At 46.2% G+C, this 72,089-nt stretch overlaps 2 protein-coding genes across 2 annotated transcripts; both read left to right on the forward strand.

The window, feature by feature from the left end:
• Positions 1 to 33,369: 33,369 nt before the first annotated feature.
• LOC125512891 lies at positions 33,370 to 33,956 on the forward strand. The gene has a single exon (XM_048677960.1). The coding sequence runs from the start codon at positions 33,474 to 33,476 to the stop codon at positions 33,804 to 33,806; it is 333 nt and encodes a 110-aa protein (XP_048533917.1). The 5' UTR covers positions 33,370 to 33,473; the 3' UTR covers positions 33,807 to 33,956.
• A 12,296-nt stretch (positions 33,957 to 46,252) lies between these two features.
• Positions 46,253 to 46,944, forward strand: LOC125512893. The gene has a single exon (XM_048677961.1). The coding sequence runs from the start codon at positions 46,332 to 46,334 to the stop codon at positions 46,653 to 46,655; it is 324 nt and encodes a 107-aa protein (XP_048533918.1). The 5' UTR covers positions 46,253 to 46,331; the 3' UTR covers positions 46,656 to 46,944.
• The last annotated feature ends 25,145 nt before the right edge of the window (positions 46,945 to 72,089 follow it).

Consider the following 72,089-nt stretch of genomic DNA (forward strand, 5'->3'; position numbering starts at 1 on the left):
GGCGATCTCAAGCACGCAACAGGTGCATGGGTCGACGAGCTCCCATCAGTCCTTTGGGGATTGAGGACAACCCCGAATCGATCGACCGGAAGAACCCCATTCTTTCTGGTCTACGGAGCCGAGTCAGTCTTACCGAGCGACCTGCTTCACAACGCTCCCAGAGTCGAGCTCTACTCAGAAGATGAAGAAGAACAAGCCCGGCAGGACGCAGTCGACCTCCTAGAAGAAGAAAGAGAAATGGCCCTGATCCGATCGACCATCTATCAGCAAGACTTGCGTCGATTCCATGCCAGAAACGTGAAGAGCCGAGCCTTCCAAGAAGGAGACTTAGTCCTTCGAGTGGATCAGCAGAAACCACACAAGCTTGCTCCTACTTGGGAAGGCCCCTTCATAGTCACCAGAGTCCTCCACAATGGAGCATACCACCTCTACAATGTCGATCGCCAGATTGATGAGCCACGAGCCTGGAATGCGGAGCTACTCCGCCCCTTTTATACTTGAATTCTCACTCGGACGAGATGTAATAAGAAAAACTCATGTAGTTTATTTATCAAAGACAAGAGCGTTATAATTTTCCCAGTGATTATTATTGTTTTTGTTTGCGTAAGAAATCCCCCAGCGGGTGGCTTAGCTGCGAATCTGCTTCGCCTAAGTTTGAAAAATCCTACCGAGTGGAGAGCAACCCTCCCACTCGGGGGCTTAGCTGCAGTCCAGTACTCGCCTAAGTTCTCCCACTCAGAGACTTAGCTGCAGTCAGGCACTCGCCTAAGTTTGAAAAATCCTACCGAGTGGAGAGCAACCCTCCCACTCGGGGGCTTAGCTGCAGTCCAGTACTCGCCTAAGTTCTCCCACCTAGAGACTTAGCTGCAGTCAGGCACTCGCCTAAGTTTGAAAAAATCCTACCGAGTGGAGAGCAATCCTCCCACTCGGGGGCCTAGCTGCAGTCCAGTACTCGCCTAAGTTCTCCCAAACACATCTCAATCCTCAAGGACGACGAGGGGCAGGTCGACTGCCACCTTCTCCTGGAGAGCTTCGCCACAAATACAATGCACGATTCATCCTGCTCTACAGTAACGAAGTACGAGTCGACTGCCACCTTCTCCTGGAGAGCTTCGCCACAAATACAATGTGCGCTCCATCCCACTCTGCAGTAACAGGGTGTGGGTCGACCGCCGCCCGCCCCTGGGGTGCTTTGCCACAAATACAAGGCATGGGTCGACTACTTCCCCCTCCTTCGGAGCTGTGCTGCGAATACAGAAAGTTGTCTCGAATAAAGATTGGGTTCACTCAGCAGGAGATTCATAAAGATATTCAATGGTAAACCAAGTTCAGATAAAATCCTAAAGGTTTTGGATCACGGATCGAGGTACTCGGGCATGCGGCCCGAAAAAGTTTAATGGTTACAAAAACCACTCGACATTCTGAGGCAAATTTAAGGTAGGACACAAGAGTTTCTTCACTCCGCGGGAGGAGGGCTGGCAGGCTCAACGAACTCGTCCAGGTCGACGCCATCGGCAATCTGAGTGGCGGCAGCTATGAAGGTCTCCATAAAAGTTTGGAAGTCGTGCTTCTGGGTGTTTGCGACCTTGATTGCGGCCAGCTTGTCTTGTCGCACCTCCTTGCAGTGGACACGAACCAAGGACAGAGCCACATCAGCGCCACAACGAGCAGAAGACTTCTTCCACTCCTGCACTCGGTCAGGGATTCCGTTAAGTCGAGCCATCAGAGACTCAAGATCGTTTTGGAGCGTAGCCTCTGGCCAGAGTGCCGGGTCGATCCGTGACATGGCGACCTTCAGTCGAGCCAAGTAGTCCACAACACCGTCAATGCGAGATTCCAGTCGGAGCAAATTCATGGCAGCTTCATCTTTCACGGGAGAGTTGATTGGATCCAAACCTGGTTCGATCCGCCCAGTCTCCTCTTCAAAGTTCTGGCAAAACTCTGCATTCACGATCCAAGGATAAGTCAATTTTCATACACTGAGTCGACAAAAAAAAATCAGTCGGAACTAAATGTGCACCTTCAAGCTTGATATACAACTTCTTGGCAAGGCTCCTCAGGTAGCTCTCCAGATCGTCCCTCCTACGAGCGACGCCTTCCATCTTTTCGGTCAGGTTGAGGTTCTCCTTCTTCCAACGTGTGCACTCCCTGTTGGCTTCATTCAGAGCAGTCTTCAGCCTGGTATTCTCTTCTTCCAACTGGCCGACTGAAGCCAGCTTCTGTTCGGCCAGAGCGGTCCTGTCGTCAGCCTCCTTCTGGGCAGCAGACAAATCCTTATCCTTTTCGCCAAAGCCTCTCTCAGTTTTTCTACAAAGAAATGATGATTGATTCAGAAATAGCAGAAGGGTGCTCGAGCCTAAAAATGACCAGTCGACAAACTTGTCTTACCGGCGGCGCCGTCTCTGACCGTCTGTAGTTCTGTCCTGGCCAGCTCCAAGTCAAGTTTCAGTTGAATCTGCTGACTTTCCAAATCAGCGAAGCGAGCTCCAAGATCACAAGATTTCTGAAATCAAAGGGGAGAAATTATTCCACAGCAAAAAACGACAAATACTAAGACTATAGTCGACTGCCCGCAGTCCACCATAGTCTCGGGGACTACACCCAGTGGGTGCACTTTGCGTGCCCCCACCGGTTCTGATTCCACTCGACCGGATCGAGCGGAAGAAACAAACTACCAGTTCGGTTTTACTCGACAAAATACAAAGACTACGGTCGACTACCAGCAGTCCGCCGTAGCCTCGGGGACTACACCCAGTGGGTGCACTCAGCGTGCCCCCACTAGTCCAAAAAATTCAATCGACACACCCAGTGGGTGTACAGATGAAAAGATTTTTGGAAAGAATCTTCAGATAGCATATCCTAACAGAACAAGCGACGACCAACTAACCTGAACATTGCTCTGGAGAGTCGAGCTGGCATCATAGGCGGCTTGGCTGGCGTCTCGCACCATCTTCATCTTCTCCATCATAATGCCCGCCTGGCGTATGGCTTCCCTAGTAGCATTCACCTCGTCCTTCGGGACATGATGGGTTGCAAAAAGTGAAGGCGGGTCGACAGGGGCCTGAGCGGTCGAAGAAGAAGGCAAGGCACTCGACAGGGGCTCCGCGAAGGTAACAGAACCCCGATTGACGTCACCAGTGTCCTGAATGACTAGTTCCGCCCTCGGTGTCGACTGTAGCGCCTCACTTACAGGAGCTCGCCTACTCTTCCTCGTCAAAGACCTCTCGGGCTCTTCATCATCATCAGGGAGGTCAATAATGTTGGGAGCTGTACAAAGTTCAAATTGCCAAAATCACGTCACCCAGTGATGCACGATGCAGCCCAGTGATGCACGATGCAGTCGAATCGACCAAAGAAAGATAGTATGGCAGAAATCATACCCGGATTAGAAGTGACCGCATCCTCCATCACCTCATCATCATCCCTATAAGCTGAGGTCCCGGAAGTGGCAGCGCTAACAATTCCAAAGTTCGTCCAGTTAAAACAAGAAAAACAAACAGCGCGGAGCGTCGAGTGAATACAAGGAGAGGCACTCACGCGGAGGCGACAGGGATATCGATCTTGATCTTCGGCAGCACCTTCCGAGTCTTCGGTTCTGCAACTTTGGGATGCTTTGGCGCCTTCTCATTCGTGGTTGGTGAAGAGATCCGAGGACGCTTCGAAGACTGACCAGCCTGAGCAGTCGCCTTGTCACGGGCACTCGGCCGATCCTGGTCAAGCTTGGATCGTCTCTCTATGCGAGGAGGCGGATCGACTTCTTCCTCATCACTCGAGTCGTCGCTTCCTCCATCCCCTTCACCATCAGAAGTCCACTCGCCACTTTCGCCACAACTCGCCTCGCCTTCCAGAGCTTGCTCTTGCTCCCCGTTGGGCATCGAATACATTTCAATAATGGCCTGAAAGAAAGCAGGGAGAACAAAGTTAGTCGACGCAATACAGACAGCTACGCGAGTGAATTCAGATTACAAGCAAAAACTCAGAATCAGACCTGCTCTGGTGCACACGACTGGTCGAATGGGGGAACTCTCCTGGCTCCTCTGGGGTTGTGCTTGTTCCCGGTAATGCTCGACAGCCACTTCTCCAGCGTGTCGTCATCGACCTCCTCCGGGTGGATCCGAGTGGAGTCTTCTAGACCTGAATACACCCACATCGGGTGGTCTCGGGCTTGGAGAGGCTAGATGCGCCGCCGAACGAAGACCTCCAAGAAATCCATACCAGTGACCCCGTCACGAATGAGCTAGACCACTCGGTTGACCAACACCTTCACGTGCGCCTTCTCCTCCGAGAGCACCTTCAAAGGGGAGGGTTTTTCCACTCGGTCCATGGTGAAGGGAGGGAGGCCAGTCGATTGCCCTGACGTCGACTGGTCTTTGCAGTAGAACCAGGTCGACTGCCATCCGCGAACTGAATCGGGAAGAATCATGGCCGGAAAGGAGCTTTTTCCCCTCGTCTGGATGCCAAGACCCCCACACATCTGGATCACTTGGGTCCTCTCGTCACCCGGGTTAGCCTTTTTCACTGTCTAGGAGCGACAAGTGAAAATATGCTTGAAAAGACCCCAGTGAGGTCGACAACCCAAGAAGTTCTCACACAAGGAAATGAACGCGGCAAGATAAACGATTGAGTTGGGGTTAAAATGGTGGAGTTGAGGCCCGAAGAAGTTCAGAAACCCTCGGAAGAAAGGATGAGGAGGCAAGGAAAACCCACGGTCGACGTGGGTGGCAAGAAGAACGCGCTCGCCCTCCCGGGGTTGCGGCTCGGATTCCTTCCCCGGAAGCCGCGCCGAGTCATAGGGGATCAGCCCTCCCTCGGCCAGGTCGTCGAGGTCCTCTTGGGAGATCCTCGAGTGGATCCAGTCGCCCTGGATCCAACCCCTCGGCAGGCCAGTCCGCGAGGAAGATCCGCCCTGGCTCATCGCCTTCCCCTTTGACCTCGCCGTCGCCTTCTTTGCCCGCTCCAGGGCCGCTGTCTTCTCCTTCACCATTGTTGCCGACGAGACGCGTGTGGTGCGGTGGCGCTGGAGCGAGAGCGAGCGCAGAGGAGAGGCGTGAGGAGGAGAAGAGATAATGCGGCGCACTGTTCGGGAGAATCCGGTCCAACGCCTTATATATATGAGGCCGCTTCCGAGTGGCTGATAGGTAGGCCCAGATGGCTCTGTCAAATCCCGTAACGACCGCACGAGCGATACATGGCGAAAAAGGTGGCGCGGGGATCAAGGCGGCTCCGCTCTATCTCGTCCAATTACTGCGGCCTCTCCCGTCCCGCGCGCTTCCCGAAATTCGGATCCCACTAAATCCGCGGCAGCAAATAACTTGTCAGACCAAATATCTCCTCCGCACCGTCACTCGGAGCCTTACAAGTAAAGAAACTCACTCGACGAAGAATTAAGAATGGATCAAGGCGACTGAAAAGGAAGTTGCTGCCATCACTCGGGTCCATTGATCTAGAGCAAGATATGCTCACGGCATGGAAAACGAGTCGGAGAGGTCCTCAACTCCTTCCCCACTCAAACCTCGATCCATTCGGGGGCTAATGATGAAGCTATGTACCTAGGGTAGGGTCATGGACCTGTCCTAACTGCCCTACCCAAGGACATCTCTAGAAGAAATCACCTTTCAATCGACTTGAAGGTGTTCCACTTGACAGACTCGAAGTCACTCGACCAAGAAGCGATCACTCGACCAAGATCCAACCACTCGACGACCAGGAGACCTAAAGCCACCCCGCACGCTAACGGTCGGTCATTAAATAGCTTTTATGATCATCATAGCACTTTATTACTGGCGTTACCAGTAACGCCCTGCCTTAATGTACATTGAACCCTTCGTAACGTGGGATGGCCGGGGTCCTGGCGCACTCTATATAAGCCACCCCCCTCCTCCGAGACAAGGGTTCGCACCTCTGTAACTCATACTCACATAATCCAGTCGACCGCCTCCGGGCTCCGAGACATAGGGTTTTTACTTCTTCCGAGAAGGGCCTGAACTCGTAAACCCTGCGTCCTTACAAATTCTCCATAGCTAAGATCTCGCCTCTCCATACTTACCCTCCTACATTACTGTCAGACTTAGAACCACGACAATGAACGCTTGGCAGACACGTGCTGATGATTACTCCCTCGTTCAGTGTGGCATGCTTTACAGCTTAGAACCGGGGCTCCAAAAGCGTTTTGAGCGACACGGAGCATATGAGATGTTCGAAGAGCTGAAAATGGTTTTCCAAGCTCATGCCCGGGTCGAGAGATATGAAGTCTCCGACAAGTTCTTCAGCTGTAAGATGGAGGAAAATAGTTCTGTCAGTGAGCACATACTCAAAATGTCTGGGTTGCATAACCGCTTGACTCAGCTAGGAGTTAATCTCCCGGATGACGCGGTCATTGACAGAATCCTTCAGTCGCTTCCACCAAGCTACAAGAGCTTTGTGATGAACTTCAATATGCAGGGGATGGAAAAGACCATTCCTGAAGTATTTGCAATGCTGAAATCAGCAGAGGTAGAAGTCAAAAAGGAACATCAAGTGTTGATGGTGAATAAAACCACTAAGTTTAAGAAAGGCAAGGGTAAGAAGAACTTCAAGAAGGACGGCAAGGGAGTTGCCGCGCCCGGTAAGCAAGCTGCCGGGAAGAAGCCAAAGAATGGACCCAAGCCCGAGACTGAGTGCTTTTATTGCAAGGGAAGTGGTCACTAGAAGCGGAACTGCCCCAAATACTTAGTGGACAAGAAGGCCGGCATCACAAAAGGTATATGTGATATACATGTAATTGATGTGTACCTTACCAGTACTCGTAGTAGCTCCTGGGTATTTGATACCGGTGCGGTTGCTCACATTTGTAACTCAAAGCAGGAGTTGCGGAATAAGCGGAGACTGGCGAAGGACGAGGTGACGATGCGCGTCGGGAATGGTTCCAAGGTCGATGTGATCGCCATCGGCACGCTACCTCTACATTTACCTACGGGATTAGTTTTAAACCTCGATAATTGTTATTTAGTGCCAGCTTTGAGCATGAACATTGTATCAGGATCTCGTTTAATATGAGATGGCTACTCATTTAAATCCGAGAATAATGGTTGTTCTATTTATATGAGAGATATGTTTTATGGTCATGCTCCGATGGTGAATGGTTTATTCTTAATGAATCTCGAGCGTAATGCTACACATATTCATAGTGTGAATACCAAAAGATGTAAGGTTGATAATGATAGTGAGGTTGAGAATCAACGTGACAGGAAAATCAAGTTCTTGCGATCAGATCGTGGGGGAGAATACTTGAGTCACGAATTTGGAACACACTTAAAAAATGTGGAATAGTTTGACAACTCACGCCGTCTGGAACACCTCAGCATAATGGTGTGTCCGAACGTCGTAATCGCACTCTATTAGATATGGTGCGATCTATGATGTCTCTTACCGATTTACCGCTATCATTTTGGGGCTATGCTTTAGAGACTGCCGCATTCACTTTAAATAGGGCTCCGTCGAAATCCGTTGAGACGACACCGTATGAATTATGGTTTGGGAAGAAACCTAAGCTGTCGTTTCTAAAAGTTTGGGGATGCGATGCTTATGTCAAGAAACTTCAACCTGAAAAGCTCGAACCCAAGTCGGAAAAATGCGTCTTCATAGGATACCCTAAAGAAACTGTTGGGTATACCTTCTACCTCAGATCCGAAGGCAAGATCTTTGTTGCCAAGAATGGGTCCTTTCTAGGGAAAGAGTTTCTCTCGAAAGTAATAAGTGGGAGGAAGGTAAGACTTGATGAAGTATTACCTCTTGAACCGGTAAGTGGCGCAGCTCAAGAAAATGTTCCTGAGGTGCCTGCACCAACTAGGAGAGGAAGTTGTTGATGATGATCATGAAACTTCAGATCAAGTTGCTACTGAACTTCGTAGGTCCACAAGGACACGTTCCGCACCAGATTGGTACGGCACCCTGTCTTGGAAATCATGTTGTTAGACAACGGTGAACATTCGAACTATGAAGAAGCGATGGCGGGCCCGGATTCCGACAAATGGCTGGAAGCCATGAAATCCGAGATAGGATCCATGTATGAAAACGAAGTATGGACTTTGACTGACTTGCCCGTTGATCGCCGAGCCATAGAAAATAAATGGATCTTTAAGAAGAAGACAGACGCGAATGGTAATGTGACCATCTATAAAGCTCGGCTTGTCGCTAAGGGTTATCGACAAGTTCAAGGGGTTGACTACGATGAGACTTTCTCACCCGTAGCGAAGCTGAAGTCCGTCCGAATCATGTTAGCAATTGTCGCATTCTATGATTATGAGATATGGCAAATGGACGTCAAAACGGCATTCCTTAATGGTTTCCTTAAGGAAGAATTGTATATGATGCAGCTGGAAGGTTTTGTCGATCCTAAGAATGCTGACAAGGTGTGCAAGCTCCAACGCTCGATTTATGGGCTGGTGCAAGCATCTCGGAGTTGGAACATTCGCTTTGATGAGATGATCAAAGCGTTTGGGTTTATGCAGACTTATGGAGAAGCCTGCATTTACAAGAAAGTGAGTGGGAGCTCTGTAGCATTTCTCATATTGTATGTGGATGACATACTGTTGATGGGAAATGATATAGAATTCTTGGAAAGCATAAAGGCCTATTTGAACAAGTGTTTTTCAATTAAGGACCTTGGAGAAGCTGCTTATATATTAGGCATTAAGATCTATAGAGATAGATCGAGACGCCTCATTGGTCTTTCACAGAGTACGTACCTTGACAAGATATTGAAGAAGTTCAAAATGGATCAGTCAAAGAAGGGGTTCTTGCCTGTATTGCAAGGTACGAGATTGAGCTTGGCTCAATGCCCGACCACGGCAGAAGATAGAGAAAAGATGAGTGTCGTCCCCTATGCCTCGACCATAGGGTCTATCATGTATGCTATGCTGTGTACCAGACCTGATGTAAACCTTGCCGTGAGTTTGGTAGGAAGGTACCAAAGTAATCCCGGCATGGAACACTGGACAGCGGTCAAAAATATCCTGAAGTACCTAAAAAGGACTATGGAAATGTTTATCGTTTATGGAGGTGACGAAGAGCTCGTCGTAAATGGTTACGTCGATGCTAGCTTCGACACAGATCTGGATGACTCTAAGTCACAAACCGGATACGTGTATATTTTGAATGGTGGGGCAGTAAGCTGGTGCAGTTGCAAGCAAAGCGTTGTGGCGGGATCTACATGTGAAGCGGAGTACATGGCAGCCTCGGAGGCAGCACACGAAGCAGTCTGGGTGAAGGAGTTCATTACCGACCTAGGAGTCATACCCAATGCGTCGGGGCCAATGACTCTCTTCTGTGACAACACTGGAGCTATTGCCCTTGCCAAGGAGCCCAGGTTTCATAGGAAGACCAGGCATATCAAGCGTCACTTCAACTCCATTCATGAAAGTGTTGAAAATGGAGACATAGAGATTTGTAAAGTACATACGGACCTGAATGTAGCAGATCCGTTGACTAAACCTCTCCCTAGAGCAAAACATGATCAACACCAGAATTCCATGGGTGTTTGATTCATCACAATGTAACTAGATAATTGACTCTAGTGCAAGTGGGAGACTGTTGGAAATATGCCCTAGAGGCAATAATAAAATGATTATTATATTTCCTTGTTCATGATAATTGTCTATTATTCATGCTATAATTGTATTATCCAGAAATCGTAATACATGTGTGAATACATAGACCACAATGTGTCCCTAGTGAGCCTCTAGTTGACTAGCTCGTTGATCAACAGATAGTCATGGTTTCCTGGCTATGGACATGGGGATGTCATTGATAACAGGATCACATCATTAGGAGAATGATGTGATGGACAAGACCAAAACCTAAGCATAGCACAAAGATCGTGTAGTTCGTTTGCTGTAGCTTTTCTGGATGTCAAGTATCATTTCCTTCGACCATGAGATTGTGCAACTCTCGAATACCGTAGGAGTGCCTTGGGTGTGCCAAACGTCACAACGTAACTGGTGACTATAAAGTACATTACAGGTATCTCCGAAAGTGTCTGTTGGGTTGGCACGAATCGAGACTGGGATTTGTCACTCCGTATGACAGAGAGGTATCTCTGGGCCCACTCGGTAATGCATCATCATAATGAGCTCAATGTGATCAAGTGGTTGATCACGGGATCATGCATTACGGTACGAGTAAAGTGACTTGCCGGTAACGAGACTGAACAAGGTATTGGGATACCGACGATCGAGTCTCGGGCAAGTAACATACCGATTGACAAACGGAATTGAGTACGGGATTGATTAGGTCCTCGACATCGTGGTTCATCCGATGAGATCATCGAGGAGCATGTGGGAGCCAACATGGGTATCCAGATCCCGCTGTTGGTTATTGACCAGAGAGTCGTCTCGGTCATGTCTGCTTGTCTCCCGAACCCGTAGGGTCTACACACTTAAGGTTCGGTGACGCTAGGGTTGTATAGATATGAGTATGCAGTAATCCGAAAGTTGTTCGAAGTCCTGGATGAGATCCTGGACGTCACGAGGAGTTCCGGAATTGTCCGGAGGTGAAGAATTATATATAGGAAGTGTAGTTTCGGCCATCGGGAAAGTTTCAGGGTCACCGGTATTGTACCGGGACCACCGGATGGGTCCCGGGGTCCACCGGGTGGGGCCACCCATCCCGGAGGGCCCCATGGGCTGAAGTGGGGAGGGGAGCCAGCCCATAGTGGGCTGGTGCGCCGCCCCCTTGGGCCCCCCATGCGCCTAGGGTTGGGAACCCTAGGGAAGGGGGCGCCTCCACTTGCCTTGGGGGGTACTCCACCCCTTGGCCGCCGCCCCCCTAGGAGATCCCATCTCCTAGGGCCAGCGCACCCCCCTAGGGGCCTATATAAAGGGGGGAGGGAGGGCATCCGCACCTCAAGCCTTGGCGCCTCCCTCTCCCCTGCGACACCTCTCCCTCTCGCAGAAGCTCGGCGAAGCCCTGCTGCGATCACTGCTGCATCCACCACCACGCCGTGGTGCTGCTGGATCTTCATCAACCTCTCCTTCCCCCTTGCTGGATCAAGAAGGAGGAGACGTCATCCGCTCCGTACGTGTGTTGAACGCGGAGGTGCCGTCCGTTCGGCACTTGGTCATCGGTGATTTGGATCACGGCGAGTACGACTCCATCATCCCCGTTCTCTTGAACGCTTCCGCTCGCGATCTACAAGGGTATGTAGATGCACTCTCCTCTCATTGCTAGTTGACTCCATAGATTGATCTTGGTGAAACGTAGGAATTTTTTTTGTTTTCTGCTACGATCCCCAACATGAACGTCATGGAGCATATGAGATGTTCCAGGAGTTGAAGTTAATATTTCAAGCAAATGCCCGGATTGAGAGATAATAAGTCTCCAATAAGTTCTATAGCTGCAAGATGGAGGAGAACAGTTCTGTCAGTGAGCATATACTCAAAATGTCTGGGTATAATAATCACTTGATTCAATTGGGAGTTAATCTTCCAGATGATTGCGTCATTGAAAGAATTCTCCAATCACTGCCACCTAGCTACAAGAGCTTCGTGATAAACTATAATATGCAAGGGATGAATAAGACTATTCCCGAGCTCTTCGCAATGCTGAAAGCTGCGGAGGTAGAAATCAAGAAGGTGCATCAAGTGTTGATGGTCAACAAGACCACTAGTTTCAAGAAAAAGGGCAAAGGGAAGAAGAAGGGGAACTTCAAAAAGAACAGCAAGCAAGTTGCTGCTCAAGAGAAGAAACCCAAACCTGGACCTAAGCCTGAAACTGAGTGCTTCTACTGCAAGCAGATTGGTCACTGGAAGCGGAACTGCCCCAAGTATTTGGCGGATAAGAAGGATGGCAAGGTGAACAAAGGTATATGTGATATACATGTTATTGATGTGTACCTTACTAATGCTCGCAGTAGCACCTGGGTATTTGATACTGGTTCTGTTGCTAACATTTGCAACTCGAAACAGGGACTACGGATTAAGTGAAGATTGGCTAAGGACGAGGTGACGATGCGCGTGGGAAATGGTTCCAAAGTCGATGTGATCGCGGTCGGCACGCTACCTCTACATCTACCTTCGGGATTAGTATTAGACCTAAATAATTGTTATTTGGTGCCAGCGTTGAGCATGAACATTATATCTGGATCTTGTTTGATGTGAGACGGTTATTCATTTAAATCATAGAATAATGGTTGTTCTATTTATATGAGTAATATCTTTTATGGTCATGCACCCTTAAAGAGTGGTCTATTCTTATTAAATCTTGATAGTAGTGACACACATATTCATAATGTTGAAGCCAAAAGATGCAGAGTTGATAATGACAGTGAAACTTATTTGTGGCACTACCGTTTGGGTCATATCGGTGTAAAGCGCATGAAGAAACTCCATACTGATGGACTTTTGGAATCACTTGATTATGAATCGCTTGGTACTTGCGAACCATGCCTTATGGGTAAGATGAAAAAAACACCGTTCTCCGGTACTATGGAGAGAGCAACAGATTTGTTGGAAATCATACATACAGATGTATGTGGTCCGATGAATGTTGAGGCTCGTGGCGGATATCGTTATTTTCTCACCTTCACAGATGACTTAAGCAGATATGGGTATATCTACTTAATGAAACATAAGTCTGAAACATTTGAAAAGTTCAAAGAATTTCAGAGTGAAGTTAAAAATCATCGTAACAAGAAAATAAAATTCCTACGATCTGGTCGTGGAGGAGAATATTTGAGTTACGAGTTCGGTGTACATTTGAAACAATGCGGAATAGTTTCGCAACTCACGACACCCGGAACACCACAGCGTAATGGTGTGTCCGAACGTCGTAATCGTACTTTACTTGATATGGTGCGATCTATGATGTCTCTTACAGATTTACCGCTATCGTTTTGGGGTTATGCTCTAGAGACGGCCGCATTCACGTTAAATAGGGCACCATCAAAATCCGTTGAGACGACGCCTTATGAACTGTGGTTTGGCAAGAAACCAAAGTTGTCGTTTCTGAAAGTTTGGGGCTGCGATGCTTATGTGAAAAAGCTTCAACCTGGTAAGCTCGAACCCAAATCAGAGAAATGTGTCTTCATAGGATATCCAAAGGAAACTATTGGATACACCTTCTATCACAGATCCGAAGGCAAGACTTTTGTTGCTAAATTCGGAAATTTTCTAGAGAAGGAGTTTCTCTCGAAAGAAGTGAGTGGGAGGAAAGTAGAACTTGACGAGGTAACTGTACCTGCTCCCTTATTGGAAAGTAGCACATCACAGAAACCAGTTTCTGTGACACCTACACCAATTAGTGAGGAAGCTAATGATGATGATCATGAAACTTCAGAACAAGATACTACTGAACCTCGTAGATCAACCAGAGTAAGATCCGCACCAGAGTGGTACGGTAATCCTGTTCTGGAAATCATGCTACTAGATCATGATGAACCTATGAACTATGGAGAAGCGATGGTGAGCCCAGATTCCGCAAAATGGCTTGAAGCCATGAAATCTGAGATGGGATCCATGTATGAGAACAAAGTATGGACTTTGGTTGACTTGCCCAAAGATCGGCAAGCAATTGAGAATAAATGGATCTTCAAGAAGAAGACTGACGTTGACGGTAATGTTACTGTCCACAAAGCTCAACTTGTCGCAAAAGGTTTTCGACAAATTCAAGGGATTGACTACGATGAGACCTTCTCACCCGTAGCGATGCTTAAGTCTGTGCGAATCATGTTAGCAATTGCCACATTTTATAATTATGAAATTTGGCAGATGGATGTCAAAACTGCATTCCTGAATGGATTTCTGGAAGAAGAGTTGTATATGATGCAACCGGAAGGTTTTGTCGATCCAAAGGGAGCTAACAAAGTGTGCAAGCTCCAGCGATCCATTTATGGACTGGTGCAAACTTCTCGGAGTTGGAATAAACGCTTTGATAGTGTGATCAAAGCATTTGGTTTTGTACAAACTTTTGGAGAAGCATGTATTTACAAGAAAGTGAGTCGGAGCTCTGTAGCATTTCTGATATTATATGTAGATGACATATTACTAATCGGAAATGATATAGAATTTCTAGATAGCATAAAGAGATACTTGAATAAGAGTTTTTCAATGAAAGACCTCGGTGAAGCTGCTTATATATTGGGCATTAAGATCTATAGAGATAGATCAGGACGCTTAATTGGACTTTCACAAAGCACATACCTTGACAATATTTTGAAGAAGTTCAAAATGAATCAAGCAAAGAAAGGATTCTTGCCTGTGTTACAAGGTGTGAAATTGAGTAAGACTCAATGCCCGACCAATGCAGAAGATAGAGAGAAAATGAAAGATGTTCCCTATGCTTCAGCCATAGGATCTATCATGTATGCAATGCTGTGTACCGGACCTGATGTGTGTCTTGCTATAAGTCTAGCAGGGAGGTACCAAAGTAATCCAGGAGTGGATCACTGGACAGCGGTCAAGAACATCCTAAAATACCTGAAAAGGACTAAGGATATGTTTCTCATATATGGAGGTGACAAAGAGCTCATCGTAAATGGTTACGTCGATGCAAGCTTTCACACTGATCCGGACGATTCTAAATCGCAAACCGGATACGTGTTTACATTAAACGGTGGAGCTGTCAGTTGGTGCAGTTCCAAACAAAGCATTGTGGTGGGATCTACATGTGAAGTGGAGTACATAGCTGCTTCGGAAGCAGCAAACGAAGGAGTCTGGATGAAGGAGTTCATATCCGATCTAGGTGTCATACCTAGTGCATCGGGTCCAATGAAAATCTTTTGTGACAATACTGGTGCAATTGTCTTGGCAAAGGAATCCAGATTTCACAAGAGAACCAAGCACATCAAGAGACGCTTCAATTCCATCCGGGATCTAGTCCAGGTGGGAGACATAGAGATTTGCAAGATACATACGGATCTGAATGTTGCAGACCCGTTGACTAAGCCTCTTCCACGAGCAAAACATGATCAGCACCAAAGCTCCATGGGTGTTAGAATCATTACTGTGTAATCTAGATTATTGACTCTAGTGCAAGTGGGAGACTGAAGGAAATATGCCCTAGAGGCAATAATAATGTTATTATTTTATTTCCTTATATCATGATAAATGTTTATTATTCATGCTAGAATTGTATTATCCGGAAACATAATACTTGTGTGAATACATAGACAAACTAAAACGTCACTAGTATGCCTCTACTTGACTAGCTTGTTAATCAAAGATGGTTATGTTTCCTAACCATAGACATGTGTTGTCATTTGATTAATGGGATCACATTATTAGGAGAATGATGTGATTGAGATGACCCATTCCATTAGCTTAGCACCCGATCGTTTAGTATGTTGCTATTGCTTTGTTCATGGCTTATACATGTTCCTATGACTATGAGATTATGCAACTCCCGTTTGCCAGAGGAACACTTTGTGTGCTACCAAATGTCACAACGTAACTGGGTGATTATAAAGGAGCTCTACAGGTGTCTCCAAAGGTAAATGTTGGGTTGGCGTATTTCAAGATTAGGATTTGTCACTCCGATTGTCGGAGAGGTATCTCTGGGCCCTCTCGGTAATGCACATCACATAAGCCTTGCAAGCATTGCAACTAATGAGTTAGTTGCGAGATGATGTATTACGAAACAAGTAAAGAGACTTGCCGGTAACGAGATTGAACTAGGTATTGAGATACCAACGATCGAATCTCGGGCAAGTAACATACTGATGACAAAGGGAACAACGTATGTTGTTATGCGGTCTGACCGATAAAGATCTTCGTAGAATATGTGGGAGACAATATGAGCATCCAGGTTCCGCTATTGGTTATTGACTGGAGACATGTCTCGGTCATGTCTACATTGTTCTCAAACCCATAGGGTCCGCACGCTTAAGGTTTTAATGACAGTTATATTATGAGTTTATGAGTTTTGATGTACCGAAGTTAGTTCGGAGTCCCGTATGTGATCAAGGACATGACGAGGAGTCTCGAAATGGTCGAGACATAAAGATTGATATATTGGACGGCTATATTCGGACACCGGAAGTGTTCCGGGTGATTTCGGAGAAAACCGGAGTGCCGGAGGGTTACCGGAACCCCCCCGGGAGAAGTAATGGGCCGTATGGGCCTTAGTGGAGAGAGAGAGAGAGGAGCAGCCAGGGTGGGCCGCGTGCCTCCTCCCCCCTAGTCCGAATTGGACTAGGAGAGGGGGGGCGGCGCCCCCCTTTCCTTCTCCCTCCCCCTTCCTTTCCCCCTCCTAGTAGGAGTAGGAAAGAGGGGAGTCCTACTCCTACTAGGAGGAGGACTCCTCCTTGGCGCGCCATAGGGCCGGCCGGCCTCCTCCCCTTGCTCCTCTATATACGGGGGCAGGGGGCACCCCTAGACACACAAGTTGATCCACGTGATCGTTTTCTTAGCCGTGTGCGGTGCCCCCTTCCACCATAATCCTCGATAATATTCTAGTGGTTCTTAGGCGAAGCCCTACGATGGTAGAATATCAAGATCGTCACCACGCCGTCATGGTGACGGAACTCTTCCCCAACACTTTGCTGGATCGGAGTCCGGGGATCGTCATCGAGCTGAATGTGTGCTAAAACTTGGAGGTGCCATAGTTTCGGTGCTTGATCGGTCGGGCCGTGAAGACGTACGACTACATCAACCGCGTTGTCATAACGCTTCCGTTGTCGGTCTACAAGGGTACGTAGATCACATTCTCCCCTCTCGTTACTATGCATCACCATGATCTTGCGTGTGCGTAGGAATTTTTTTGAAATTACTACGTTCCCCAACAATCTCTTCCTCGTCGGAGTCCTCAGACTCCTCGCCGGCGAGGGCCCAGAACCGACTGCCATGGCCCTGAGACGAGGTCGGCCGTGTCGCCTCCGTGGCCGGGCCCCCGCGATCTTCCCCGCGTCCGCCGCCGCGATCGCCTTCGCGGTCGCCCATCTAACTTTAATGTCTGTAATGCAGAAGGACATGAAACAAGGAGCAACACAGTTGGTGAAACTCACAAAGACAATCTTAAGCCAATAGAGGGCGGCCATGGATGAACTTCCACAAAAGTGAACTGTTCTGCTTTGGGAAGGCCAAAGACGAACAAGATACATATAAACAATTGTTTGGATGTGAATTGGGTTCTTTACCTTTTAGTTATTTGGGCATACCAATCCATCACAATAGAAATGTATCGAATATCGAATAGAGAAAAAGCTGAGCTGCTGGAAGGGTAAGCTCATGTCTTATGGAGGTCGGCTAGTGCTGATTAACTCAGTACTGACCAGTATGCCGATGTTCCTACTATCGTTCTTCGAAATTCCAAAAGGGGTACGGAAACGACTTGATTTCTTCAGATCTCAATTCTTCTGGCAGTCATATGAGGCCAAGAGGAAATACCGTCTCGCGCGATGGGACATTTTTTGTCGACCAAAAGACCAGGGGGGCTCGGTATTGAGAACTTAGAAATCAAGAACAAATGCCTTATGAGCAAATGGCTATACCGGTTAGAGACTGAGCCGGAGGGCATGTGGGCACAGATTTTGCGTAATAAGTACCTACAGTCGAAAACACTAGCTCAGGTTACCATGAGACCAACCGACTCGCCATTTTGGAAAAGGCTCATGGGAGTGAAGGACTTGTTCTTTCGAAGGGTCAAATTCCTAGTTGGCAATGGGATGTCAACAAGGTTTTGGGAGGATACATGGTTAGGAGAGACGCCCCTGGCCATCCAGTATCCCACCATGTATAACATAGTGCAACGTAAGGAGGATTACATAGGCACCGTTCTACATACGAGTCCATTGAATATCCAGTTCAGACGAGCGTTAGTTGGTGAGCGTTGGAATGCATGGATGCACTTGGTTCGGAGATTGATAGATGTTCAACTCTCTAACCAACCAGATTCGACGCAATGGAAACTAGCTAGGAATGGAGTTTTTATGATAATTTTTTTATATGGATGTGGTTAATTCTGGCCCAATCTCGAGATCGTTGCATATTTGAAAGATTAAGGTTCCTTTGCGAATTAAAATCTTTATGTGGTTTGTCCACAAACAAGTAATTCTTACAAAGGACAACTTAATCAAGAGGAGATGGGTAGGTAGTCCACGATGTTGTTTTTGTGATCATGATGAAACAATACAACATTTATTTCTTGAATGCCCACTCGCTAAATTATTGTGGAGATCGATTCATATAGCATTTAACATTACTCCTCCAGTTGACATTACAGCGTTGTTTGGAACGTGGTTAACTGGGGTTGAATATACTACGGCGGCCCGTATTCGGATCGGAATATGTGCGCTTTTGTGGGCTATATGGAATTGCAGGAACGATTTGATATTTAACAGACAAAACAATTTATCTTTCTTGCAGGTCATCTTCAGATCTACTGCTTGGATCCGTTCGTGGTCTTTACTCACTCCTATGGAATCAAGGGAGCCGTTGGTTACTGGGTGCAACCACTGGGAGATGGTAGCACGGGCTTTATTCAACCGATTCGGATGGCGGTCGCATAACAGGGTAGGAGTCTAGGGAGCTTATCCTTCTTTTTGCCATTCCGGTTATGTTTTGTCGGCATGAACTTTGTTTCTGTTCTTTTTTCGCTCCACTTGCGAGCTGTAATATTTTGACGACTTGATATTACTTTGTGAACTTTTAATAAAATGGTTGCATGCATCATTACGATGCAGAGGCCGGGGTATACCTCCATTTCCAAAAAAGAAAATTCATCTCGATCCAAGGCTCGCAACCCGTTCTTCAAATTCCATTGATTGGCACGGCGTCCACGATGTTGTTGCCCTACGGCATCATGAGTCCTCTCTGCAGTATATATCATGTATCTGTATTCAACTATTCATTAGCAGAGGGTGTGTTTGGGGCTTTTGGTACCTAGCTGGGTGTCGGCTACTCTAGCAGGAGACATTCAATTTTGTTAACTATAACTCAATTGCATGTTCAAGCTTGGACGTATTTTAGATGAATTTCATCAAATTCGTTGCACACGGTCAATCGTTTGAAATTTTCTTTGATCACTAGTTTCATCTCGTTCAACTCAAGTTGTAACTTTTTTTATTTCAGTGCTCGTAGATGAAGTTGTTTCAAATTTGATGGTATGAGGTAAATTCACCACTAGAACAAGAGATGAGAGTAACCATCAACACACACGTAATCAAACACCCGAACGTTACATTTGGGGAGCACATAGATGCAACCAAAGGATGTGCTTGTGTTTTGGCTCTTATGCAAGAAGAGGCAATTTAGCCAACCAAATAACTTGCAGAACATGACCCGAAACTCGTATCATCAAGACCAAAAACAGTGCGAGCAACCAAACACGTCCGTACAATCGCGACCATGCATACAGCATAGGTTGAGTACGTTACTAATCTTGGCAATTTCCATGGCAGCCAACCAAAAGGAGTAATACAATATTTAAAGAGCAGAGCAACCATGCTAGGAATTGTATGAGTGCACCACTTCGAGCCTGTAGGCCCACGGCGAAAAATAACAGAACGTAGTATGGACTGAAGCCACGAAGCAAAATCCTGAAACAGGTGGGAGAGATTGTCTTGTTAGAGCATCCTGACTCCGCAAACATAAGCATGAGAATGATGTCAACCCACAACTTTGGTTGCCGTACCCGTATGTAGACCCTGCATATGCAGAGGAGGTAAAACAAAAACAGTTTTAGTCATATGGTAATATGAAGCCTGCCCTTGTTAGAACAGAGAAAAATGCGTAGAGCAACATGGTGTGACTAAGCTAAGAAACTTGGCATAGACTAAAGAGTTCACAAATAAAATCTGAGGATGTATGCACAAAGAAATATAGCATATTCAGCCAATTACTAGAGAGCATACACAAGCATACTTCAGTAGACTAGAAAACTAGTATAGCATGAAAAACAATATAGCATCTGACATGTATACCATGTGAAACCAAGTACATGGCATGGCTGACTTATATATAAAATAAAGAATTTTTAGTCCTCTCGGCCACCATTAGGTCTTCGTTTCAAAGGATTTTCATAGTATTTTGGAGGATAAGGGTCCTTATGATTTTTTCTTACGCTGGCCGTAAGATTCGTAGAATTGAATCCTATAGGAATTTTTCCTATGGAATCATCTATACTATATTCCATAGGAAATCTCACAACCACTCTAACCTCTTGAAAAAAAATATACTTTGTTTTTCCTATGATGCAATCAAACGATCTTAAATCTCGTAGGGTTCGAATGGACATGACATTCAAATCATATGTTTTTCATATTTCTACATTTTTACAATCCTGCCAATCAAAGAATCTTAAATGGAAACTAAACCTAAAAAAAGGCAAGCATGAATATAGAAGAACATTGATGTAGCATGTGGACCATCACAGTGTAAGTTCTTAGGAAACAAAAAGAGGGTATATAACCAAGCTAAAACTAAGTCAGCATTAAACAGATAATTAGCATGCCATTGACACATCCCAACAGCCCTAGAAATTTGTAAACCATGAAAATTACAGAGATAACAATTAGACGATTAAAATACAGGCAGAAGGCTAAAGGATGAGTTCAGACTTCTAAAACTGTAGAAGAACAAATAATTTCTACCTCTATGAGTATGCTAACCATGCATTAGACCTGCTTACCAGTTCAATGTTGCACTCGACAAAAGGATGCTCCATGAAGATGTTTTTTACTTTTGAGCACCAATCGGAACATGGAGTGACACCATCTACCATTTTCAGAGTCACTCTTTTAAGCACCAGAGCACATGTAAATATCACTTTCAAGAAATCAAACTCATGATCTTCCCCGTTCATGCCCTGCATTTCCACATTTTCAAGATCAGCCAAGGAGGTAGTTTGTGTTCTCCAGTCCTTAGGCTCATCACAAAGACAATTTACTGGGCATGCATCTTTCACCTAAAACAAGTGCAAAGTACAACAATATATTATGGGAAGCGCTAAAACTCAGTCGCCTGAGTTTTAGTGAAGTCTCAGTCGACCGGCCTAGCCATTAGATTTTCTTTTGCTAGTTTACGATGTATGCTGTTTCGTGAAAAACCAACGTCTGACGTTTTGTATTGGGCTGCTTTCTTTCGGCTTTGTTTTATCTGTCGGGGGTGAGGCTTGCTCGCGTGGTGGGCTGCCTAGCTACAGGCTGGAGCCTTTTTCATTGTCGGTCGCTTTTTTTTTGTTTGTTGGTCTGCCATTTTTTCTGTTGTTTTTTCATTTTTCATTTACTCGTTTGTACACGTTTGATTTTCCATTTTTTCTCATCTTCATGTATTTTATGCTTTTCCTCATTTATTTATTTAGTTATATGTTGTTTCCTCTTTTATTTTTATTTTATCATTTTTGATAATATGTTCTTGTTTTTCTTTATATATATACATATATGGTGGTATTATAACGCAACCTATAATTACACATGTCACAATCCGTGTGTAACTACAAAGAGTACAATGCGATTGTAACTTGAGGGGGAGGGACGTTTGTCTAGTTGCATGTCCATCACTAGAGCTGCAATTGCACTTGTCGCAACGTGCACGCAACTGCAAGGGGTACAACGTGACTGCAACTGCAGGGGATGGATGTTGACCAGTTGCATGTGCATCACTAGAGTTGCAATTGCACGTGTCGCAACTCGTCTGCAACCGCAAGGGATACAATACGATTTGGAACTGGAGGGGGAGGGGCTGGTGGATGACTAGGTGCATGTCCACGACAAGAGCTGCAACTGCATGCGTTGCAACCCGCTTGCAACTGGAGGGGAGACGTCGACCAGTTGCATGTCCACCACTAGAATTGCAGCTGCACGCATCACAACCAGCCTGCAACTGCAAGGGGTAAAACGCGACTGCAACTAGAGGGGGAGGATGTCGGTCAATTGCATGTCTGCCACTAGAGTTGCAACGCACATGTCGCAACCCACTTGCAATTGCAATGGGTACAACACGACTGCAACTAGAGGGAGAGAGGCCAGTTGCATGTCCACCACTAGAGTTGTAACTACACATATTGTTGGGGAACGTTGCAGAAAACAAAAAATTTCCTACGGTTTCACCAAGATCCATCTATGAGTTCATCTAGCAACGAGTGATTGGATTGCATCTACATACCTTTGTAGATCACGCGCGGAAGCGTTCAAAGAACGGGGATGAGGAAGTCGTACACGACGTGATCCAAATCACCGAAGACCTAGCGCCGAACGGACGGCACCTCCGCGTTCAACACACGTACGGTCAGCGTAATGTCTCCTTCTTCTTGATCCAGCAAGGGGGAAGGAGAGGTTGAGGAAGATGGCTCCAGCAGCAGCACGACGGCGTGGTGGTGATGGAGCTGCAGTACTCCGGCAGGGCTTTGCCAAGCGCTATGGAGGAGGAGGAGGTGTTGGAGAGGGAGAGGGAGGCACCAAAGGCAGGGGGTAGAAGTCCTCCATCTCCCCACTATATATAGGAGGGCCAAGGGGGGGCGCCGGCCCTAGGAGATCTAATCTCCTAGGGGGTGCGGCCAAGGGGAGGAATCCCTCCTCCCCAAGGCACCTAGGAGGTGCCTTCCCCTCCTAGGACTCTTCCTCCCTTGAAACCCTAGGCGCATGGGCCTCTTGGGGCTGGTGCCCTTGGCCCATGTAGGCCAAGGCGCACCCCCTACAGCCCATGTGGCCCCCCGGGACAGGTGGCCCCACCCGGTGGACCCCCGGGACCCTTCCGGTGGTCCTGGTACAATACCGGTGACCCCGAAACTTGTCCCGATGCCCGAAATAGCACTTCCTATATATAATTCTTTACCTCCGGACCATTTCGGAACTCCTCGTGACGTCCGGGATCTCATCCGGGACTCCGAACAACATTCGGGTTACTGCATATACATATCCCTACAACCCTAGCGTCACCGAACCTTAAGTGTGTAGACCCTACGGGTTCGGGAGACATGTAGACATGAACGAGACGACTCTCCGGTCAATAACCAACAGCCGGATCTGCATACCCATGTTGGCTCCCACATCTCCCGTAGGTCATGTGCCATGACCGTCAACTGGTTACTGTAACGAATAATGGCTAGCATATACAACACAGGTTATGTAGTATACTCAAGTGTACATGATTCTGACGGTAATACTTCTCGCGCAAATTAAAAGCCAGAGTGATAGGGTGATGTCCTTACGGATCGATAGACACACGCCGTACGGGTTCGGGAACAGATGTAGAACATGACCGAAGTACGAATCGTCCGGTCATAACCAACAGCGGGATATAGATACCCATGATGGCTCCACATATTCTCGAGTGATCTCATGGGATAATCCTGCACTGATGCTCGCGAGCTGTGAACCACGATGTCGCAGGATTCAAATTTTTAGCAACCCGTATACAAATTCCCTTCGTCACATCGATATGTACTTGCCCAATAACTTTCAAAATAAATAGGACAATTTTAAGTCAATAACAACAGTAACTCCAGACCGAGCAGATATGACCCACAATTAACACTAAACTCACTTTACATAGAACGCAGAATAAGTGGAAGAAGACTTACTTATAATAACCTATGATCCGAGGAAGAAATCAAAATGTGCTATTATCTATACAAAGTTAAGAAAAAGTATAAAACAAGAGAACTCAAAAAAATACACTCTAACGATTCGAATCGTCGTATCCCAATACCTTGTTCAATCTCGTTACCGGCAAGTCACTTTACTCGTACCGTAATGCATGATCCCGTGACCAGACACTTGGTCACTTTGATCTCATTATGATGATGCATTACCGAGTGGTCCCAGTGATACCTCTCCGTCATACGGAGTGACAAATCCCAGTCTTGATCCGTGTCAACCCAACAGACACTTTCGGAGATACCCGTAGTACCTTTATAGTCACCCAGTTACGTTGTGACGTTTGGTATACCCAAAGCACTCCTACGGTATCCGGGAGTTACACGATCTCATGGTCTAAGGAAAGGATACTTTGACATTGGAAAAACTCTAGCAAACGAACTATACGATCTTGTGCTATGTTTAGGATTGGGTCTTGTCCATCACATCATTCTCCTAATGATGTGATCTCGTTATCAATGACATCCAATGTCCATAGTCAGGAAACCATGACTATCTGTTGATCAACGAGCTAGTCAACTAGAGGCTTACTAGGGACATGTTGGTGTCTGTTATTCACACATGTATTACGATTTCCGGATAACACAATTATAGCATGAATAAAAGACAATTATCATGAACAAGGAAATATAATAATAATCCTTTTATTATTGCCTCTAGGGCATATTTCCAATAGTCTCCCACTTGCACTAGAGTCAATAATCTAGTTATAATGTGATGAATCGAACACCCATGGAATTCTGGTGTTGATCATGTTTTGCTCTAGGGAGAGGTTTAGTCAACGGATCTGCTACATTCAGGTCCGTATGTACTTTACAAATATCTATGTCTCCATCTTGAACATTTTCACGAATGGAGTTGAAGCGACGCTTGATGTGCCTTGTCTTCTTGTGAAACCTGGGCTCCTTGGCAAGAGCAATAGCTCCAGTGTTGTCACAGAAGAGCTTGATCGGCCCCGACGCATTGGGTATGACTCCTAGGTCGGGATGAACTCCTTCACCCAAATTGCTTCATGTGCTGCCTCCGAGGCTGCCATGTACTCCGCTTCACATGTAGATCCCGCCACGACGCTCTGCTTGCAACTGCACCAGCTTACTGCCCCACCATTCAAAATATACACGTATCCGGTTTGTGACTTAGAGTCATCCAGATCTGTGTCGAAGCTAGCGTCGACGTAACCCTTTACGACGAGCTCTTCGTCACCTCATAAACGAGAAACATTTCCTTAGTCCTTTTCAGGTACTTCAGGATATTCTTGACCGCTGTCCAGTGTTCCTTGCCGGGATTACTTTGGTACCTCCTACCAAACTTACGGCAAGGTTTACATCAGGTCTGGTACACAGCATGGCATACATAATAGACCCTATGGCTGAGCATAGGGGATGACACTCATCTCTTCTATATCTTCTGCCGTGGTCGGACATTGAGCCGAGCTCAATTTCACACCTTGCAACACAGGCAAGAACCCCTTCTTAGACTGATCCATATTGAACTTCTTCAATATCTTATCAAGGTATGTGCTTTGTGAAAGACCTATGAGGCGTCTTGATCTATCTCTATAGATCTTGATGCCTAATATATAAGCAGCTTCTCCAAGGTCCTTCATTGAAAAACTCTTATTCAAGTAGGCCTTAATGCTGTTCCAAGATCTATATCATTTCCCATCAAAAGTATGTCATTCTCCACATATAATATGAGAAATGCTACAGAGCTCCCACTCACTTTCTTGTAAACGAATACACCCACAAAGGCTTCTCCATAAGTCTGCGTAAACCCAAACGCTTTGATCATCTCATCAAAGCGAATGTTCCAACTCCGAGATGCTTGCACCAGCCCATAAATCGAGCGTTGGAGCTTGCACACCTTGTCAGCATTCTTAGGATCGATCAAAATCGGTGGAGCTGCATGACAAAGTCATCGGGCATTATCTGAACATAAAACACTATCAATAAGTTGGAGTCATTACCCTCGTAATCGTAGAATGCGGCAATTGCTAACATGATTCGGACGGACTTTAGCTTTGCTACCGGTGAGAAAGTCTCATCGTAGTCAACCCCTTGAACTTGTCGATAACCCTTAGCGACAAGCCGAGCTTTATAGATGGTCACATTACCATCCGCGTCTGTCTTCTTCTTAAAGATCCATTTATTTTCTATGGCTCGCCGCTCAACGGGCAAGTCAGTCAAAGTCCACACTTCGTTTTCATACATGGATCCTATCTCGGATTTCATGGCTTCTAGACATTTGTCGGAATCCGGGCCCGTCATCGCTTCTTCATAGTTCGAAGGTTCACCGTTGTCTAACAACATGATTTCCAAGACAGGGTTGCCGTACCACTCTAGTGCGGAACGTGTCCTTGTGGACCTACGAATTTCAGTAGGAGCTTGATCAGAAGTATCTTGATCATTATCATTAACTTCCTCTCTAGTCGGTGCAGGCACTTCAGGAACATTTTCTTGAGTTGCGCCATTTCCGGTTCAAGAGGTAATACTTCATCAAGGTCTACTTTCCTCCCACTTACTTCTTTCGAGAGAAACTCTTTCTCTAGAAAGGATCCATTCTTGGCAACAAAGATCTTGCCTTCGGATCTGAGGTAGAAGGTATACCCAATAGTTTCTTTAGGGTATCCTATGAAGACGCATTTTTCCGACTTGGGTTCGAGCTTTTCAGGTTGAAGTTTCTTGACATAAGCATCGCATCCCCAAACTTTTAGAAATGACAGCTTAGGTTTCTTCCCAAACCATAATTCATACGGTGTCGTCTCAACGGATTTCGACGGAGCCCTATTTAAAGTGAATGCGGCAGTCTCTAAAGCATACCCCCAAAAAGATAGCGGTAAATCGGCAAGAGACATCATAGATCGCACCATATCTAATAGAGTGCGATTACGATATTCGGACACACCATTACGCTGAGGTGTTCCAGGCGGCGTGAGCTGTGAAACTATTCCACATTTTCTTAAGTGTGTGCCAAACTCATGACTCAAGTATTCTCCTCCACGATCTGATCGCAGGAACTTGATTTTCCTGTCACGTTGATTCTCAACCTCACTCTGAAATTCTTTAAACTTTTCAAAGGTTTCAGACTTGTGTTTCATTAAGTAGACATACCCATATCTACTCAAATCATCAGTGAGGGTGAGAACATAACGATAGCCACCGCGAGCCTCAACACTCATTGGACCGCACACATCAGTATGTATGATTTCCAATAAGTTGGTTTCTCACTCCATTGTTCCTGAGAACGGAGTCTTGGTCATTTTACCCATGAGGCATGGTTCGCACGTGTCAAATGATTCATAATCAAGAGACTCTAAAAGTCCATCTGCATGGAGCTTCTTCATGCGTTTGACACCTATGTGACCAAGGCGGCAGTGCCACAAGTATGTGGGACTATCATTATCAACCTTACATCTTTTGGCACTCACACTATGAACATGTGTAGCATTACGCTCGAGATTCATTAAGAATAAACCATTCACCATCGGAGCATGACCATAAAACATATCTCTCATATAAATAGAACAACCATTATTCTCAGATTTAAATGAGTAGCCATCTCGAATTAAACGAGATCCCGATACAATGTTCATGCTCAAAGCTGGCACTAAATAACAATTATTAAGGTTTAATACTAATCCCGAAGGTAAATGTAGAGGTAGCGTGCCGACGGCGATCACATTGACCTTGGAACCATTCCCGACGCGCAACGTCACCTCGTCCTTTGCCAATCTCTGCTTATTCCGCAGCCCCTGCTTTGAGTTACAAATGTGAGCAACTGCACCGGTATCAAATACCCAGGAGCTACTACGGATACTGGTAAGGTACACATCAATCACATGTATATCACATATACCTTTTGTTTTGCCGGCCTTCTTGTCCGCTAAGTATTTGGGGCAGTTCCGCTTCAAGTGACCACTTCCCTTGTAATAAAAGCACTCAGTCTCAGGCTTGGGTCCATTCTTTGGCTTCTTCCCGGCAGCTTGCTTGCCGGGCGTGGCAACTACCTTGCCATCCTTCTTGAAGTTCTTTTTACCCTTGCCCTTCTTGAACTTGGCGGTTTTATTCACCATCAACACTTGATGTTCCTTCTTGACTTCTACCTCTGCTGATTTCAGCATTGAAAATAACTCAGGAATGGTCTTTTCCATCCCCTGCATATTGAAGTTCATCACAAAGCTCTTGTAGCTTGGTGGAAGCGACTGGAGGATTCTGTCAATGACCGCATCATCCGGGAGATTAACTCCCAGGTGAGTCAAGTGGTTATGTAACCCAGACATAGTGAGTATGTGCTCACTGACAGAACTATTTTCCTCCATCTTACAGCTGAAGAATTTGTCGGAGACTTCATATCTCTCGACCCGGGCATGAGCTTGAAAAACCATTTTCAGCTCTTCGAACATCTCATATGCTCCATGTCTCTCAAAACGCTTTTGGAGTCCTGGCTCTAAGCTGTAAAGCATGCCGCACTGAACGAGGGAGTAGTCATCAGCACGTGTCTGCCAAGCGTTCATAACGTCTTGGTTCTGTGGAACGGGTGGGTCACCTAGCGGTGCTTGTAGGACATATTCTTTCTTGGCAGCTATGAGGATGATCCTCAGGTTCCGGACCCAGTCCGTATAGTTGCTGCCATCGTCTTTCAGCTTGGTTTTCTCTAGGAACGCGTTGAAGTTGAGGACTACGTTGGCCATTTGATCTACAAGACATATTGTAAAGATTTTAGACTAAGTTCATGATAATAAAGTTCATCTAATCAAATTATTCAATGAACTCCCACTTAGATAGACATCCCTCCAGTCATCTAAGTATAACATGATCCGAGTTGACTAGGCCGTGTCCGATCATCACGTGAGACGGTCTAGTTAACATCGGTGAACATCTTCATGTTGATCGTATCTTCTATACGACTCATGCTCGACCTTTCAGTCTTCTGTGTTCCGAGGCCATGTCTGTACATGCTAGGCTCGTCAAGTCAACCTAAGTGTTTGCATGTGTAAATCTGTCTTACACCCGTTGTATGTGAACGTCTGAATCAAACACCCAATCATCACGTGGTGCTTTGAAACAACGAACTGTCGCAACGGTGCAAAGTTAGGGAAACACTTTCTTGAAATTATTATGAGGGATCATCTTATTTACTACCGTCGTTCTAAGTAAACAAGATGAAAAACATGATAAACATCACATGCAATCAAATAATAACAGTGACATGATATGGCCAATATCACATAGCTCCTTTGATCTCCATCTTGGGGCTCCATGATCATCTTGTCACCGGCATGACACCATGATCTCCATCATCATGATCTCCATCATTGTGTCTCCATGAAGTTGCTCGCCAACTATTACTTCTACTACTATGGCTAACGCGTTTAGCAATAAAGTAAAGTAATTTACATGGCGTTTCTCAATGACACGCAGGTCATACAAAAAATAAAGACAACTCCTATGGCTCCTGCCGGTTGTCATACTCATCGACATGCAAGTCGTGATTCCTATTACAATAGCATGAACATCTCATACATCACATATATATCATTCATCAATCATCACAACTTTGGCCATATCATATCACAAAGCACTTGCTGCAAAAACAAGTTAGACGTCCTCTAATTGTTGTTGCAAGTTTTACGTGGCTGAAAAAGGGTTCTAGCAAGAACGTTTTCTTACCTACGTGAAAGCCACAACGTGATTTGTCAACTTCTATTTACCCTTCATAAGGACCCTTTTCATCGAATCCGCTCCAACTAAAGTGGGAGAGACAGACACCCGCCAGCCACCTTTATGCAACTTGTGCATGTTAGTCGGTGGAACCGGTCTCACGTAAGCGTACGTTTAAGGTTGGTCCGGGCCGCTTCATCCCACAATACCGTTGAAGCAAGATAAGACTAGTAGCGGCAAGAAAGTTGACAACATCTACGCCCACAACAAATTGTGTTCTACTCGCGCAAGAAGAACTACGCATAGACCTAGCTCATGATGCCACTGTTGGGGAACGTTGCAGAAAACAAAAAATTTCCTACGGTTTCACCAAGATCCATCTATGAGTTCATCTAGCAACGAGTGATTGGATTGCATCTACATACCTTTGTAGATCACGCGCGGAAGCGTTCAAAGAACGGGGATGAGGAAGTCGTACACGACGTGATCCAAATCACCGAAGACCTAGCGCCGAACGGACGGCACCTCCGCGTTCAACACACGTACGGTCAGCGTAACGTCTCCTTCTTCTTGATCCAGCAAGGGGGAAGGAGAGGTTGAGGAAGATGGCTCCAGCAGCAGCACGACGGCGTGGTGGTGATGGAGCTGCAGTACTCCGGCAGGGCTTCGCCAAGCGCTATGGAGGAGAAGGAGGTGTTGGAGAGGGAGAGGGAGGCACCAAAGGCAGGGGGGTAGAAGTCCTCCATCTCCCCACTATATATAGGAGGGCCAAGGGGGGGGGCGCCGGCCCTAGGAGATCTAATCTCCTAGGGGGGTGCGGCCAAGGGGAGGAATCCCTCCTCCCCAAGGCACCTAGGAGGTGCCTTCCCCTCCTAGGACTCTTCCTCCCTTGAAACCCTAGGCGCATGGGCCTCTTGGGGCTGGTGCCCTTGGCCCATGTAGGCCAAGGCGCACCCCCTACAGCCCATGTGGCCCCCCGGGACAGGTGGCCCCACCCGATGGACCCCCGGGACCCTTCCGGTGGTCCCGGTACAATACCGGTGACCCGGAAACTTGTCCCGATGCCCGAAATAGCACTTCCTATATATAATTCTTTACCTCCGGACCATTCCGGAACTCCTCGTGACGTCCGGGATCTCATCCGGGACTCCGAACAACATTCGGGTTACTGCATATACATATCCCTACAACCCTAGCGTCACCGAACCTTAAGTGTGTAGACCCTACGGGTTCGGGAGACATGTAGACATGACCGAGACGAATCTCCGGTCAATAACCAACAGCGGGATCTGGATACCCATGTTGGCTCCCACATGTTCCTCGATGATCTCATCGGATGAACCACGATGTCGAGGATTCAAGCAACCCCGTATACAATTCCCTTCGTCAATCGGTATGTTACTTGCCCGAGATTCGATCGTCGGTATCCCAATACCTCGTTCAATCTCGTTACCGGCAAGTCACTTTACTCGTACCATAATGCATGATCCCGTGACCAGACACTTGGTCACTTTGATCTCATTATGATGATGCATTACCGAGTGGGCCCAGTGATACCTCTCCGTCATACGGAGTGACAAATCCCAGTCTTGATCCATGTCAACCCCAACAGACACTTTCGAGATACCCGTAGTATACCTTTATAGTCACCCAGTTACGTTATGACGTTTGGTATACCCAAAGCACTCCTACGGTATCCGGGAGTTACATGATCTCATGGTCTAAGGAAAGGATACTTGACATTGGAAAACTCTAGCAAACGAACTATACGATCTTGTGCTATGTTTAGGATTGGGTCTTGTCCATCACATCATTCTCCTAATGATGTGATCTCGTTATCAATGACAGCCAATGTCCATAGTCAGGAAACCATGACTATCTGTTGATCAACGAGCTAGTCAACTAGAGGCTTACTAGGGACATGTTGGTGTCTGTTATTCACACATGTATTACGATTTCCGGATAACACAATTATAGCATGAATAAAGACAATTATCATGAACAAGGAAATGTAATAATAATGCTTTTATTATTGCCTCTAGGGCATATTTCCAACACATATCGCAACCCACCTGCAACGGTAAGGGATACAACATGACTGCAACTGGAGGGTGAGGGGGCCAGCTGCATGTCCATCACTAGAGTTGCAACTACAGGTGTCACAACCTACCATCAACAACAAGTGGTACAACATGAATGCAACTGGTGCGGGTATGATTTTTATTTTTATTTGTCATTTTTCATTTTATTAACAATACAAAATATTTTTTTAAATGTAAGAAGAAATAATATCAAAAAATGAAGAAAGCAGGGAAATGAACCAGAAGTTGTAAAATTGACTTGCCAAACAAATAAAGAAAGAAAAAACGGGCTGATTTTACTAGCCCATGAGCGACGGACTTGACGAGGGCTTACAGCAAGAAAGAAAAAGCAACTACCGATCCAGCCCAACATGGAGAAGTCGTGAACTAGCGAAAGCAGAGGCAAACATCGTCACAGCCACATGCATGACACGTCAGCGACTGAGACTTCGCCAAGTCTCAGTCGACTGAGACCTAGACAAACCCCTCCCACTCATCACCTGACGGGCCATGTTCTTGAACTGAAGGACGAGCTAGCAGGTCGGCCTCATCACCAGCGAGCGCCCAACCCTCCTCAACCCGCTCCATGAAACGCCCCCTCTTGATCCAAAACCTCTCAAACTAAAATCGCCGCCAACAAGTGGGTCACAAAGTGTAGTCCAGGAGAATGTCGAAATGGGTGGAGATGACGATGGAGAGACATCGAAGTGAGCAGTTGAGTGCCGCTCCTCCTAGTCCACTGTGCAGAACATTCAGTCGAGCTTGACCAAGGTTGCATGACCGCACTCGTTGGACCATGTAGAGTCCTTGGCGAACAGTTGTTTCGATTCGAGCAAATTAATGACATCATTTTTCTATGTATTTTCCTAGGGATGCGGATGTCGAGTAGGGGCAACCCTACCGGGGGTACGTAGTAGCAATGGAAGCCTCACTTGGAGCGATGCAAGTGTGACATCACGAAAGGCGAAGTCGGTGAGGCGTCTCCTGAGACGGGCACGACTAGGTGAAAGATTTAATCGCCTACCCCGTTTTGCTTCTCACTTTGATCTGGGCCCACCTTCCATTGAGATAAACCAGAGCAAATGATCAAACTACAAGGTGAAATGGAGCAAATGATCAAATCCTGATCCCCGCGATTGGTGCGGAACGGAGTGTGAAGATGAAGAGGGCGTGTCGTGCGGTGTCGCTAAACACAAGGCAAAGTTGTACCATTGGATGGTGTAGCGAAGAGAGTATTGGTGGTTGATAGTAGTACTCCTAATAGAAGACATGATTGAGGTGAACCAACCTATAATTAGATGGTTAGGAGCATGGTAGTATCTTCAGTCCACCTGAGTTCAAGTCCTACATTTGAGATTGCTGCTCATATTTTTTTGAATTAATTTCAGGTTTATCGGTGATGTGCGTTTAGTAGGAGAAGACATGCATGTCGATCACGAAGACGTCTGTAGCAACTTCGTTAATTTCAAAATGATGTGATGGCTCAGTTTCTCGAAGAGTTCGTAGGAGTAGAGTGTGCATGTGTGTGTGCGCGCGCGCGTGTGTTTATAGAGACGAACGTATATGTGCGTATGTATGAGTGTCAGCTGTACCATGTTAGTAAAAAGCACGGTTGAGCCTGGCCCGGTAGAACTTGCACCGGCTAAGATAAACCTACACCCGCAGACCCCGAGGAGACGTAGCGTATCTACCCTCCTACGCTAGCTGTTCTTCTCGGATCCGTTGATCAGAGAGCTTCACCAAACCCCCAGTTAACTAAGATTATATTCCCTTAATTCGCGTGAGCTTAGCTAGCAAGCACATGCAAGGATATGCATGATCACCAGCATGCGCCCACCAATCACATGCGCCAGTGGATCGTCACATGCATAAGCCTGATTCGACCCGACAACCCCACTAATTAAGCAGAAAACAAGAGATGGGAGAGGAGGACAGAGGTCGTAACATGGTCCGCTGTACCACGCGCGCTAGTATCTCGATCGCGGTTTCCGCATTTCCGCTGCACGTTACCCCGCCGCTGCTAGTGCTAGGTGCCATCGATCGCCTATAAAATTCGCCAAGACGCCGTGTGCTGAGCCCATCCATCGATCCGCGCTGACCCCTGTCGGGTGTACTCAACTTCCACCACTAGCTAAGCTCCATCTGCATCCATCCATCCATCCTCCCATGGCGTCCGTGAAGCTCGCCGCCGCCGCGCTGGCCGTCGTGCTCGCGTGTGCTGCGCTCGCCGCGACGCCGGCGGCGACGTATGCGGAGTACCGGCCGGAGCCCGAGCCCTGCAAGACGCAGGCCATGTACTTCAAGAACTGCCTCCGCCTCGGCCACTGCGAGAAGTGCTGCTTCGGGGTGGTGGCCAACCCGGCGTGCTACTGCGAGGTGGAGCGGGAGGCGCTGATCGAGTGCGCGCCTGGCCACCACTGCAGTCGCGCCGACAAGAAGGTCAAGATCGCCGAGATGAACCTCCCCTGCATGAAGAACCTCAAGTGCAAGCACGCGTGATGGGCCGTGGCCTCTTCATCACGGAACCCACCTTATTAGCTGCTTCCTACTACAATGCAAGTATATCGATCTCGTGTTGTGTGCCTGTTTAGTTTGTTCCGACTGCGTGTGCTGGTTGTGTATGATATGATATGATGTTTCTGCTGATTACTTGTTTCTCCAAATCGTCATCGGTAGTACGTTTCTACGTTTCTATCATGTATGTGCTCCTACTTGTTTGTCCGCTATGACAACACTAATTCCTATGCAATTCTTGGTGCTAGGACTGCTAGCTAGCTAATTGTAGTCAACAACTCGAGATCACACAGCACTAAAATGAACTCATCAATGAAAAATGCCTTTGAGAAAATTATGCATACTAAAAATGTACAATGTGCATGTTAACTGTGTATAAATATATTACTAATGTATACGAGAAATGTTAAACCTATTTTACGTTGAGTACATACTCCCTCCGTCCCAAAATAAATGTCTCAACTTTATACTAATTTTAGTATAAAGTTGTATACTAAATTTGAGACACTTTTTTTGAGACGGAGAGAGTAGTACATACTCCCTCCGTTCGGAATTACTTATCTCGGAAATAGATGTATCTAGAACTAAAATACATCTAGATACATCCATTTCTTCGACAAGTAATTCCGAACGGAGGGAGTAGGTTGGAGCATTTTCATAAAAAAAAAAGTATCTCCATCTGATGTATGTTGATTAAGCTAATTGATCCCCGCTCTGTTATGCTGCTGCCTTTGCAGCCTTGTGAGGAACTTCATGTCTACCTGTTACTTCCTCTTTGCCTTCATGTAGTAGTACTTCCGTCCTGATTTATTGGTCCCCTTCGTATTTTATGTCAAACTATGACCATAGATTTACTAATAAAATGTTAATACATGTCAAAAAAAAATATCGTTCAATTTGTATTTAAACATATTTCGATAATATTATTTTTACTATATATAACTTATATTTATTAGTAAAAATCATGGTCAAAATATGACACTAAAAAAAAGGGGGCTAATTTTTTATTTTTATTTTGAGGATTACAAGGGGACTAATAAACCGGGATGAAGGTAGTACTTGGCTAGGGATCTCTTTTCCTGTGCATAGGATGGATCGGAATCGTCTGCATAAATTATTATTTTGAAAGAAGTATACAAATCACCCTCAAATCCACTCTTTGGGATACATACCCCCCTGAACTCAAAACCGGGACAAATAACACCCTGAAATTACTCAAACCGGGTTAATAACCCCCTTGAGCAGTTTATATGTAATTTGGAACGGTTTTTGTCCCCCCATGATTCTGATTAGGCGCTGACTGGGCAAAGAACGCTGAGTAGGCCAGTGTGGGTCCCATTAGTCAGATGGTTGTCTCGTTTCTTCCTTTTTCTATCGTCTCCTTCCTTTTTTCTTCGTCAGAGCGCTCCACCTCTAGAAGAATCGCCTCCCCTCTTTCAATCGCTAGGGCTTGGCAATCGCATGCGCCGTCCGCCGTCACCTCCCTCATCTGTCGCTCATCCGTAGCGGGCGGAACCAAGCCATGTGTCCAGGTGCGTCTCCCTCCATCTCGGTCGCTCCTCTGTTTGGGTTCAGGTGTCGTTCGCCGACGGAATCGTGAACGCGGGCGGAATCACGTGTGCTGTAGAGGCATGGGTTCATATGACAGGAATTAAGCGCTTTAGTGCTACGATTTTAGGGGTAGATGTGGCTTTTTGGATGATGCCCTGTTTTGTCAACTGTGTTCCTCCTATCTTATGCCCTGTTAGTTCAGAAAAAAGTGGCCATATCTCTGTGAACCGATGGCCATATCTCTCTCTCTCTCTCTATCTTATGCCCTGTTTCTCCTACAGAGTAAATGGGAGAATTTGTTGTGGGTGGTAGCCCTGTTCCTATGATAGTTCAGAAAAAAGTGGGGCTGACTGAACTTTGAATGCAAGGAGAATTGGTAGGAAAAGGAGCGACCTTTCAAGATAATTTGGTGTAGGAAAACTGGCACTTTCTCCTACAGAGTAAATGAGGCTGAATGAACTTTCAGTGCACATATTTTTCTGAATTTATTGTAGATGATTTTCCTGTTTGGTTTAGGACAAAAGTGGACATATTTTGCCTGAATGAACTGAAGTTGCACGGTACATACTTTCAATGCAGAGTAAATGATCTGGCATGCTTGACTGAATGTTACTTTTTCCTATACATTCTTTCCTGAATTTTGTATGGTCAGAGCTAAAGATTCAACTTTATTTGTTTTCTGAATCTCAATTCTTCCTGTCTGAATTTGTAGGTTCTCCTGGTCCCGATCCATTGGACAACTTCTTTGTCAGGTTTCATTACTATGGATCATTTCAGCAAGTGGATGGAAAGTTGGATTACATTGGGGAATTGGTGGCAGAGATGTTCATTCCAAGGGATAATTTGTCCTATAAAGAATTATGTAACTATGCAGAAGATATTCATCAAGTGGAAAGAGGTCACTACAGAGGTACTTACAACTACAAATTACATTGGTTACTTCCAGGAAAAAAAGTCAGTGATGGTCTTATGTTCATGTCGGATGATGATTCGGTGAAGAGGATGGACATTGGAATAAAAGATGATGGTTATGCTGATGTTTTTGTTGAAGAAATGAACATGCCAATTCAGCAGGAGCACTTTCTCCGTGATAAAGAAATGCACCAAGACCAAACCATGCTATCTGGTAGTGATGAGCAGTTTGACATATGTGTAGGTGATGAGCAATTTGACATATATGCAGGTTTGTTGTCAGTAAATGTAAGAGAAACTTACTCTAGGCACAAAGGGACAAAATTACCACTTATTAGTGTGAAAGTTGTTGACACAAAAATGGTTGATGAGATGGTAAGTGCTGCTGAAAAAGCTCAAGTTAGTGCATCATCTGCTCATGAAACAGAGAGAGAAGTTGCGGCAGGTCCAACTGAGTTGGAGGCACACTTTGGTGCAACTGAAGTTGTCGTACCTCCTAAGATGGAAGTAAGAAGAAGGGAGGTTGCTGCAAATGGAACTAAAACAGTAGCACAATCTGTTGCAACTACATCTGAAATAGTGCGACAGTTTGATGTAAGAGCTACTGAAACAGAGAAAGAAGTTGCTGTTGGGGAACGCAGTAATTTCAAAAAAATTCCTACGCACACGCAAGATCATGGTGATGCATAGCAACAAGAGGGGAGAGTATGATCTACGTACCCTTGTAGATCGCAACGGAAGCGTTGACACAACGTAGAGGAAGTAGTCGTACGTCTTCTTCCCGATCCGACCGACCCAAGCACCGTTACTCCGGCACCTCCGAGTTCTTAGCACACGTACAGCTTGATGACGCTCCCCGGGCTCCGATCCAGCAAAGCTTCGGGGATGAGTTCCGTCAGCACAACGGCGTGGTGACGATGATGATGTTCTACTGACGCAGGGCTTCGCCTAAGCACTACAACGATATGACCGAGGTGGAATATGGTGGCAGGGGGCACCGCACACGGCTAAGGAACGATCACGAGGATCAACTTATGTGTCTAGAGGTGCCCCCCTGCCCCCGTATATAAAGGAGCAAGGGGGAGGCCGGCCGGCCTATGGGGCGCGCCAAGGGAGGGGGAGTCCTCCTCCTAGTGGGAGTAGGACTCCCCTTTCCTAGTCCAACTAGGAGACTTGGGGGGGGAGGAAAGAGAGGGAGAGGGAGAGAGAAAGGGGGGGCCGCGCCCTCCCCTCCTAGTCCAATTCGGACTCCCTTGAGGGGGGGCGCGCCACCTCTTGGGCTGCTGCCCTCTCTCTCCCCTCAGGCCCAATAAGGCCCTTTACTTCCCCGGGGGGTTTCGGTAACCCCTCCAGCACTCCGGTTTTCTCCGAAATCACCCGGAACGCTTCTGGTGTCCGAATATAGCCGTCCAATATATCAATCTTTATGTCTCGACCATTTCGAGACTCCTCGTCATGTCTGTGATCACATCCGGGACTCCGAACTAACTTCGGTACATCAAAATGCATAAACTCATGATAACTGTCATCGTAACGTTAAGCGTGCGGACCCTACGGTTCGAGAACAATGCAGACATGACTGAGACAAATCTCCGGTCAATAACCAATAGCGGGACCTGGATGCCCATATTGGCTCCTACATATTCTACGAAGATCTTTATCGGTCAGACCGCATACAACATACGTTGTTCCCTTTGTCATCGGTATGTTACTTGCCCGAGATTCGATCGTCGGTATCCAATACCTAGTTCAATCTCGTTACCGGCAAGTCTCTTTACTCGTTCCGTAATACATCATCTCTCAACTAACTCATTGGTTGCAATGCTTGCAAGGCTTATGTGATGTGCATTACCGAGAGGGCCCAGAGATACCTCTCCGACAATCGGAGTGACAAATCCTAATCTCGAAATACGCCAACCCAACATGTACCTTTGGAGACACCTGTAGAGCTCCTTTATAATCACCCAGTTATGTTGTGACGTTTGGTAGCACACAAAGTGTTCCTCCGGCAAACGGGAGTTGCATAATCTCATAGTCATAGGAACATGTATAAGTCATGAAGAAAGCAATAGCAACATACTAAACGATCGGGTGCTAAGCTAATGGAATGGGTCATGTCAATCACATCATTCTCCTAATGATGTGATCCCGTTAATCAAATAACAACTCTTTTGTTTATGGTTAGGAAACATAACCATCTTTGATTAACGAGCTAGTCAAGTAGAGGCATACTAGTGACACTTTGTTTGTCTATGTATTCACACAAGTATTATGTTTCCGGTTAATACAATTCTAGCATGAATAATAAACATTTATCATGATATAAGGAAATAAATAATAACTTTATTATTGCCTCTAGGGCATATTTCCTTCAGTTGCTGCAATAGTTGGTGCAGATAATGATATATCAACTGAACATGTTCCAGCAGCAGATGCACCTCATGTTGGCAAATCCGATGAAGAGGACAGTGAATATGTGCCAATACCTGATTGTAGTTCTGGAGAGGACTCGGAGGCAGAGGAACTGGGAAAGCTTGCAAGAGAGATTAGGAGGAATGAGAGAGCTAAGAAGCTTGGGCGGAGAAGTGGAATTATAATGCAAGACAATAAAGTACAATGTAAATCTGATGATGATTTGGATGCTGGTTTTGAAACTCCATATTTTGACTCTGATGAGGATAACTTCTCTTATGATGAAGAAAGTGATGGAGAAGGAGGTACCACTATGGTTAGAAGGAAGAGCAAATGGCCTAGATTTGATAACAAAGCTGAAAAACCCAACTTTCAGCTTGGCATGGTTTTTAGAAGCAGAGAGCACATGAAGAAAGCAGTGATTTCCTATGGAATTAAAACTCACAGGCATTTGTTGTTCAGCAAAGATGAACATGACAAAGTCAGAGCATAACAGGTCTCTGTTCAACTATAATAGAGCACGGTTGGCTCAATTCACAGTTGAAGGAGCAAAGGACATGATGAATACAGACCCAATTCACTGGAGTAGGGCTTACATGAAGCTGGGAAGCTACTGTGATTCAGTTGACAATAATATGTGTGAGTCATTCAATAACTGGATCATGGAATCAAGATATCTACCTATTATATCTATGCTGGAGTGGATAAGATGCAAAATTATGGTGAGGATACAAGAATGCATTACCAAGTGTTTGAAATGGCCAGGAATCATATGTCCAAACATATTTAAAAAACTGAAGCAGAATATAACAAGATCTGGAAATTGTCATGTGATCTGGAATGGAAGAGATGGGTTTGAGGTGTTAGAGCATGATAAATACAAGTACACTGTGAATTTGCAAACTAGGGTTTGTTCTTGTAGATATTGGCAGCTTTCTGGTCTACCCTGCTGCCATGCAATAAGCTGCATCTACAAGAGCTCACAACTGTTGGATGCATACATAGCTGAGTGTTATTCCATTGAGGCTTACAAGAAAATATACTCTCATGTGTTGGAGCCATTGGAAGGTCAGTCAAATTGGCCGGTTGCTGATCATGTGAGGCCACAAGCACCTGGTTACATCAAAATGCCAGGAAGGCCAAGGAAAGAAAGGAAAAGAGAAGAAGGAGAAGCACCAAAAGGGATAAAAATGAGCAGGGTGGGTGGCCAAATCACTTGCAGTTCATGCAATAGGACAGGCCATAACATGAAAAGTTGCACAAATAATGCTGCTGCAACTAAGCATCATGGAAATGCACATATTGTCAGAGAAAGGTCTAGGAAAAGGAAACTACAGAAAGAAGCCTATGAGGCAGAAACTTCAAAGAAATCAAAGGTAATGTGCTGAACATAAGTAATTTCAAATGTTTACTACATTCTCACATGTCATATTATACCCATGTAGTCCATAAGTTTTAATGTGTACATGTAATAGGTTGAAGAAGTTGCAAGGCTGAGCAAGGGAAAGGCTGTAACTCAAGACCTACAAGTGCATGAGTGCAGACGACCTACAAGCATTCAAATTAGGGAGACAAATTCACAACCAAGCTCATTGCCTGTATCACAACCAAGCTCGCTGAAATATGATAAGCATGCTCCAGGCGGCAAGGCTAGATCAGCAAAGGTTCAGAGAAGTGCTGCTACTCCATTTGTTCCACCTAAACAAGTTACAACTTTGCCACAACATTGTGTCTTCAATTTGGCTGCATACAAAGAAGCTAAGAAAGGCAGAGCAGGTCCTCCAGTTTGATGTTGAGGAGTCATTTTTGTGTCAAGAGTCATGTCATGTAATATATATCTATATGGAGCCGTGTATTTTCTGTATATCAGGCTACTATGTTCTGTATTATAAATTAGGATTGGTGTTTCAGATGATCTTTTCATACTAGCATACAGCATCTCTGTATTTTTTGTAATATTTGGTTCAGATGATCTTTGCATACTTGCATACAATATCTTCATATTTTTTTGTAATATTTGGTTCATTGCAGATGATCTTTTCATAACAACATACAGTATATTTGTTTTTTTGTACTATTTGGTTCACTGCATATTTTATGCTGTTCATAACAAGATACAATATATTTGTTTTTTTTCTAATATTTTTTTTAATAGAAAGACTGTAAGGGAACCCCTACAGTATAATTGGTGCAACAAACCCAAATTGCAAGTACCAGGCCAACAATATATTTGGTTCACTGTAGATGATCTTTTCATAACGGCAAACAATATATTTGTATATTTGGTTCATCGTAGATAAAACAGTGTTGCATACATCACAACACATATAAGAAGATCAGATATACATTCTGAATCTTTTCGTATCAGCATACAGTATACATTCTACATAAGAAGATCAGACATAAAACTGAGATTTTGCATTGTACCAAATTCTGAATCTTTTCACAACACTTGCAAGAGGCATCGTACCAAATTCTGAATTTTGCATAAGAAGATACAGTACAAATTCTGAACCCTTTTAACAGCATTCATTCTGAATCTTGGTTAAAAGCTTACAAAGCAAAACAGCATACATAAATGACTCCTTCACAAACCAGCTTCTTCCTCTTCTTCTTCTTGACTCCTTCACAAACTAGCTTCTTCTTGACTCCTTCACAAACTAGCTTCTTCTTCAGGACAATCATTTCCAAGTGTGAAATGACAAAGCAGAACAGAGCAAGCACAAAGAAGAACTGCAGTTTCTGAATCTTATTCTTCAAGACATCAACTTCTCCACGATGCTTGACTTCCAAATCACACACATACGCATCCAACATTTTGTTCTTCAACAAGTTGGTGTTGAGCAAATCATTTTCATTCCTCAGTCGTTCCTTCAGTCGATACACAACATCGCGTAAATCACCAAGCAACAGATTCACAAATGGAGTGTGCGGATCATCATGCCAGAGAAAATATTTGCAGTCAATTCCCTACACACATAGAGCAAACAATTACCAACAAAATAAGAAGCAAACACACCAGAAGCAATAGATTAGCAGATGAAAATTTAGTAGGCAGAGAAATACCAGAGAAGTATATTATTCCGAAGGTTCAGACTTCAGACAGTGGTGTACCATGGGTGGTGTGTGTGTCAGATGTTGTACTAGTTCACCAATGTGTTAGCTTCAGCTTGTGTTACCTTCAGACAGTGGTATATGCAGTCTCGGATCAGATTACCGTCAAATCGTACGCGCCCACGGTAATACGAGCCTACGCAGCTAGCTTGAACTGCTGCCCCGGAGCGGAACGCCATGCCTACCCGCCCATCCGCACCAGGTACCTGATCGGGTCCTCGCACGGCTGGCTGCTCACCGCCGACGATAGGTCCGAGAGGGTGACCAGGCTGTTGGAACCACCCGAGACGACGCCATTGCTTCTGGAGGTCGACGGCGAGAGGAGAGCAACGAGAACAGAGGAGAAGCAAGGGTTCATCCGTGGATTCGGGTTGGGATTGGCCGAGAAGCCTAGGGGTTCGTCCGCTTGATTGGGGATTTTTTGCGTGAGAGAGAGGGAAACAGAGGAGAAGCAGGGGATAACTGACTAATGGGACCCACGCTGGCCTACTCAGCGTTCTTTGCCCAATCAGCGCCTAATCAAAATCATGGGGGACAAAAACCGCTCCAAATTACATATAAACCGCTCAAGAGGGTTATTAACCCGGTTTAAGTAATTTCAGGGTGTTATTTGTCCCGGTTTTAAGTTTAGTGGGATATGTATCCCAAAGAGTGAATTTGAGGGTGATTTGTATATTTCTTTTTATTATTTTTGAGGGGTGGAATCGTCTGCACAAATATTTCGTCTTTGCGCAAACAGGCCACGCGCTCAAGGCCTACTAACTGCAGCCCAGTGGCTAGTCAGCCATTTAGTGCGGCGAGTCCAAACCACGGCTCGCCTGCAGGGACTAGTACTAGCCAGGACCAGTAACAGCGTGCCAAGTCAAAAACAATGGTTATACAATGTAAAACATGTTCGTGTATTTCAAAAACAAATGTTTCGTAGATTAAAAAAATGTTACATTTGCAGACATGATCACGAATTTCAAAAATTGTGTTTGTGACATTTCAAAAATGTCTGTACAATGTAAAGAAATGATTGCATAGTTCAAAATATAGTATTTTATCATCCATAAATTCTTCCATTGTGTATTTCAAAAATGTTTAACATGTATTTACAAAAAATCAAAACATTTTTTGTAAAAATGTTAATCATATATTTGAAAAATGCTAAAATGTGTATAAAAAATATTCTAGATGTATACGAGAAATGTGCATCATGAGATGAAGGACCTTGGTGTATACGAGAAACGTGTACGAGGAGGTCCAGTCGTTTTTATCTCAGAACTTTGAGATGAAGGACCTTGATGCGGCTAATGTTATCTTGAACATCAAGCTACTGACAGATAATGAGGGTGGGATCACACTTCTGCAATTCCATTATGTTGAGAAGGTGTTGAGTCATTTTGGATACTCAGACTGCAAACCATCTCAAACACCATATGATCCTAGTGCATTGGTTCGGAAGTTCGAAGGCACGGCTAAGGATCAACTGAGATACTCTCAAATCATTGCTTCACTCATATATCTGGCGAGCGCAACGAGGCCTGACATCGCGTTTGCTGTGAGCAAACTGAGCCGGTTTGTTTTGAACCCGGGTGATGTGCATTGGCATGCTATTGAGAGAGTTATGCGCTATCTGAAAGGTACTATGAACTACGGACTTCACTATACGGGATACCCGTCGATACTTGAAGGGTATAGTGATGCGAATTGGATCACTGATGCTGATGAGATAAAGGCCACAACTGGGTATATGTTTACTCTTGGAGGTGGCGTTGTTTCCTGAAAGTCTTGCAAGCAAACGATCTTAACAAGATCGACAATGGAAGTAGAATTAACAGCATTAGACACGTCTGGTGTCGAACCAGGACGGCTTCGAGATCTTTTGATGGACTTGCCATTGGTTGATAAACCTGTTCCGACTATCCTTATGAACTGTGACAATCAGACTGTCATCACCAAGGTGAAGAGTTCAAAGGACAATATGAAGTCCAACAGACACATAAGAATGAGATTAAAAGCTGTCAGAAAATTAAGAAACTCCGGACTCATAGCGTTGGAGTATGTCCATACGGCTAAGAATCTGGCAGGTCCCTTTACAAAAGGGCTATGACGTGTTGTGATAGATAGTGCATCGAGAGAGATTGGTATGAGACCCACATGAGTTGCCATGGTGGTAACCCAACCTATGTGATCGGAGACCCCGTGAAGTAGGACCTGGAATTGATCTTTGGAGGACTACTGTCTTAATGTGTTCCAAAGCTTATGTAAGCAAGATGCTATCCTACAGAGCGATCTTTGGAGGAACACGCCTATATGAGCCCGACTGCTGGTCACGGTCTATGAGATTGGGGTGATCTCTAGTAAACTCATGAATATGCCAGGAGTGTGACTTATATGCTCCACCCGAGGGGTCAGCATTCGGCAGCCTAGTACTAGTAAGACATGTGGTGAAGCTTCTTTACGCCAAACTGACAATTCAAGGCATAGTCCATTGTCCAGTTGTGAAGAAGTGTAGCTACTTGCTCTAGGTGAAGCTCAACTTTAACAGGTCTTCACTAAAACACTGGTATATCGAAACAACAATTGGAATAGAGGACACAATGGGCCCTCGAGATCTGGTGAGGGATTGCTAAAATTTGGGCTGGGCTTTAGGCCCATCTAGCAATTTCTGAAAATCTCTAAGGGCCCATGTGGGTTTATTGATACTAGGTGTAGTGGGAAGTTTAGTCTCACCCCGCGAGTGGAGGAGTTGGACCTCTTTATAAGGAATTGGCTTGCACATGCTATTGGAGCTTGAGAATATAAGAGGCCCTCGCGTGCTCCTCCTCCGCCGCCCGCCTCGCCACACCACGCCTCGTCACGACGCGTCGCGCCGCGGGAATGAGCCTAGCCGAGCTCACACCTATGCGCTTATTTTTGCCAGTCACTAAGGGAGAGTTTCTAACAGCTAGGCCATGATCTGAGACGTCGGATCGTGGGCTGTCACGGACTCGGACGTGGGTCGAGCCCACGTCTCTTCACGCGGTTGTGCCTATACATCAGAGTCAGAATGTCGTACGTGGACGCCAATCGTTCCACATCTGCTCCACGCGCACGCCAAACGTTCCACATCTGTTTGCTTAGTGCGTGCATGTTTAGATCAGAGTCAGAATGTCGTAAATGCAGTCAATGCCATACTAGTGATTTATCTATGGATTAAGGGAGTGTTCGGAGGCACTCCGCTTGCAGACTCGGCTCGCCGAGTCAACGGAGTCATAGGCTAAAATACTAAAGCTGAAAAGTAGGTGCTCCGCAACTCCTCTAATTTCACGGATCTAGTGGATATTCAAACAGGGCCTAAATTAGTCACAAAATTGTTTATTTAGGCTCTGCTCCTGGAGCAGCCGGAGCGGAGCGGCCCGCAGCGCATTTTTCTGGAGTCGTCAAACTGGCGCTCCGTCCGCTGGAGATAGGGATGGCAATGGGTAGGGTATGGGTGGGTACAAACTCCTTCTACCCAAACCCATACCCATAGAAACTTTTTATACCCACCCACTTCAATACCCATGGGTATAAACTGACACCCATGCCCATACCCATCGGGTATCCTATACCCAATGGGTATCCATTGGGTGCAATATATAGCATTCAAATTCTTAAGAGGTAGAGAAATGAGTTTAAAATTCAAATGACCATGGTAGAGTAGTATAGCACGTATGTGGCCTCCTTCAGTGGGTGGCCTCTTGGAAGCATCAGGGGAGTATGAGCAGCGGTTGGTGGAAGGCCGACGTTGTGGAAGGCGGTGATGGGAATTGGGGATCGCTGGATTGAGTGTTCGACAAGAGTCTGGTAGCAAAGAGTCGATATTTCATCTTTTTGAGGAGTCACATAGGATGTATGAGGAGTGGTGAGCAGGTGATTATGAGCCTATGAGTTATGACTTGTTTAAGGAATATGAGATTTAGGGTTGGACCATATGAGTTGGATGCTAATCCCACATGTTATAAGAGTTATTTTTATTTATTAATTTTTTTTGGGTATCTATTGGGTTATCCATGGACACAATTTCTTACCCATGCCCTACCCATATATTTTGTGGGTATGGGTACCCATTAACCGTGGGTAGAAAATCTCTTCATGTCTTGCTCATACCCATTGTTTTTGGATAGAGTACCCGCAGGTACCCATACCCATGGACAAAACTGCCATCCCTAGCTGGAGAGCTGCCGAATGTATACACAACCAGCATGCGCCCACCAATCACATGCACCAGTGGATCGCCACATGCATAAGCCTGATTCGACCCGACAACCCCACTAATTAAGAAAACAAGAGATGGGAGAGGAGGACAGAGGTCCGCTGTACCACGCTAGTATCTCGATCGGGGGTTCCGCGCTTCCGCTGCACGTTACCCCGCCGCCGTTCCTAGGTGCCATGGATCGCCTATAAAATACGCGGACACGCCATGTGTTGAGCCCATCGATCCGCGCTGACCCCTGTCATCGGGTGTTCCACTTTGCTTCCACCACTAGCTAGCTAAGCTCCATCCATCCTCCCATGGCGTCCGTGAAGCTCGCCGTGGCGGCGCTGGCCGTCGTCCTCGCGTGCGCCGCGCTCGCCGCGACGCCGGCGGCGGCGTACCGGTTCGAGCCCGAGCCATGCAAGACGCAGGCCATGTACTTCAAGAACTGCCTCCCCCTCGTCGACGTGCCCGAGAAGTGCTGCAGCGTGGTGGCGGACAAGGCGTGCTTCTGCGAGGTGGAGCGGGAGGTGGAGATCCAGTGCGCGCCCGGCCACCACTGCAGCCGCGCCGACAAGAAGGTCAAGATCGCCGAGATGAACCTCCCCTGCCTCAGGAACCTCACTTGCAAGCACGCGTGATGGGATGGGCCGGCACCGCGCGCCTCGCCTGCGCCATCGATCGCCTACCTTAGCTGCTTCCTGCTACTACTACTACAAGTATCGCATGTCTCGTTTGTGCACCGATCGATTTCCACTCGAGTGTGCCTCTTTGGTTTGCTCCGACTGTGCGTGTGTGCTGGTTGTGTGTGATATGATGTTTCTGTCGATGATTACTTGTTTCTCCAAATCGATCGGCATCATCATACGTTTCTATCATGTATGTACTCCTACTTGTTTGTCTGCTATGACAACACTAATTCCTAAGCAATTCTTGGTGCGAGCTAAGCTAACTGTAGTCAAGAACTCAAGATCACACAGCACTAAAATCAACTCATCAATGAAAAATGTCTTTGCAACCTTGCCAGGAACTTCATGTCTACCTGCTGCTTCCTATTGGCCTCCCTGTAGTAGTACTCCACTAGTGGGACGCGGAGTATCTGAGCTCGAGCTCAAATGAGCTTGGATGAACAATAAAATATAAAAAATAAATGAAAGCATGTTCAAAAAATTCTAAAAAAAAATTGTGGTATACTTTGACAAATGTTCCAAGTATTTGCAAATTTTTATCATGAGATCATATTCATGGAAGGCGTGACAAAAAAGCAAAATCGATGCTTCGAAAATGTACATTCGCCACTAGGGATCTTTCTTCCTGTGCAAAGGATCGATCGGAATCGTGTGCATAATTTATTTATTTTTGAGGAAAGACAGCCAGGCTCTATTAATAATTCATATGAACATTTACTGGTATAACAAGAGCACCGTGGGGTGAACCCAACCAAAATATGTCTCCGCTGAGGAAGAGTAGTACCAAGCCTATCTATCTTATGAGCTTCATGATTTGTAGCTCGAAATTCATGCACAAAATTACATGAAATAAAGGATGTTTCTTTTTGTTTTATCTCCCTAATGATCCCTCCGAAAGCGCCTCCAAAACTGACCCGGATTCCATTCACCACTTTTGTTAAGTCAGATGCAATATAAAGGTGTTCCAAGTTTAGATCTTCCGCAAGTGATGACGCTTCCCTACATGCTATTGCTTCTAGAGTGAGACCTGACCACACGGTATTGCTTCTAGAGCGAGACCTAACCACGACTCGCTTGCTGGGAGCTGGTACTGGGCCAGCCCAGTAACCGCGGGCCATGTCAAAAACAATGTTTATACAATGTAAAAAAATGTTTCTGTATTTCAAAAACAAATGATTCGTAAATTTAAAAAATGTATGTTACATTTAATAAAATGTTCATGAATTTCAAAAATATGTTCGTGACATTTCAAAAAAAATTGTACAATGTAGAAAAAATTGCATAGTTAAAAAATAGTTTTTTATCATACAAAAATTGTTCCAATGTGCATTTCAAAAATTCTTAACATGTATTTGAAAAAAACGTTCAAAACATTTTTTTGTAAAAGTGTTAATCATATATATGAAAAAACATAAAACATGTATAAAAATTGTTTTAGATGTATACAAAAAATATACAGCATGTATGAAAATAAATAGACATTAAAAGATCTATTGGAAAAAAATGTTAATCATGTATGCAGTGTCATATAAGGGATTAAGGGTCAAAATTGTTCTATTTATCGAGTTCAGAGAAAAAAAAAGTAAATCTAAAAAATGAAGCATCCCGTTCATCCTCCAACTACCGAACTCGATAAATAAAACCAGGTGCCGAATTACCAGCAAATAATAGCTACCTGGAACTGGCAGAAGAAAATCAGTAAATAAAGGTGAGTACGCTGCTGGCACCATTACGTGTTTGCTGCAACCGTGTTGGGAGAGGTAAGCAGCAGCTATCACCGTTGATGGTAGTTGGCATTGGCTGAGTGCTCACCGTAGGAATATGAGTTGCCGGCAGGGCGTTGCTGTGAACTCCCATGGTAACTGGCTCCCCACCAGTGATTGAAGGATGGACTGGGTGCCTGGAAACAAACAGCAACTTCTGTTCAGTTTTACTGTAGGTAACAGGACAAAAGCGGTACAACATAGCAGACATGAATAATTCCATGTTTTTAACATGTTACTCCCTCTGTATCAAAACATAAGATGTTTTTTGACACCATGACAGTGTCAAAAAATGTCTTGAATTTTGATACCGAGTGAGTATATGACAATGAATTAGAATAAAACACAGTGTCGAATGTTTTAGCAGTTCCTCAATGAATTCTAAGCGCCTTTATAAACATGGTGCCCATGATTGATTTTCTTGAACTTTCTAATCATACAGCACAAGGAGGAGAATGTTGTAGCAGTTCCTACGGGCGCAGGTCGACTGAGGACACGGGATCATATATCATAAACTTCACAAGTTTCTTTACCTGATGAGGTCCAAATGCTCTGCTAGGTGCCGTCTGTTGCTCCTGCGTTAGTGGCTGCTGCGACAGCGGCTGATAATTGTCGTAGCTACACATGTCAGGACAAGGGCCCGTGGCGCATACATAGGGTTGCGGCAGGGTCCGTCCCATACGTTGAAACATTGTGGTGGCGATGGCGGTGGCTGGAGTGGCACGTTCTGGTTAATGTTGATGTATGATGATCAAATATGGGAACATGGGAAACAGTGCATTTGAAACGCAGCATACCAGAATGTTTTGAGGGGGCATGACATTGACGGGTACCCACCGTAGCCGGGCTCCGCGCACCTGTTGAAGCATAGCTTTCAGAATATTCGATGGTTTGATGGTGTAAAACAGATCAACATATGGCACGGATCTTCAAAGAATAGTGTTCTCATAACACAGTAAGATAAGAAACCTGCCTTGGACGTTTGTTCTTGGATTCATATGAATCAGGCTCACCGACGCAGAACTACGGACACGAGGGAGGCAACTTTAGCCGGTGGGAATTCTTTGAAATATGAAAAGCAGGACATGATAGAAAAATACTTACAGGCGTATTATTTGGCTCATTTGCGGAGCTGCCCTTCTGCGTGATCTGGATTGCTGAGACTTTAATGCCTACAAATAACGAAAAAAACTCATAAGCAATGCCATAGTAGTCATAAACCGGGACTCCGTAGGCATAAACCAGACAGGCATCTATACAAAGATTAAGATATATCCATAAAGGCAAGATAGAAAAACCAGATAGCCAACAACATTGTGTCATTGTGTGTAGCCACTGAAAGGGTCTAAGCAGCAAACAATAAAATTCACAAGTAACAAGCATGTTGATATAACAAGAGAAAGCCAGCAACAATTACGTGGAGTCATTTTCAGATGGTTCGCCAATGCGCAGGGATGGCATATTTGCTGCCAAGGGGGGCATCCTCCAAAAGGGTGCTCCCCGGGTGCTTCCACTTTCAGTGTCTTCTTGGCAAGATCCACAGCAATCACCCATCTACTTGAATCAGTCAAATGCCTGGATAATTTGAGGTAAAGAATGGCATTACCATCTTCGCACAGGGTGGGCCAAGCCGAGTACAGGTTCCTGGATGGCATGATTCTAGTGGATTCATCATTCCCTTGGCCTGACCGTAACGCCGTGTCATCGACCGAAATGTCATCAACATCGACGATGCTTCCCTTGCGCCAGCAGTCGGACCCTAGCTCCCTGGTCCATGTCATGGCACTCCAACCGTTCATGGTGCGCAGGATCTTGGGCTTGATGTGTGCATGCTTGCGCTTGCTTATTGCGATAAGGTCTGAATCGTAGAGCACATCCTTGTCCCTGGGGTCCAGCAGCGGCTCTTCTCTGATCTCTGTCACGATCACACGGTGCTCCACCTCGATGAACTTGATGAGACCATCAACGCAGGCGACATCCCAAAACTTCTTCAAATAGCTAGATTGTCGGTTCTCAGGCAATGGCGCCGGCAACGGGATGTAGCGCGCGTGGAGCGGTCCCTCCTGATCCTAAGAGCATCTCCAACAGCCACGCTAAGCATCGCGCGCAAAAAGTCTGTTTACCGCGCGCGCTGCGGCTGGTTTTGCACGCCTGCCAGCGCGCGCGCGCCGCTCCAGCAGAGCGCAAAAATGCAGCGCGCGCGACTCGCCGGGCATTTTGCATATATGATATTTTAGACAAAAATGAACATGTAAAATTTGACACAAACAAGTTGATGAATAAAAGTTCATGCCCACAAGTTCAAAATCATGCCCACAAGTTCATCCAACCAAGTTCAAATGCAAACTAAAGTTTAAGACATGAAAGACACATCAATCTTCATCTTCCTCGTCTTCATCTTCGTTCTCATCTTCCGAAGACGACTCTTCCGCCTCCGAAGATGAGTCTTCCTCCCTCTCCTCATCACGCACCGCATCACGCACCGCATCATGTGAAGCTCCGACGGTGTTGGCAAGATCTTCAACGGCATCTTCATGGGAATGTGTGTGAGAAGGCACATCGAAAGACATTGCACCCATGGCGGCCGGAGGTGCACCCATGCCTCCCATGAGAGAAGCAAAACTCATGCCTCCCATGGCGGCCATAGCGTCGGAGGGTGCTCCAAAGCCACCCATGCCTCCCATGGCGGCCGGAGGTGCACCCATGCCTCCCATGGCGGCCGGAGGTGCACCCATGCCTCCCATGGCGGGCGGATGTGCACCCATGCCTCCCATGGCTCCGAAGCCACCCATGCCTCCCATGGCACTGAGGCCATCGCCACCCATGGCGCCGAGGCCACCGCCACCCATGGCGCCGAGGCCACCGCCACCCATTGCACGAACCAAGGCTCTTTTTTGGATCAAGACTTCTTATTGGGCAAGATTGACATACTCTTTTTGCGCCGCATTGAGGTTAGATGTGTCCAAGAAGAACAGGTGCTTCTCCATTCCAACAACTTAGCTCGCTCCTCGTTGCTCACTTTCCTCTCCTCCAAAGCCACCTTTCTCTCCTCGGCCGCCACCCTTCTCTCCTCGGCCGCCAACCTCCTCTCCTCGGCCACGGCATCTTGGTTCCTTGCCATTTTCCTCACCTCATTGGCTTCGACCCTTGTCTTCACAATAGTTTCCATAGCATTTTTCAGCTCATCATCTCCTTTCCTCTTCTTCTTTTCGGTTTTGTCTTTCTTGCACCCATCCGGTCGTTTTGGCTTCGAGTATGAAACCGAGTTGGGTGTGGGGCTTCTCTTGTCGTCATCACTTGATGCATCATCCTCCTCCTCATCATCATTAATCTCAATTGCTCGCTTCCGTTTGTTGCTCAAATGCAAATCCTCCAAACCATCACGCTTCTTCCATTTCTCATCATCCTTTAACACTTCATAGCAATGAGGCAAGGTAAAGACCCTGCCTTTCTTGATCTTCCCCTTCTTGGTTGTCCTTGTCTCTTCTTTGAACAAGTTTTGTGCAATGTTGTTCTACAAGAAAAACAAAACAAGTTAGCACTTCGGTCACCAAAAATAAGTATGATGAACATATATGAGATGCCACTTACTCGATCATCCTCATTTGTGCCACTTGGGTTAATCTTGTCAACTGCCTTTTGTACGGCCGCCCACTTTTGACAATCCGAGTTGATTGTCGACCATCGGGACCGAAGTGATCTCTCGGAGCGGTCAATTCTACTCAAGTTGTGAGCATCAAAGTGTTCTTTCATTCGCCCCCAATACGCGTCTCTACTTTGATCACCTCCAATGGATGGATCCCTCGACACTTGAAAATAAGTATGGCATAGTAACTTGTCATCGTTGGTTGAGTAATTGCCCGTTCTTCCTTTCGGCGCCTCGACAATTCCCTCACCCTCCTCGTCCACCTCAAACTCATGGTCTTCGAAATGGATGTCATTGGTTTGAGACCAATGCGAATTGTTGGACCCAACACCCATAGTGGACATGTATGCATCATCGTTGAGACTACAAAGTTTTTTGAACAATGCAAATAAGCTATCTATATGTGATGATGATGCATTGAAAAAATAAGAAGAAAAGAAAAGTTAGAAATTTTTTCACCTTGGGGGCATTTCGTCGAACATGTGGTGCGCGTCGGCGGCCGGCTCAACGAGTGAGCTCGCCGCCGCTTCGGTAGCCGCCGCGGCCGTCGAACGCCCTGCAAGCTTCTTTCCCCTCGCCTTCGTGGTGCCGGAGCCGTTCGCCGCCTTGTTTTTCTTCGCGGATGTTTTGCCCTTCTTTGTCCGCGCCGCATTGGGGACCTTCTTCGACGGTGTGGCGGCGACACGGGACAGCGCCGGCGCGACGCCACCCGGCGCCGTGGTCATTCGTGGCGGCAAGAAGAGGCTGCACGCGAGGCCGACGCTCGGCAGAGCTCCGGCGGTGGCGACGCCAGCGCTTCCCGCGCTAGGGTTTTCGGCTGCGGCGGCGGCGGCGGCGGGGGGTCGCGGCTGTACAGCGGGGTGCCGGTGTGCGCGTCCATGGGTGGGTGGCAGGACGCCGGCGCCGGCGCGCGCGGGGCGTAGGACGAGGAGAGGAAAGAGTGCGGCGCTCGCGCTCGAGTGTGCCGCGCGCTGTAGCTGACGCCCGAAATACGCCGCGCGGGTAAGTGTTTTCAACCGCACGCCTAACCCGTTATAGCGCGCGTGCTGAAGCGACCCGCCGCGTTGCGCGCGCGCGCTAAAACGGCCTAATTTGTGGCGCGGCGCTAGTTTAGCACGGCTGTTGGAGATGCTCTGAAGCACGTCGCACACCACCATGCCTTGCTGAAAACAGACCCACGCCAGCACGCCGTATCCCAGCGTGATCACCTTGTCCGGCCAGATCGCGTACTCCCCGGGGCATGGGTTGATCACCTCCTTGCTCCTCCACGTCCTGTCCTCGGACGAGTAGATGTGGAGCTGGTATTCCTTAGAGCTGTTCGCCGCGCTGCGGAGCGCCGCCAGGAGGTAATGGCCGCCGGCATCCTCGCCGCGGGGGCGGGGCACGATCCCGAACTCGTCGACTTGGCGCAGCAGCCGCCCGTCTTCGTGCTCGGGAAGCGAGATGCAGCGAGATGCTCTCGAGGGACGGGGACCTGGGGTCGCCCGTGTAGACAAAGTACTCCTCCTCGTCCTTGCTGTAGTACTAGCCCCAGGCGAAGACGGCGCGGAGGAGGACGAACCTGCCCTGAGCGCCCACCACCTCTGGCGGCACCTTCAGGGCGGCGACCTTGGAGCAGTGGCAGGTGCAGAAGGACACCGCCGGCGGGTCCGCGATCCAGAAGGTGACCTCCACGGTGTGGTTGCCCGTCGTCGACCTCGCCTTGGCCGTGGCCGTGGTGTCGTTCCTGCTGGCGGCGATGTACGCCTGCTGGGAGAGGAGGATCGACGCCGGCCAGGGGGAGGCGCTGGCGGCGTCGCCGTCGGCCATCGATCCGCCTGACGTTTCAGATTTCGATCGGCCCGGTGCTAGGGATTGATCGAAGGAGGCGCTCGAGGATTTGGGGATTTGCTTTTGTTTTCTTTCTTTTTTTGACGGGAGATTTGGGGACTGTTAGTTCGTGGGCTTCGATTTTAACCTGCTGGGCTTCTGTTTGTACTGACAGTTTTTATTTATTTATTTCCCGTGTTCTTCTTCTCCCTTCTTGTGTGCACACAATTTCTATCCATCTGCGTTCGAGTTCTGGAGGAATGCAGATTTTTTTCTTGCGAGCTCAAAAACCTTGTATTACTCAATCACAGTATCATTACAATCCTCAGCAACTAACTCCAAAACTTCAGGACGACCCGACCCTAACCAAGTCATAGTCCTATTATTAAGACGACCAAAAAACGCTAACTTAGGGCATCTCCAGCCGCGCCCCCGAGAAGCCTCCCCAGGCCACTTTTTGAGCGCCGGCGGGCAAAAAACGCCCCACTCAGGCCCCCAAGACTTCATTTTTCGCCGGTAAAAGCAAAAGTTACAGCCGGCGAGCCCAGCCCACACCCAGGCAACCGGGGGGCTTCTGGGGGCACCGGCGCTTTGTTTTAACCAACCAAATTAGCCCACGTTAGCCACCCACCCCCTCTCTCTCCTCTCCTCTCTCTCCTCTCTTGTCTCTTTCCTTCTGCCTACCCCACGCACACACATCGAGCCGCGTATTTTGCACGCCGAGCTGCACGGGGAGGCGTCGTGGCCGACGCTCGCACCTGCCGCTCGCCTGTGCGGTGGCCGGCGTCTGCGTGTGGCCGGGGCGGAGGCAGACGCCCACGCCACCGCGCCCTGCTCGCCAGGACGGAGCTCGCTGATGAGCGTGCCATCCTCGAGTTCGAGCGCAGCTCATCTGCCAGCTCCACGCCATGTCGCCCCTGTCGCCGCTCGCCGAGTCGGGGTGGCGCGGCCTGGGCGTGGAAGCGAGGCCGACGGCTGCAGCACATGTCGGGCGCGGGCGCGAGCGCGAGGCCGACGGCTGCAGCAGCACCTGCCGGGCGCGGGGCGCGAGGCGAGTCCGTCCGGGCACGCACGCATGGCATGCCCTATTCGCGCGCTCGTCGCTGCGGATGCATGGATCGACAGCGCGCCGGAGATCGTCACGCTAGCTCGCACCGCTGCACCTCGGAGGCGCGCGCCATGGAGTTGCGGCCAAGGTGAGGCCGGACGTGGCTGTGCGCGGTGAGTTGAGGCTGGGCCGGGCGTGGCTGGGCGCTGCTAGCTCGCGTGGGTCGCCATGAACGGGCCGGCACCCACCATGCAGCGAAGCTAGATAGCTAGCCCGCGTGGAACGCCATGCCATCCAACGGAGCTAGCTAGCTCGCGTGGAGGCTCATACTGCCTCGCACGGGCACGGCTGGCGGCGGCCTCCACGCATAGCAGAACGCCGGCGCCACCGATGCCCATGGCGGAGGAGGAAGGACGGGGTGGCCTGGGGTCGTCGTCGGCGAGCTTGAGTCCGGTGTGATGGGCATGCCCAAAAGGTGTTTGTTGAATGACCGGACACTGAAATTGAAAAAAAAAAAGAAAATGTGAACACCTATGAGGGGACGGCTGGGAGACGACACGCCGCCAATACCAAAAATTTCACCGGGGCCTCCCCAGGAGGCCGAAAAAACGCCTCCTGGGAGGCACAACGGCTGGAGATGCCCTTATCACTCTGCGTTCGAGTTCTGGAGGAATGCAGATTTAAAAGGTGGAGTTAGAGAGGATGACTTCCAAGATATGCGATGTAACTTTTACCATTCCGTCTCACAGTATAAAACGTTTGGTAACATAGTCTTGCAAAAACGTTTTATATTGTGGACGGAGGGAGTAGTTTATAACAAGAATCTTGGTTTTTAGTCAAGATGATGCATTCTGAATAGTTTATGAATAAAAAATATTCATTTATTACTGAAAAAATGATTTTCCTACTGAAATGTTTTTATCTGGGCTCTGTCAAACTAATTCTTAGAATCCCTTAGGAAAAAAAGAAATTTGATTCAGCGTGTGTATCGACTCATCGTGTAAAAGTTTTATCTGTTCCCACCATAAATTTCGAATTCTACTGATTTTCCCTTCTTTCATACTTTTGGTTTCTTACTTTTATTTTCTTTTGCTTTTATTTCCTTTTTTCTTTTCTATCGCTGTCTACCAGGGCTTACCACACTTCTTCTTCCGACCTTGCAGCACACATTGACTTTTTCTGAACTAGTAAGCGTACACGTGCAATGCACGTCTCTGCAGTGGCATGTGGGGGGCGATGACCCTACCGGTTGAGGGCACAAGGCGTGTTGAAGCAGTGGACGTCGGGGCGGCGGCCCCGAGAGCTTTGCAACTTCGACGGCATGGACCTCATGTCGTGTGGGTTGCAACTACTACGTGCATGTGGAATGCTTATCTCTTCATCGCCCATGGGAGAGTGCCTCATGACTTCTTTCGGACATGGAAGAGCAGCTTGTTCGGTGAAGCGAGTTCGCTAGCTAGTGTGTGTTTGTGTGGTTGGAGTTTCTTGTGGCATTACGGTGTTCTAGAGAGGGCTTGGCCCTTTTGTTTTGGTTTTTCGTGATTAACTGAAAAGTCTTCTGGTTAATCAATGAAACATCAAAGTTTTTGCTTCGTGTCTGAATTTATTTGCACTCACTCATTTACTCAACAAAAATCCAGATATATCTAATGTGTTTCTTTACCAGTAAAGAAGGCATGCTAAGCAAAAAGGATAACACCCATGCCTGCTTTGAAAATCCACCCAAGATAAAATCAAATTTAGAAGCAAGACCATAAAAAACCTAGAAAGCACAATTTCCTATAGTTACAAATTCATAACGTCCTTTTTCCAATTTCCAGTGAATCATGTTCATAACTTTAATCCAAATTCATTGCCAAGCCTTTGGAATAATATAAAGGAATCATCTACTGAACTGGTGGTTATATATCATACCAAATCATCTACTAAACTGGTGGTTATATATCATACCAAATTCTAAAGGAATAATATAAAGGAATCATGTTATTAACTTTAATCCAAATACATTAATAACACCAGGGGAATAATCCTATAATCTAGCTTCAAATAACACCATCCATTGAATTTAGTTACATTTTTACTAACCAAAACAGTATAATGAAGATAGAAGGGAAGCCGTTATTTCTGAATTTAGACATATTTACATGCTATACTTTATCTGGATATAAAGAGAGGAAATATACAACATGAGATGGAGTAGTGGACTGAAGCGCCCGCATGAGCAGTCAATCTATGGTAGGCAAGTGAATGATGCGGTGCCATGATTGCTATTCACTGGTGACGAAGGGAAGTGGCGGATAAACAAAGGAGATGCCCCTGGCCGCCATGCCTCTCCCCTGGGAGCCCTCCCGTTTGACGCTCGCTGTGTCAAACAGTCGAGGAATTGCACAGGGCGCTCCTCGTAATCTTGCACGCAAGCAGGGCTCCAAATAGTTGAGAATTCGCACAGGGTAACTTGTTAGTATATCAAAAAAGAAACTAATGATGCTACACCAACTCTGCCCTGCTGTAGCAAACATGCAAGCTTACACCAGTGCAAATGTTATTCACATATTACTCTGCGATTCACATGAAAAATATAGACAAGGCCCTAAACATGCCTGATATAGACGTCCAGTAAGTAAAATAGCTAGTCACACACACAGAAAAATCAGAGAAGAACCTTTAGGTAAAATCCCTAGAGTTGATGGGAAAGGCCCCACAAAGCATTGAAAGTTGCAAATTTAGCAGAGCATATAGAACCATGCTTTATATTGTCTGAGAGAACAGAGCAGCCATACGTCTTTTAAGAAATATCAGTCAGATTATAAACAGAGCACCTTGCTAGTTGCAAAGCCTCCTTCAGTACCATCTTTATACATTATTTAGTAAGGATCCCTAACTCAAATTATCCTAACAGAACAGCTCATAATTGTATGCATAATATGCACATAAATTAGAAAAAAAATCAATATTAGAGATGAGTAACATGTCCTAATATAATAAGGTGGATTGGCATGTACGGAAAACAAACATGTGTTGTCCCTCCAAGACATCTCTGCACGCAACATTCTTGGTTCTTTTTCCAGTGGGATGAATAAACTATGTGTAGACATGCAGAAATTATTATCACATTCCAACCGTCGGCATGTAAAAATACAAAGCAATAACTCATTGGCAATAACAAGTACAGCCTTGATCCTAAGCCCATAGTTATTTAGCACCAACAACAATTTATTAAGAAAGAAAAACACCCAGTGGAACGCACCTGAGTTGACCAGAACATGTTGTTTTTTTATTAGAATGGCATTTTAACTTGAAGGAGGTAATAATACGCATCATCTACAACAGAAAGTGCTGGGGGCTACCAACTTATAAGCATAACACTAACCGTCACGTTCAATTCAATTTTTAAGCTCAGACCGTATCTTGAAAACGCGAAGTGCTTTTGCTCAATACTTGGTGCTACCATTGATTTTGCTCACACTTATGCTCTCGGGTGTTGACTAAGGGAGTTACTGGAAAATAGGCCAGTCTTTGATTTTGTCTATCTTTACACTGCAGATCAACATCTCAGTTTAGTCAAATTCTTCCTTTTGAAGTCATGGGACAAGCTGAGCAGATCATTCCAATTAATTTCCTTTTCTGAGAATCTATTCATTAACATTAGAGATGACAACTACTTCTGATTGCATTTTGCAAAATCAAAGGTAAAGGACTCAAAGCAGTTTTGATTAGATCTCAATCTCTGGAAGAGTTTATCTGACAACCTGCAGAAGACTACATAATCTGAAACGTAAATATATATCAGTGCAACAGGAGACAGCTGAAACAAAGAATCTAATATGTGCGTAGTTAGCCTAATAGTTGATAATTCATAGATTATTTTGTTGGGGGACGTAGCAGAAATTCAAAAATTTCTACGCATCACCAAGATCAATCTATGGAGTAATCTAGCAAAGAGGGAAGGAGAGTGCATCTACATACCCTTGTAGATCGCTAAGCGGAAGCGTTTAAGTGAACGGGGTTGATGGAGTCGTACTCGTCGTGATCCAAATCACCGATGATCCTAGTGCCGAACGGACGGCACCTCCGTGTTCAACACGCGTACAGCCCGGTGACGTCTCCTACGCCTTGATCCAGCAAGGGGAGAAGGAGAGGTTGGGGAAGACTCCATCCAGCAGCAGCACGACGGCGTGGTGGTGGTGGAGGAGCGCGGGACTCCAGCAGGGCTTCACCAAGCACTATGAGAGACGAGGAGGAAGAGGGGTAGGGCTGCGCCAACAGGGAGATTGAATCGTGTGTCTTAGGCAGCCCCAAAACCTCAAGTATATATAGGGGGAGGGGAGGGGCTGCACCCCCACCTAGGGTTCCCTCCGTAGGGGTGGCGGCATGTTGGGTTTCGTAGTAATTTCAAAAAAATTCCTACGCACACGCAAGATCATGTGATGCATAGCAACGAGGGGGAGAGTGTTGTCTACGTACCCAACGCAGACCGACTGCGGAAGCGATGACACGACGTAGAGGAAGTAGTCGTACGTCTTCACGATCCAACCGATCAAGCACCGAAACTACGGCACCTCCGAGTTCGAGCACACGTTCAGCTCGATGACGATCCCCGGACTCCGATCCAGCAAAGTGTCGGGGTAGAGTTTCGTCAGCACGACGGCGTGGTGATGATCTTGATGAACTACAGCAGCAGGGCTTCGCCTAAACTCCGCTACAGTATTATCGAGGTATATGGTGGCAGGGGGCACCGCACACGGCTAAGGAATAGATCACGTGGATCAACTTGTCTGTTCTAGGGTGCCTCTACCTCAGTATATAAAGGAGCCAAGGGGGGAGGGGGGCGCCGGCCAGGGAGAGAGGCGCAGGAGGAGTCCTACTCCTTCCGGGAGTAGGACTCCCCCCCCCAATCCTATTCCAACTAGGATTCCCAAGGGGGGGAAAGAGAGACTAGGGGAGGGGGAAGTGGCGCAGCCACCTTGGGCTGCCCCTTTCTCCTTTCCACTAAGGCCCATGAAGGCCCATATGGTTCCCGGGGGGTTCCGGTAACCTCCCGGTAACCCGGTAAAATTCCGATTTCACCCGGAACACTTCCGATGTCCAAACATAGGCTTCCAATATATCAATCTTTACGTCTCGACCATTTCGAGACTCCTCGTCATGTCCGTGATCACATCCGGGACTCCGAACAACCTTCGGTACATCAAAATGCATAAACTCATAATGTAACTGTCATCGTAACCTTAAGCGTGCGGACCCTACGGGTTCGAGAACAATGTAGACATGACCGAGACACGTCTCCGGTCAATAACCAATAGCGGGACCTGGATGCCCATATTGGCTCCTACATATTCTACGAAGATCTTTATCGGTCAGACCGCATAACAACATACGTTGTTCCCTTTGTCATCGGTATGTTACTTGCCCGAGATTCGATCGTCGGTATCCAATACCTAGTTCAATCTCGTTACCGGCAAGTCTCTTTACTCGTTCCGTAATACATCATCTCACAACTAACATATTAGTTGTAATGCTTGCAAGGCTTATGTGATGTGTATTACCGAGAGGGCCCAGAGATACCTCTCCGACAATCGGAGTGACAAATCCTAATCTGGGACAAATCCTAATCGGACATGCTTGCAAGGCATATTTCCTTCACGGCAGCCCCCAGATCCCATCTGGGTGGTGGCCACAAGGGGGAGAGGGGGAGGCGCACCTGGCGTGGGCCTTAGGGCCCATCTGCCCTAGGGTTTGCCCCCTTCCCCTCTTGGAGGCGCCTTGGGCCTTGGTGGGAGGCGCCCCAGCCCACCTAGGGGCTGGTCCCTTCCCACTATTGGCCCATGTAGGCCTTCGGGGCTGGTGGCCCCACCTAGTGGACCCCCGGACCCCTCCGGTGGTCCCGGTACACTACCGGTGATGTCCGGAACAATTCCGGTGGCCAAAACCATACTTCCTATATATCAATCTTTACCTCCGGACCATTCCGGAACTCCTTGTGACGTCCAGGATCTCATCCGGGACTCCGAACAACATTCGGTAACCGCGTACATACTTTCCCTATAACCCTAGCGTCATCGAACCTTAAGTGTGTAGACCCTACGGGTTCGGAAGTCATGCAGACATGGCCGAGACAACTCTCCGGTCAATAACCAACAGCGGGATCTGGATACCCATGTTGGCTCCCACATGCTCCACGATGATCTCATCGGATGAACCACGATGTCAAGGACTTAATCAATCCCGTATACAATTCCCTTTGTCTAGCGGTACGATACTTGCCCGAGATTCGATCGTCGGTATCCCGATACCTTGTTCAATCTCGTTACCGGCAAGTCTCTTTACTCGTTCCGTAACACATCATCCCGTGATCAACTCCTTGATCACATTGTGCACATTATGATGATGTTCTACCGAGTGGGCCCAGAGATACCTCTCCGTTTACACGGAGTGACAAATCCCAGTCTCGATTCGTGCCAACCCAACAGACACTTTCGGAGATACCTGTAGTGTACCTTTATAGCCACCCAGTTACGTTGTGACGTTTGGCACACCCAAAGCACTCCTACGGTATCCGGGAGTTGCACAATCTCATGGTCTAAGGAAATGATACTCGACATTAGAAAATCTTTAGCATACGAACTACATGATCTTGTGCTAGGCTTAGGATTGGGTCTTGTCCATCACATCATTCTCCTAATGATGTGATCCCGTTATCAACGACATCCAATGTCCATGGTCAGGAAACCGTAACCATCTGTTGATCAACGAGCTAGTCAACTAGAGGCTTACTAGGGACATGGTGTTGTCTATGTATCCACACATGTATCTGAGTTTCCTATCAATACAATTCTATCATGGATAATAAATGATTATCATGAACAAGGAAATATAATAATAACCAATTTATTATTGCCTCTAGGGCATATTTCCAACAGTCTGCCACTTGCACTAGAGTCAATAATCCAGTTCACATCGATATGTGATTAACACTCAAGGTCACATCCCCATGTGACTAACACCCAAAGAGTTCTGGGTTTGATCATGTTATGCTTGTGAGAGAGGTTTCAGTCAATGGGTCTGCAACATTCAGATCCGTATGTACTTCGCAAATTTCTATGTCATCTTGTAGATGCAACTACTACGCTACATTTGGAGCCATTTCAAATAACTGTTCTACTTGGAGCTATTCTAAATTGTTGCTCCATTATACGTATCCGGTATCTCTACTCAGAGCTATCCGGATAGGTGTTAAGCTTGCATCGACGTAACTCTTTACGTCGAACTCTTTATCACCTCCATAACCGAGAAACATATCCTTATTATTCTAAGGATAATTTAGACCGCTCTCTGGTGATCTACTCCTAGATTACCTTTGTACCCTCTTGCCAGATATGTGGCAAGGCACACATCAGGTGCGGTACTCAGCATGGCATACCGTATAGAGCCTATGACAAAAGCATAGGGGACAACCTTCGTCCTTCCTCTTTCTTCTGCCGTGGTCGAGCTTTAAGTCTTAACTTCATACCTTACAACTCAGGCAAGAACTCCTTCTTTGACTGATCCATCTTGAACACCTTCAAGATCATGTCAAGGTATGTGCTCATTTGAAAGTAACATTAAGCGTTTTGATCTATCCTTATAGATCTTGATGTTCAATGTTCAAGTAGCTTAATCCAGGCTTTCCATTGAAAAACACTTTCCAAATAACCCTATATGCTTTCCAGAAATTCTACGTCATTTCTGATAAACAATATGTCAACAACATATATTCATCAGAAATTCTATAGTGCTCCCACTCACTTCTTTGGAAATACAAGTTTCTCATAAACTTTGTATACACCCAAAATCTTTGATCATCTCATCAAAGCATACATTCCAACTCCGAGATGCTTACTCCAGTCCTTAGAAGGATTGCTGGAGCTTTGCATACTTATTAGCATCTTTCAGGATTGACAAAACCTTCTGGTTGTATCACATACAACCTTTCCTCAAGAAAATCGTCGAGGAAACAATGTTTTGACATCCTATTTGCAAGATTTCATAAATAATGCAGTAATCGCTAATATAATTCCAACAGACTCTTAGTATCACTACGAGTGAGAAAGTCTCATCGTAGTCAACTCCTTGAACTTGTCGGAAAACATCTTAACGACAAGTCGAGCTTTCTTAATGGTGATACTTACCATCATTGTCCGTCTTCCTTTCAAAATCCATATGTACCTAACAGCCTTACGACCATCAAGTAGTTCTTCCAAAGTCTACACTTTGTTTTCATATATGGATCCTCTCTCGGATTATATGGCCTCGAGCCATTTTGGAATCCAGGCCCACCATCGCTTCTCCATAGCTCATAGGTTCATTGTTGTCTAGCAACATGACTTCCAAGACAGGATTACGTACCACTCTGAAGTAGTACGCATCCTTGTCATCCCACGAGGTTTGGTTGTGACTTGATCTGAAGTTTCATGATCACTATCATGAGCTTCCACTTCAATTGGTGTAGGTGCCGTAGGAACAACTCCCTGTGCCCTGCCACACACTAGTTGAAGAGGCGGTTCAATAACCTCATCAAGTCTCCACCATCCTCCCACTCAATTCTTTCGAGCGAAACTTTTCCTTGAGAAAGGACCCGATTCTAGAAACAATCCCTTATTGCTTTCAGATCTGAGACAGGAGGTATACCCAACTGTTTTGGGTGTCCTATGAAGATGCATTTATCCGCTTTGGGTTCGAGCTTATCAGCCTGAAACTTTTTCACATAAGCATCGCAGCCCCAAACTTTTAAGAAATGACAGCTTAGGTTTCTCTAAACCATAGTTCATACGGTGTCATCTCATCGGAATTACGTGGTGCCCTATTTAAAGTGAATGTGGTTGTCTCTAATGCCTAACCCATAAACTATCGTGGTAATTCGATAAGAGACATCATGGTATGCATCATATCCAATAGGGTGCAGTTATGATGTTCGGACACACCATCACACTATGGTGTTCCAGGCTGTATTAGTTGTGAAACAATTTCCACAATGTCTTAATTCTGTGCCAAACTCGTAATTCAGATATTCATCTCTATGATCATATCATAGATATTTTATCCTCTTGTCACGACGATCTTTCAACTTCACCCTGAAATTACTTGAACCTTTCAATAATTCAGACTCGTGATTCATCAAGTAAATGTACTCAACATCTACTCAAATCATCTGTGAAGTAAGAACATAACGATATTGTAACACCCCAGATATAACTTTCCCAATTTGTACTCCAACTCTTGTTGTTTCCGGCATTAAGTTATTTTATTTTCTCGGGTTCGGGTCTTTGTATCCGTGTGTTGTTATTGTTGTCATGCATCTCATATCATGTCATCATGTGCATTGCATTTGCATACGTGTTCATCTCATGCATTCGAGCATTTTCCCCGTTGTCCGTTTTGCATTCCGGCGCTTCGTTCTCCTCCGATGGTCATTTCTAGCTTTCTTTCGTGTGTGGGGATTAAACATTTCCGGATTGGACCGGGACTTGCCAAGCGGCCTTGGTTTACTACCGGTAGACCGCCTGTCAAGTTCCGTATCATTTGGACTTCGTTTGATACTCCAACGGCGCCGCGCCCGACCCTCACCGGCCGCCGCCTCCCCGCCTCTCCGGCGACTCCGTCGCCCTCCGCCGTCCTCCTCGTCGCCTTCGGCCGCCGCGGCCATCTCTGGCAAGCTTCGGATCCGCCGCCGCTACAGTAGATCGCGCCGGATGAACAGTAAACCCTAGATCCGCGCGGGGTAAATTTCTTCTAAGTCCCGAAATCTCCGATCCAAGTGCCCATGTTCATGGCCTCGTAACTTTGCATCCGTAGCTCCGATTCATGCATATAGCATATCAAAATGTTCATCCCAGAGAGTACATCATTTCATTCCATTGCATCATTTTCAGTTGAGTTCAAATTGATGCCCAAAATGCTGTTAGAAGAGGGCTACTTGAGTTAATTGCTAGATTTGCTACTCCATTTAGAGTTTTGTCATTTTTGCCATGATTAATATGTGCATGATATGCCCTGATGCTCTACATATGTTTTGTTAAGGGTTTTGTCATCCTTCCAGAGGTGCAACCCATGTATTTTTGTGATGTGTGTGGTGACTAGTGCAAGCTTGCAAAGTGGTGCACTTGGTAATTCTGTTTTCAGGGACTTAGTAATTTCACTAAGTCCTGGATCTGTTTATCTCATGATGCCATATGTTCTTGTTGTTTCCTAGTGATCCGTGCCTCTTTTGAGGATGATCAGTAAGGGAGTTTTATTTATATGGTAGTGCTCTATCCATCCATGTCTTTGTTTGCAATTATGGAGCACCCTAGCTTGAGTCAATCGAGCTCTACTTTTGCTACTTTGTGAATCTGGGCAGATTGTCAACTTGTTTGCAATTTTGCCGATGATGTTGTAATTGATCCGTGCATGCTACGTTATTGTTCTTGCCATGTCTAGCTTGCATTTTGTGTATTATTGATGGGTGTATGCTTAACTTATCATGACTTGCACTGTGGTGAGAGCATCGAGCTCGTAAACATGCCTTCTTGAGTTATGTTTCAGCATGTGCCAGTTTTCACTAAGTCTGAAAACTGATTATGTTTTTGTGATGTTCGCGTGCTTGTTAGTATATTTTCTGATCCCTTTTGGTTCAAGGGCACTGTCGTGGAATTGTCACGGCAGATGTCCTTAGTGTCAGGACTTAGTCGTGAGGCCAACGCATCTATGTGGTAGCTTGAGAGGGGTTGAGCGGAATCAAGAGACACAACACAAGACAGGGATTTAGACAGCTTCGGGCCCCGGGAAACATCATCCGGTAACAACCCTACATGCTGTTTGAGGCTAGGTCTCATTATCATCACGAGGGAGTCGCCGTAAACCGGCTCTCCTCTTTGTATCTAGCCCTAAGATTGTTTCTCTTGCTTGTAGCCTATCCCTCTTGGGGTGCCCTGCCCCTCCTTATATATCTTGAAGGGGCGGTTTACATGACTAGTCCTATTAGGATTAGGTTTATTCTATTACAAGTGGAGTCCTAGTCTTCTTCCTTTGTAAGGGAATATTCTTTGTGCTTTCCTCATAAACCGGCCCACCATTAAACGTGAACCGGCCTTCTGGGCCATGGGCCTTGTCATCCATCTGACCCGCCCGCCGGGTTACTAATGAACCGCCAAGACCGGACGGGTAGCCCGTGAATCGCCAAGCTCCGGGCGGGTTACCAGTGAGTCATCCAGTCCGGTCGGTTTATACTTCCGACCGGTTTACGCCACGGGGTATATCCCTGACATTAGCCCCCAGTTTAATTTGAATTTATCCATGTTAAACTGATCTGCAACATAAACTCAAGAGCAAATTTGATAGGTTATGCTCCGGGTTAAGAATTTTTGCAAACCGGTACCTGATCATCCTTAAGTCCTTGTTATTTCCTCCTTTTGGGAAATCCGGGTCAACAAACCAGCTTCATAATCAATTTGCCGACATTGGCTTGTCACCGAGAAATATTGTGAAGAATAACTCCTTTGATTCAGCTCCGCCGGTTTAAGAAATATGGGTCTGAAAATACTTATCTGATATTCAGCCGGTTTGAAGATGTAAAACTTGCCGGTTTAATATTACCAAAATGGCCGGTTTATAAATATTGATGACACCGGGTCATAATTGTTGTCAACACCGGGTTATGTAATTGATCTTCCTAATTTGCTCAAAACTGATAAAATGAAGATATTCCTCCTTTATATGCATAATACCTGTAGCCCCCAAGTCTTAAGAGGAGAACATAGTGATAACTTAAGACTTGCTCCAATAAATGTTTCAACCTTGAAGAAATCCGGTTTGTTCATCTCAATCATATAAACTGAATACTCCATATATGTAGCCCCCAAGTGCCGGGTTGTCATGCTTGCAGCAACCTGGAACTTGCAATTGCTTATAAAAACTTCAATCAGTGTAGCCCCCAAGGGCCGGGTCATTATGCAATAATGAGCAGGGACTTTGTAAGTATAATCTTGTAAACTTTGAACAGCAACGTGTAGCCCCCAAGGGCCGGCTTAGTAAGATAATACTGAACCGGGACTTGATATATATATATATATACTTTAATGAAAATAACATATTATAATGTAGCTTCCATCGTAGGGCTTGAACCCACGTCCACAAGGTTAAGAGCTTTGTGCTTTACCAACTGAGCAATGGATCCTTCAATATTATGGTCGAAAACTTGTGTACCTTGAATTGTTGACAGGAGCAATTGGTAGCCCCCAAGGGCCGGCTCATTATAATATGATGAGTCGGGTCTTCAATAAGACTAGTAAAAATGACTTTGCATTAGCCCCCAAGTGTCATGGTGCATGCTTGCAGCGACATGAGACTTGCATGTAATCTCAATTTGAATAATGTATCCCCCAAGTGCCGGGTCGTAAGCCTGTAGCGACTCAGGACTATTCCTTCCATTGTAGAATAAATCATATCCTGTGATAAAATAATAGCCATTACGCTAAAGCGACTTTGAAAACCTCAATAATACCGGTTATTAATGATCATAATAAAATCCAGCCGTGTTGGCTATTTCAAGATAATATAATCCGGTATGAAAACCTTATTCATTCAATATCATAATGAAAATTCAGCCAAGTTTGGCTATTTGAATAATATACCCCAATAATTTATAAGCGCATGATTCCAAATATATGCTGGCGACTTATAGTCCAAAGGCAGGCCGGTTTAATAAACACCGGATCATACTACCGGTTTAATAAACACCGGTGATTTATAATCATGCTTTATTCAACCTGTTTCTGCATACAACAAGTTTAAAGTGTCCTGGCGGTTTACCACCGGACGGGTCATAATGCCCAACATATAACCTGGGTTTATAACCAAGGCTGCATTTAGAATAATCAAATATGAAATATATCATACCTGTGACATTGAATCACATCGTTGGTTTACCAACTTCTTTTTTAGTAAGGGTGATAACCCAAATCTCGAGTACTGATAACTCCTTCCATATTGTGCCGGTTTATGATAAAACCGTGCCGGGTTGTGATAAACACCGTGTTACTCCATAAGAGGATGTTAACAACAAGGATCAAACCGGGCAAATAGTCTCCGGATTGACGTGAACTGTGTTCCGTCAATTAATTGGTTAAAAAAACTTTGTCAGTTTAAAAAAACACAATGAAAAGCAAAAAAAAACCTTCAAAGAAAAGTGTGAATCAAAAGCAATGACAAAAGCAATGATCAAATGGCGTTACCATGGCCAAACATGACCAAGCTCCCGTTAGGTGTAACTATGGTTCTAGTCAGCCAGGTCCCCAAGTGATTCTGTGGCATTTATGCCGACCAAATGGCGTGGTCATGGTTCGGGTTCGACCAAGCCCCCAAGTGATTCTGTGGCCTTAGGCCGACCAAGAGGCATGACTGGTTCAGACATGACCAAGTCCCCAAGTGATCTGGTGGCTTTCGCCTATCAAGAGGCATGGTATTGGTTCGGACACGACCAATCCTCCAAGTGATATAACACGATGCTTTTAGCAAAGCGAACTCAAGGGGTAAACCGGAGGCCGCTTTAGAGCAACTCCGTGTAACCTCACATGATGTAAAAGACCAGAGACCCCGCTTTATGAAGCAGAAACCCCCATGTAATCAATAATATGTCAGGCCAGTAAGGCGGAATATCCATGTTTGAACCGCGCATCATGGCAGCAGGTCCTCTTTGGCAATTTTTAACTTTTTGCAAGAGATAAATTCTTCTTGCACCGGATGTTAAACCGGATATTGAGAGCTTCAAAGCTTTATGGGAGACATCTTTCCCTTGAACCGGATTTTAAACCGGAATCTTCATTTTTAGCCGGAAATTTTCTGACGGCCTTCAAACTCGAACTTGCGAGAAGTTAATTCCCTTTTGAACCAGACATTATTAAACCGGATTTGAGCGCTTCGGAGCTTTGTAGGGGAATATTTTTCTTGAACCGGATTGCAAACCGGAGTCATTTCTGATGACCTGGAACTTCATCGAGCCAAAATTTTATAACTGTCATATACTTTCTAAGCTGGAAATTTTCTAACGGCCTTTAAACTTTCATCAATATAACAGTAGCCTCCGGGACCGGGTTATCTTTCCCTCCATCGTCCTGGGGTTCTTAAATTTGCTGAAACTGGCAAGATTCGCTAAGTCATGTCATTGTAGCCTCCAAATCTCAAAGGTGACTCGAGGAGCTGGCTTGAGACTCCCCATATTTGACCGTGATATAAACCGGCATAACTTGTATATCATTGGTGTTGATAGCACGATGTGAATCCATAGAAGGTTGAGGTGACTGCGGCGGGTTGTAAATGATCCCATATGAGCCGTGTCAGCAACTCGGCCAATGGTTTCCTCCAACTGAAGATTTGAAGTTAAAACTGTAGTGGCAGCGACTTGTGCGCCTGCCCATTGAACCATCCAGTGCAAACGGCGGTTTGATGATAATTTGTCTCCAATTTGAAATAAAACCGGGCTACCCAAGCTGTGACTTGCTCATACCCAATAAACAACTCATGCAGACAGGTGCGGCCCGGTATGTTGATGTAGACCAGGCCGCGAGAGACGGACGACAAAAGCGACCGCAACATCAGAGGCAGCTCGGATAGATGAATCGGCCGCGGCATTGTAAACCGGTGCGGACGGGGTAAATCTTCACCGGTGTTGTAAACCGGCACAGACGGGCGGGTTAATCGCGGGTGCGGTCCCGGTGAGTCGAAGTAGTCCGGGCCACAAGGGCGGCGTCTTGCACACATATTCTTTGATCATTGTGGCACGGTCATATGCTAGCACATGACAGTAATTACGCAATTCATATATCCATGATCCGGCCATCGGCTTTGCAATGACCAATTGTCCTGCATATAACATGCAAAGACCAAAGTAATTGCTCTTTGACAAAAACAATATGTAGTAAATTATACTTAAAAGGATGTCACCTGATTTGTCTGGACGACGGACGGTGAGTCAATCGCAGGCATGGCAAGCCGCGCGGACGGCGAGTCAATCGCAGACGTGGTAAGCCGTGCGGACTGCCGAGTTGATGTAGACCGGGCTACAGGAGCGGCGACTTACGCACGTCCGTTCATCGGGTAGTGTGGCACGAACGAAACACTGGACCAGAATGTTGCCAGTGCGTGTTCCATACCCATAGTATAACATGACCTTTGTCATAAATAATTGTCCTGCATGAAATATTGCAAGACAAAGTAATTGCTCTTTTAAAGAGATTTAATATATACATTAAAAAGTAGATAAGGCAGATAGCACCTGGTAGTATCGTGTAGTGGGCATAGCAGTTCACAGCAATTAGTACCAGATCAGTCAACTAGTACTAGTGCTTCTGTAGCAACAGTAGTAACACTAGTAACCAAGGCGTACGGTATCCTTGATCTTCACGTGCATTAAGTAGTACCAGTAGTTGACGTGACTTATCTTGATCAACATGGAAGTAGCAATGTTCAAACCTTCGTGTTAAATCGCCATCTCCGCGTTGCTGAGTCGCCGGCGATACAGTGGTTTATTTTGACTCCAACCCATCACCTCGCAGCGGGCTGGAGAGGCACAGTGCAGGCGGTTCTCAGCCGGGGGTATGTAGGCCTGGAACGGAGACGGCCGGCGGTTTGGAGCCGGAGGCGGCGCAAGATACAGCGGCGAGGCACACTGGCGAGGGAAAAACGCGTCGTAGCCATATCCACTTCGGAATCGTGGCCGTATCCACTTCCTGGTTGTGGTCATCTTTTCCTTTTCCTGATCCGATTTCCACTGTTGAAAACTGCCAGTGCTCCAAAATCGATCTAACTTTGGTTTATCTCTTGGTCTCGTCAGCTCGACATCTTTTCAGCGACCGGCGGCACACTTTTAACTCTGATTTGTTTAAACTTTCAATTGTGACTATTCACACGGAGTTGACGTAGATCCTTCTGAACCGTCATTTTTTGATCCAAAAATCACGAACTCCTCGATCCCTCGGAACCAGCTGGCGTCACAAGCACGTGGAGATGAGTCGCCGCGAGGAGATTCCGGTAAGGTAGGCCAATCGAGGCGATGGTTCGCGACAGCGGAGACTTCCAGGCGAAATCGGCGGCTCAGCAGCGATCCGTCAACGAGGCGGAAGCGAGGGCGGTTCGATAGCAGAAACCGAGTGCGTGTTTCAATCCGGTTCCGGGTCGTGACCACCTCTTGCGGGCCTGGGACTTGAAGCGGGCGCCGTGGCAGCGATTTAGTTTCTTCATCGAACAGCATAATCGAAATTGATCTGGACAGATTGCCTGGTCGCATGCGGCAGTACACACAATCCTACTTGATCTTGAATTCTGTGAATAAAAGATTTCTACTTGTCCGTGGCTTGTAGTAGATGAACGACGAACTTGCCGGCTCTGGCCTAAAAACTATATTACGCCGGGTTGCTCTGTAAGATTGTTCCATGTCGGCTCTTCTTCATCTGATTACATCGCGAGCTTTCGATCCCTAGGAGAGATCCCTCCAAGAACTCAACACCACCGTGCGCAGGCCCCACGGTGGGCGCCGACTGTCGTGGAATTGTCACGGCAGATGTCCTTAGTGTCAGGACTTAGTCGTGAGGCCAACGCATCTATGTGATAGCTTGAGAGGGGTTGAGCGGAATCGAGAGACGCAACACAAGACAGGGATTTAGACAGCTTCGGGCCCCGGGAAACATCATCCGGTAACAACCCTACATGCTGTTTGAGGCTAGGTCTCATTATCATCACGAGGGAGTCGCCGTAAACCGGCTCTCCTCTTTGTATCTAGCCCTAAGATTGTTTCTCTTGCTTGTAGCCTATCCCTCTTGGGGTGCCCTGCCCCTCCTTATATATCTTGAAGGGGCGGTTTACATGACTAGTCCTATTAGGATTAGGTTTATTCTATTACAAGTGGAGTCCTAGTCTTGCTTCCTTTGTAAGGGAATATTCTTTGTGCTTTCCTCATAAACCGGCCCACCATTAAACGTGAACCGGCCTTCTGGGCCATGGGCCTTGTCATCCATCTGACCCGCCCGCCGGGTTACTAATGAACCGCCAAGACCGGACGGGTAGCCCGTGAATCGCCAAGCTCCGGGCGGGTTACCAGTGAGTCATCCAGT

Source organism: Triticum urartu, chromosome 6 (assembly GCF_003073215.2).
Source record: "Triticum urartu cultivar G1812 chromosome 6, Tu2.1, whole genome shotgun sequence".
In the NCBI taxonomy this organism is placed as follows: Eukaryota; Viridiplantae; Streptophyta; class Magnoliopsida; order Poales; family Poaceae; genus Triticum; species Triticum urartu.

What these genes read in the sequence shown, in the direction of transcription:
- LOC125512891 (XM_048677960.1), top strand. Translation starts at nt 33,474, where the DNA reads ATGGCGTCCGTGAAGCTCGCCGCCGCCGCGCTGGCCGTCGTGCTCGCG.
- LOC125512893 (XM_048677961.1), top strand. Translation starts at nt 46,332, where the DNA reads ATGGCGTCCGTGAAGCTCGCCGTGGCGGCGCTGGCCGTCGTCCTCGCG.